The 72,089-nt window shown below is 39.0% G+C and overlaps 2 protein-coding genes and 1 pseudogene across 3 annotated transcripts; all 3 read right to left on the bottom strand.

Moving 5' to 3' along the window:
- LOC133656148 (histone H3-like) overlaps nucleotides 1-7,781 on the bottom strand; it is a 10,770-nt pseudogene extending 2,989 nt beyond the window's left edge.
- Nucleotides 92-1,097, bottom strand: LOC133656147 (histone H2A-like). The gene has a single exon (XM_062057034.1). The coding sequence runs from the start codon at nucleotides 1,067-1,069 to the stop codon at nucleotides 686-688; it is 384 nt and encodes a 127-aa protein (XP_061913018.1). The 5' UTR covers nucleotides 1,070-1,097; the 3' UTR covers nucleotides 92-685.
- Nucleotides 7,782-12,563: 4,782 nt separating the features above from the next.
- Nucleotides 12,564-67,409, bottom strand: LOC133656146 (transmembrane protein 132D-like). 2 transcript variants are annotated; one of them, XM_062057033.1, is made up of 11 exons: nucleotides 67,403-67,409; nucleotides 54,111-54,179; nucleotides 47,931-48,819; nucleotides 38,838-38,984; nucleotides 33,179-33,350; nucleotides 23,735-23,878; nucleotides 22,898-23,106; nucleotides 19,558-19,702; nucleotides 19,358-19,471; nucleotides 19,067-19,258; nucleotides 12,564-14,491 (listed from the first exon to the last, which is right to left on the bottom strand). In XM_062057033.1, the coding sequence occupies exons 2-11, from the start codon at nucleotides 54,172-54,174 to the stop codon at nucleotides 13,259-13,261; spliced, it is 3,309 nt and encodes a 1,102-aa protein (XP_061913017.1). In that variant the 5' UTR covers nucleotides 54,175-54,179; nucleotides 67,403-67,409; the 3' UTR covers nucleotides 12,564-13,258. The 2 variants fall into 2 exon arrangements, with proteins under 2 accessions (XP_061913017.1, XP_061913016.1); XM_062057032.1 differs by lacking the exon at nucleotides 67,403-67,409 and adding an exon at nucleotides 59,870-60,012.
- Between the last annotated feature and the right edge of the window lie 4,680 nt (nucleotides 67,410-72,089).

Genomic DNA, 72,089 nt, shown 5'->3' with positions numbered 1-72,089 from the left:
GAGAGTTGACTTTTGTATTTTACATGAGTTATCATTTGTACAAACATGGTGCAAAGCAATTCATGATTTGTTAAAAAATGTTAGTGGCTAGCTAGTTAAAATGGGATATTGTGATTTCACAAGACTGTTTTGGAGATGATAATTTGAAAATGTTCAATTTGAAAAATGTGCACTTAGAGAAAATATAAAAATAAAGTGTTGCATATTGATATTTATGTTTCTATATATATTTGTGAGAAATCATTAAGATGATCAGTGTTTCCACAAAGATAAATATCATTAATTATTAATAATAACAGAGTTAAAGGTAAATTGAGCAAATTGGCTATTTCTGGCAATTTACTTAAGTGTGTACCAAACTGGTAGCCCTTCACATTAATCAGTACCCAAGTAGTAGCGCTTGGTTTCAAAAAGGTTGGTGACCCTTGATGTAGAGCCTATTCTTAGCTAACTAAATATTGCAATTTTAATTAAAATGTTATAAAACATTAAAATGACCAAAGTAATTTTTATTAGGACACCAAAATATGCAGATATCAAAGACATTCCCACTCAGTGTTATTAGGTATAAATTTGAAACTTTAAATGAGTTATTTACAACATAAGTATGTTGAGGATTGACTCAAGAAGAAGACTTGTGTGGCTCTTAAAAGAGCCTTTTGTGGTTATGTTGAAAGTCAACAGATTACTTCTTGGAGGCCTTCTCGGTCTTCTTAGGGAGCAGCACCGCCTGAATGTTAGGCAACACGCCGCCCTGGGCGATGGTGACGCCGCCTAGGAGTTTGTTGAGCTCCTCGTCGTTGCGGACGGCCAGCTGCAAATGGCGGGGAATGATCCTGGTCTTCTTGTTGTCGCGGGCTGCGTTACCAGCCAGCTCCAGGATTTCAGCGGTCAGGTACTCCAGCACGGCCGCCAGATAGACGGGTGCACCAGCGCCGATACGCTCGCCGTAGTTGCCCTTGCGGAGCAGCCTGTGGACACGACCAACCGGGAACTGAAGTCCGGCCCGGGAAGACCTGGTTTTGGCCTTAGCGCGGGCTTTGCCGGTTGTTTTTCCGCGTCCAGACATGGTTATGGTATTATCGACAGGACTCAGCAACTTGTTGGAATGAATACCTCACATCTCGACAAGCAGCCTATTTATATACAAGTGCTGCTCGCTGATTGGCTGACTCAGACGGGGGAACGTTTGTCCAATCAGCAGCCTTCTGTAAAAAGGTTGTGAAATGATAACGTTTCTTTTAACGAAATCTGTGTCCTCGACTAACTATCTTACAATATAATTGCGCACAAACATTCTGCGTATGTCAATGACGTCATGACGCGTCAAAAAGAGGATTATAAACACAAATAATGCTGACGAGCACAAGCATTCAACACATGAGAAAAGACGACATCTAGTGGTCATTAGGGAGCATAACGGTATCTCATAATTATAAGGCAAACAGTCATAATTGTGAGATAAAATAAAATCATGGTTATGAGATAAAAAGTCAACATTATGAGATAAAGAGTGGAATTGATGAGATATTTGACAACAGTCACAGTCGTAGATCTTATGGCAGGACATCCATTCAGACATGGATTGTGAGAACAATGGGGGTTATTTTAAAAGTGACTTTATTACTGATGACATTCTTCATTTTCTTACAAATTTACATCTAATTTTATTCAGCAAATGTACCCTGGAAGCAAGAAAAGGCTCAGTTTTTTCCCCCCATAATTTAGATTTTTTTATTTCATAATTTAAATTTTGTATATCATAATTTCGAGCTTATATCTCAAAATTGAGCCTTTTTTTTTTCATAATTTGAACCTTATCTTTGAGCTTATGCAATAAATTAGACATTCGTCTCTTTCTACCTCATAATTATGACTTTTTAGCTCATGACATTTTCCCCCGAATTTCGACTTTTTGTTTCATAATTAAAAATGTTTATATCGTGGGATAGGCTGATTGGCAACACTAAATTGGCCCTAGTGTGTGAATGTTGTCAGTCTATCTGTGTTGGCCCTGTGATGAGGTTGCGACTTGTCCAGGGTGTACCCCGCCTTCCGCCCGAATGCAGCTGGGATAGACTCCAGCACCCCCGCGACCCTGAAAGGGACAAGCGGTAGAAAATGGATGGATGGATGGAATTTCGACCTTTTACCTCAAAATTGTGACTTTTTATTTCATATTTGTAACCTTGTCTTTGATCTTATGTAATAATTAAGACATCCGTCTCTTTCTGTCTCATGACAAAAACACACTATCGTTGAATCTCAGTAAAACTAAAATAATGCTATTTGGTAACAGTAGAAGAGAAAGTCAAACACAAATACAAATAGACTGAATAGAAATTGAAAGAGTAAATGTTCAAGCAATTAAACAATGTACTAATATGATCCACTTCAAGAAACTCTTCAAACTTAGTGTTTACAAAGTACAAAGAAGAAGAACCATGATAAACATTCTGAATTTATTTCATTCATCCATTCATTCATTCTCAAAATAATCTTACTCATCTCATCATATGAAATATAACTTACTTCACCAATTATTTATTTGTTTTTATTGTGATTACTTATGGGGTATATTGTGAATAAATTGAGAACAGGAAGTGAACAAAAGTTTTAGCAACTGTTATGTAAAAAGAAAAGGGGTAGGATTAAATACTAACTAAATACTGCTCTGACTTTGCTTCTTCCTACTCCTTTTCGAACATGTTGAAAAGAGAAACTGTAAATTGTGATGTATGATGTTGTATGCTTGCATGTTCGAAATAAACTCAAACTCAGCTCAACTTATAATTATGACTTTTTAGCTCATGACATTTTGCCCCCTAATTTCGACTTTTTTTAATGTCATAATTAGGACTATAAATATTGTTTATCATGCTAGTGGGCTGTGAAATAACGCATACTTTTTTAAAACCATAAACTTGACCAACAATCTTACCTTATACTGTATATGCACACACAAATTCTGCATATGTCAACGATATTTCATACGAAACTGGAAATGGTACAAATGATTGTGCCAGGAGTACAATAAAGCTAAATGTTATAAAACATATTCCAAATTTCATTTCCTCAATTTCAAATATTATACCTGCTGCATATTTTTCCTGAGGAAGCTTAGGTCCTTTAATGTGTGCAGCAAGCTGTTGTCGATCTTTTAGCCAGTGCCCTGTACTTTGCAGTGTTTTGTTGGGGGAGCAGCACCAGCAAAAGGGAATCAAACCGGATTGACAAACTGATCTAGAAAGCCGGCCAAACTATTGGCACGCAGTTGGAGGCGATTGTGTCAGTGAGGGACAGGAGGACACTGGACAAACTGCTCACCATCATGGACAATCCTGCCCACCCACTCCACCAGGCTCCTTCAGCTTCGTTCCCACAGTGTTCCATTCAAGAATTCCTTCATTCCGCACTCCATCCAGCTGTATAATCACTCGCCATGCAGAAATAAATGATATCTGTTTATTACTTCTATGTTAACTACCTCTTTGTTTATAATGTATATTTTCTGCTGGATCTACTCTCTATTCTATGCTGCCCTTTTTTTCTTTTTTTGCTGCAGCTGTTACATATACTGTAATATTGTACATGGTAATTGGAATTAGTTATATATTGTATATATTATATACAAATATATCAATATATAATTGTATATATATATATATATATATGTACATATTAGTGATGGGTCCGGCAACACCGATGCATCGGCGCATGCGTCGAGCTCATAGAGCAAAACCCTGTGTCGGTGCGCGTACCGCTTTTAGAAAGTCACATGACCGATCATGAGCTGTTTCGGTCACGTGACCGATACACGAACTGTGTCACACTGACGCCTCCTCTGTGCCCTGTGAGCGGGTCTTTTCTACAGCCGGAGAAATAATAACTAAGAGAAATCGTCTAAAATGTAATACGTTGGAAAAACTGCTTTTTAAAAAAATAAATGTGTAAAAATAAAAAAATAAAAAAATTCCCAGTCCACAAGCATCCTCATTCACAACGCATTCTCTTAGATTTCCATGTCATGATACATGTTCACATTATTTATTGACTATCTAAAAAAGATAAAAATATATTTTTATTTAAATGAAGATATGAAATAATCTTAAATGAAATACAATGACTTGGTTTATATTATTGTATATACTAGGTCATAAAATCAGTGTCAGTTGAGTCGGTCCATAGGTTGCCTGTAGGGATTTTTAATGTCCAGCAGATGTCAGTATTTAGTGACAGTGTCGACACAGTATCAATACAGTTTTGCAATGTGTCGAAACGCTTCATGACGCCTCAACCCATCACTAGTAAATATTACATACTGTATATAAAATATGTAAATATTACATGTTATATTGCTACTATGGTCCATTTTTAGTCTACTTTATACCTGCATTATCCTCTCCATTCCTTACCCTTTCCATCCTTTGCAACTTTACTGATCAATACACTTTGCTTAAGTCTAAATCAAGTTAAAAGGTATTTCAGTACCACTTAATGTACTACAGTACATCTATTTTATCATTTTGATTTGAAGGTTTTTGTTGGTTACTGCTGCTTGAATTGATACTTTGAAATTAAGCTGTCATCTGCTGCTTATTTTGAGTTGTATTTATTTTTTTTCCCGTGCAATTTCAGTTAAAGGCCTACTGAAACCCACTACTACCAACCACGCAGTCTGATAGTTTATATATCAATGATGAAATCTTAACATTGCAACACATGCCAATACGGCCGGGTTAACTTATAAAGTGCAATTTTAAAATTCCTGCCACACTTCCGGTTGAAAAACTCCTTTGGATATGATTTATGCGCGTGACGTCACAAAAGCAACGGAAGTGGTTGGACCCCATCGGACCCGATAGAAAAGCCTCTTGTTTTCTTCGACAAAATTCCATCTGTGTTGGTGAATCTTTTGTTGCAATTTGTTTAATGAACAATGGAGACTGCAAAGAAGAACATTGTAGGTGGGATCGATCGGTGTCTTAGCGGTTAAGTACAATACTGTAATATCTGTGATATTTGCATTAGTGTACTGTGTCTTTAAGGGTTTGGGGAACGCGCATGCGCGAGTGAGTTGGCGGAGAACTTGAGTGTGTGTGAGCGTGACTTTTGGCTAACAGCAGCTCGTGTATGTGTGTGCGTTACTTTTTGAACTACAACCAGTTACGGCTTGTTAATAAAGCGATTGAGCAATTTCTTTAATGGACAATAGAGACTGCAAATAAGAAAGTTGTAGGTGCGATCGGTGGACTACAGCAACACCAACACCAGGAGGTTGTGTTGTGTTTTGAGCAGGATAACAGACTCACTACGGTGAGTACAGCTTTGGGTTCCAAACATTTGATCGCTTGCCCGTACGTGCGTGTCGATATGTGCATGTGACGTACGTAACTTTGGGGAAATATATGTTTCTTGCCGACTCTGATGGCGGCCGGGGTGTCGTCAAAAGCGTACAACGCCCGCCGCCGCATCTAAGTTAGCTACGCAGCTAGGTTAGCTTCTGTTTTTTAGCTTCGCCAAGCGGAATATTATTAATCGTGTATTTACATGTTCATGGTTTAATAGTATTATTGATCTTCTGTCTATCCATCCAGTCAGGGTTTTTTAAATTTAGTTTCTATCTGCATTTGAGACTGACGCTATCGCGTTGGCTACGCAGCTAGGTCAGCTTCTGTTTTTTTAGCTTCGCCAAGCGGAATATTATTAATCGTGTATTTACATGTTCATGGTTTAATAGTATTATTGATCTTCTGTCTATCCATCCAGTCAGGGTTTTTTTTTAATTCAGTTTCTATCTGCATTTGAGACTGACGCTATAGCGTTGGCTACGCAGCTAGGTTAGCTTCTGTTTTTTTTTTTAGCTTCGCCAAGCGGAATATTATTAATCGTGTATTTACATGTTCATGGTTTAATAGTATTATTGATCTTCTGTCTATCCATCCAGTCAGGGTTTTTTTAAATTTAGTTTCTATCTGCATTTGAGACTGACGCTATCGCGTTGGCTGCGCAGCTAGGTTAGCTTCTGTTTTTTTTAGCTTCGCCAAGCGGAATATTATTAATCGTGTATTTACATGTTCATGGTTTAATAGTATTATTGATCTTCTGTCTATCCATCCAGTCAGGTTTTTTTTAAATTTAGTTTCTATCTGCATTTGAGACTGACGCTATCGCGTTGGCTGCGCAGCTAGGTTAGCTTCTGTTTTTTTTTAGCTTCGCCAAGCGGAATATTATTAATCGTGTATTTACATGTTCATGGTTTAATAGTATTATTGATCTTCTGTCTATCCATCCAGTCAGGTTTTTTTTAAATGTAGTTTCTATCTGCATTTGAGACTGACGCTATCGCGTTGGCTACGCAGCTAGGTTAGCTTCTGTTTTTTTTTTAGCTTCGCCAAGCGGAATATTATTAATCGTGTATTTACATGTTCATGGTTTAATAGTATTATTGATCTTCTGTCTATCCATCCAGTCAGGTTTTTTTTAAAATTTAGTTTCTATCTGCATTTGAGACTGCTGCTATCACGTTGGCTACGTAGCTAGGTTAGCTTCTATTTTTTTTAGCTTCGCAAAGCTGAATTATTAATCGTGTATTTACATGTTCAGTCACTGTGAATGTCCATTTCGCGTTCTCGACTGTCATTTTCAAGAGAATATAGTATCTGAGATGGTTTAAAATACAAATCTGTGATACACAATAGAAAAAGGAGAGAGTGTGGAATCCAATGAGGCAGCTTGTACCTAAGTTACGGTCAGAGCGAAAAAAGATAGGTCCATCACTGCCTCTCAAGTCCTTCACTGTAACGTTCCTCATCTATGAATCTCTCATCCTCGCTCAAATTAATGGGGTAATAGTCACTTTCTCGGCCCGAATCTCTCTCGCTCCGTTGTAAACAACGGAATTGTGAGCAGCACTACCGCTTGTGACATCACGCTACTTCCGGTACAGGCAAGGCTTTTTTTATCAACGAGCAAAAGTTGCGAACTTTATCGTCGATTTTCTCTACTAAATCCTTTCAGCAAAAATATGGCAATATCGCAAAATTATCAAGTATGACACATAATGGATCTGCTATTCCCGTTTAAATAAAAAAATGTCATTTCAGTAGCCCTTTAATGAACCATGAGAATCATTTCTGTCATACTACGCCCCCCTGTGGACAAGGTTTAGTACTACGCACATTGATCTTTCCAGTATCAAGAGCCACTTGGTGACTTCGATTTGGGGGCTTACTTTTACCTGTAAGTAGGAGGTTTATGTTATATCGTGAACATTGCACTCGCTATTGAGTTCAATTTAAAGTGAACTTGAGATATTAGATGGAAGTGAGTGGCTCTAAAAAGAGCCGTTATTGTTGGGCGGGAGCAAATCAAGCTCTCTCCCCGCGGATGCGACGTGCCAGCTGGATGTCTTTGGGCATAATTGTGACCCTCTTGGCGTGGATGGCGCACAGGTTGGTGTCCTCGAACAAGCCCACCAGGTAGGCCTCACTGGACTCCTGCAGTGCCATGATGGCGGAGCTTTGGAAGCGCAGGTCGGTCTTGAAATCTTGGGCAATTTCCCTTACGAGACGTTGGAACGGAAGCTTCCGGATGAGGAGCTCGGTGGACTTCTGGTAGCGGCGGATTTCGCGAAGAGCTACGGTGCCGGGCCTGTAGCGGTGAGGCTTCTTGACGCCGCCGGTGGCCGGGGCACTCTTGCGGGCAGCCTTGGTGGCCAACTGCTTCCTGGGAGCTTTGCCGCCGGTGGACTTACGAGCTGTCTGCTTTGTTCTTGCCATGGTGTCTGAGTGTTGAATCTATCGGGTTGCTATGGTTTATATACTAACACGACAGCGCTGATTGGTCTGTCAGTCAGCTTCCCGCGCAAAAGCTGATTAACTATTGGACGAGGCATTTTGAATCGAGCCAATCACCAACAATATCAAGCTGTGACTCTGTTGCTATCTAGTGGCGTTACTACATACTGCATTCTAAATGTATTCCCAATTATCCACTGATTTATTAATAATACTAATAATGCATTTTATTTGGTATATATATGGTAAAGACGCTTTCCAGGATACAACATTTAAATATAAAACAGTTCAAAGTAATAATATAAAATACAGGAAATATACAAGCAGTACATTGTAAAATACATAATAGTGTTCTGCACTGGCATTTAAATTGTAAGTAAAACTAAAGTTTGTATGTATTATAAAATGTAAAATATTATACATTTATACTAATTCTGCTGCTATTTTAATTTTTTTTTAAATTATTTGACTTAATATTGAGTGAATGAAATAAAAATGAAAATGTAAAATATTGTTTTTTGACACATAACACTTCTTATTTAAGGCTTTTTTTTTTTTTTAATCGATCTAAAGATTATTCGTTGTTTGGTTTGGTCGTTGGATTTTCTTTTCTTGAATAATAATAAAAACAAAACAAATGGTTTATTTGAATTGTATTTTGAAAAATAAAGTTTAAATACATTTTTGTGTGTGTTTAAAAGCAATAAGTAAATGCCAAAACTGGTTAGATTTTCACGTTATATTTCATTAAAAAAAAATGAAATCATGGGTCAAGCAGGAACAAAAAATCGGACCAAAACCAAATCCCGACACCGGAACCGGAAGTTGCTATCTTGAGAGCAGAATGCAGACTGTCCTGTATGAAATAATAGTGTGGCGCTGTACCCTGCGGTTTCACATAAAAACAAAAATTAATAGATATACCATGTGTCTTTCTGACAGGACATGGTTCAACACACTAATTTGTGTTCCTACATGCCAGCGGTCTTGTCTTATCCAGCAACTTCCGGTTCCGGTGTCGTAAAACATTTTTTTTGTTTTTGCCTACTGGTGATTTTTTAATTTTTGCTGAATGAAATATTAATTGAAAACGTTTATTAGCTCTAGTTAGTGTTCGACACAAAGAAATAAGCTTTTGTTTTTCCATATTATTTTTTTGCGTTTCAAAATAAAATTCAAATAAACCAAACCGTTTTTCGTTTTTTAATTTTTATTGACGAAAAGAAAACGACATGTCCAAAACGATCAGTGTACCTTCCGTTCTTTCTATTTCAAATTCTTAAATGCGAATCAAAAAACAAATTTCGGACCATTTTTTCTATTTTCATTTCTGAAACAAAAGTTGGACAACTGTTTAATGACACTTTTTTAAAAAACGACAGTAGGACTCCTGATGAACAAAGAGGTTACCGTCATGCTAAACGCAAAGCAAAAGCTTTAAAATACTGCTTCCGGTTAAATTTTTCATCACACAGGTAACCAAGCAATTTTTACGTTTTGGGTGACATTTTTTTTTTCGATTTTTGTGTTTATCTGGAAACATTTAAATCCATAAAAGGAAAACAGCAGAAAATCCAATGTTATGGCAATATTTTAATGAAAATCAACCCTTTTTTTTTTGTTTGTTTTGAAATCTGCCATATATAACACAAATCGAAAAACGGGCCTAATTTTATTTTTTGATTTGCGTTTCATAAGTGGAAATAGACATTTATACACAGACCTTCACTGACCATTTTTAGGCATGTTTTTTTTTTTTATATACCTTCTTGTGTTTCTTTGTGTCTGTCTTCGTTTTTATGTCCCGGCGGCAGTTTGTGGCTCACACTGCCTCTCACAGGACAGTCTGGGTACTACGCCAGGTTAATTTGATTGTAAATCTGTTGCTGTTTCTAAAATAATAATCTATCCATCCATCCATTTTCTACCGCTTATCCCTTTTCGGGGTCGCGGGGGGTGGGGGGGCTGGAGCCTATCTCATAATAGTAATCATATTCTACTATATGCCACACATATAGTGTACATTTATCCTCAAATTGGCTCCAAACTCTAAAATGTGCCAATTTACCAATGTGTTATTTATTGTTAATATTATTTGACTTCTTGCCTTGCTTTCGAGGTGGCATAGATGTAAATAAAGAAGGATAATAAATCAAGATCAATAGTTTATAAAAACAAACAAAGAATGCAGCACCTTAGCTTCATATTTTAATTCCCATTTCATCCAAAATCAATTTCTATGAACGATGACATCATCCTTAAATCGCATCCACTGCGGTGATTAAAGAGAATCAAATTCCTGGCAGAGTTAATCCCGATCATTCGCTGCGGCTTTCCTGGCAATGACTCCGCTATCGGAAGGCTTTGAAAACAGTCACTGAATAAAATGCATCATTGTATAAAAAAAACTAATTTATTGGCAATTTCTGCAAGGAAGAACAGGAAGTGAAATACAGAAATATGTGATGCTGCATTAAAAAAAGGCCTGACGATAGAAAATCTGTTTGCTGTGCTATGCTTTCATTCCACAGAGCAGGGCTTTTCAAAATAAAATGTAAAAAAAAAAACACAAAAGATTCGGTATGGTTATTTCCTGCACTCTACAGACACATCCATAATACCTTTGGCATGCACTCCTAACAAAACCCCCTACAGAATGTGTTCGGGTTATTTCCTGCACTCCGATAGCATAGAGACAAGTGCGAAGCATTTCTAATAAAGTCTGTGCTTTTGTTATTTCCTGCACTCTAATAGGAGACTCAGTGCATGGATAGATCAGAATCTGTCCTCCGGTTATTTCCTGCACTCGAGTAGTAGAATACAATAACTGAATAAACACCACTCCCCTAGTGGAGAGTCTCTACGTGGTTATTTCCTGCACTCTCGTAGCAAGCACAATCGGTAAGTAGATATTAGCAACACGCAGTGAGTTACCCTGCTAACGAAGATTGCTCACCCAAGACAAAACCACCAGTGTCACTTCCCCTGCACTCTAGCTGAAGACAAACTCAAGTAAGTATGTCCTAGTTTGGGATGCGCTGCTCACAAAATAACCACCACATAACATGTGCTTTGGTTATTTCCTGCACTCTAGCAGCAGACGGAAACTCTGAGTAGATTATAGCAACAAAGCTTGCTAATACAAATCTTTTTGAGCATTTCCTGCACTCTAGCCGCAGGCAATCACAATGAGTAGACTACGGCAACAGGAGTTGCTAATAAAAAAATTGAGTATTTCATGCACTCTAGCAGCAGACAAACACAATTAGTAGATTATAGCAACAAGTGTTGCTAAAACAAATTGAGTACTTCCTGCACTCCAGTAGAAGGAAAACATGAGTAGAGTATAGCAACAAATGTTGCCATTACAAATTGGGTACTTCCTGCACTCTAGTAGCAGAAAAACACACGTAGATTATAACAAGTGGTACTAATACAAATTGAGTACTTCATGCACTTAAGTATCAGAAAAAACACGAGTAGATTATAACAAGTGTTGCTAATACACATGGAGTATTTCCTGCACTCTAGCAGCAGACAGATAGAAGTAGATTATAGCAACAAGTGTTGCTCATACAAATTGAGTACTTCCTGCACTCTAGTAGCAGAAAAACACAAGTAGATTATAAAAAGTGGTACTAATACAAATTGAGTAATTCCTCCACTTGAGTATCAGAAAAACACAAGTAGATTATAACAAGTGTTGCTCATACAAATTGGGTTTTTCCTGCACTCTAGTAGCAGAAAAACATGAGTAGATTATAACAAATGTTGCTAATACACATTGAGTTTTTCCTGCACTCTAGCAGCAGACAAACACAAGTAGATTATAGCAAGTGTTGCTATTACAAATTGAGTACTTCCTGCACTCTAGTAGCAAATAGAACACAAGTAGATTATAGCAGGTGTTGCTCATACAAATTGCGTATTTCCTGCACTCTAGTAGCAGAAAAACACAAGAAGATTATAACAAGTGTTGCTATTACAAATTGAGTATTTCCTGCACTCTACTATCAGAAAAAACACAAGTAGATTACAACAAGTGTTGCTCATACAAATTGAGTACTTCCTACACTCTAGTAGCAGAAGAACACAAGTAGATTATAACAAGTGTTGCTATTACAAATCAAGTATTTCCTGCACTCTACTAGCAGAAGAACACAAGTGGATTATAAAAAGTGTTGCTATTACAAATCGAGTATTTCCTGCACTCTAGTAGCAGAAGAACACAAGTAGATTATAACAAGTGTTACTAATACACATTGAGTACTTCCTGCACTTGAGTATCAGAAAAACATGAGTAGATTATAACAAGTGTTGCTAATACAAATTGAGTTTTCCTGCACTTTAATAGCATTCCTGCACTTTAATAGCAGAAAAACATGAGTAGATTATAACAAGTGTTGCTAATACACATTGAGTATTTCCTGCACTCTAGTAGCAGACACACAAGTAGATTATAGCAAGTGTTGCTATTACAAATTGCGTACATCCTGCACTCTAGTAGCAAAAAGAACACAAGTAGATTATAACAAGTGTTGCTCATACAAATTGAGTATTTCCTGCACTCTAGTAGCAGAAAAACACAAGTAGATTATAACAAGTGTTGCTAATACAAATTGAGTACTTCCTGCACTCTAGTGGCAGAAAAAACACAAGTAGATTATAACAAGTGTTGCTCATACTTGAGTCTTTCTCTCTCTCTTTGCTTGTTATTTCAGGAGTCTCTCTCTCTCTTTGCTTGTTATTTCAGAAGTCTCTCTCTCTCTCTCTCTCTCTCTCTCTCTCTCTCTCTCTCTCTCTCTCTCTCTCTCCTTGCTTGTTATTTCAGGAGTCTCACTCTCTCTCTTTGACAATCTTGTTCTTTCAGACAAAGTGTTGAACTAGCAGAAGTTAAAAAAACAACAACAATTCATTATCGCATCAACAAGATTTGACATTTAGTTGGCAAAAATCAACAAACCAATGTTTCATATTCTCTCAAAGTCCATAAGTCCATCAAGAACCTTCTAGAACAACCTAAGAACTGGTTTAGTGTTCCCAGGCACACCCAGATGGATATTGATATTCATATTATTTAAGTACAATTATCACTATTAATATCAATATCATTTATGTACAATCTTTATTGATATTAATATAATTTATGTACAATTGGTATTGATACTCATATCATTTATGTACAATCTTTATTGATATTAATATCATTTATGTACAATTGGTATTGATACTCATATCATTTATGTACAACCTTTATTGATATTAATATCATTCATGTACAATTATTATCGATATTGATATCAATAATGTACAATTATTATTGATATTAATATCATTAATGTACAATTATTATTGATATCAATATCATTAATGTACAAATATTATTGATATTAATATCATTTATGTACAATCTTTATTGATATTCCTGACATGAGCACCAACCTTGTCCAGAGTCCAGTTCACTGAGGGTCTTGGAGGGGTGTAACGACGGGCCAGGGCATGTCGGGTAGCGGCACGTGCGGCCCAGCAGGGGGCGGCGGCTGGAAGTCGTTAGTCTTGAGCGCCGCCAAGTGCTTGATGTCCAGGGTGGTGAACGTTGTGAATTGCACCTGGTTCCTCTTGCTGGTGGGCGAGCGGAGCGGTTCGCTGCGCGACGGCCTGGCCAGCAAGGTGGCCGAGCGCTGGGCCACGGGGTCTGCCGCCTTCCTGTGCTGCTGCTGCTGGGAGCCGCTCCTGCCGCGGCCCAGGGTGGCGGTTCTTTCCGGTACGGGCTGCTGGACGGCGGGCGGGGTGCGTGTGAGGGTGGACACCTGAGCAGGTGCGCCAGGAGGAGGCGGCTGCTGGGGGTTGTTGGCCAGCCACACCCAGTCGTGCTTATGGTCCTTGGGCTCCGCGGGGGGCGCCGGCCCTGCCAGGACGGGAGTTTTACGGCTGCGCAGACACAACCTGTAGGATGCGCAGTTAAGCAGAAAGCCAAAAATGGCGACGCACAACACGCCCGCCAAGCAATAAATTCCTATCTCCAAGTCGGACATGGATCGGAAGGTGCGGACCAGGTCGCTCTCCACCACTTTGGGGAGTTTGGCTTCCGGTTCCTGTGCTGGCTTTGGCTTGTCCAACATGTTTCCAAAGCTGCCGTTCTGTCCGTCTTCTTGGCCGACAAGATGGCGTGTTGGTCGGCTGGCGGTGCTCGCACTGAGCCAGCTCTCCGTGACTGTCGGCTGAGACCCACTTGGAGTCACATCCCACAAAGTCCTCCTCTCAGGCTCCGTCCTCGACAACTCCTGCCCCACGTCCGTCAGCTCACGGCTCGACGTCACCGTCGTCGTCGCCTCTACCGCCATTTCCGCCATTTCCGCCACACCCGTGCCGCTTCTCTCCCGATCCAGACTGATTGCACCACCGTCGCCGCCCTGGAAGTCGATCCTCAGCAGCCCCGCACCGACCGCCAGTTTGCTCTTCCTCTTGGACTTCTGGCATTCCTCGCAGATCCTCAGCTCCACCTTGACCAGCGCGGCCTTCCCCCGACCCTCGCCCTGTGCCACCACAAACGTGGACAGCGGGGTGCGGCGCACGCTAGCCACGCCCTCGTCCGGCGTAGTGACGGTTAAGGAGTAGTCGCCGCGGTCGAAGAGGCTCAGCGGGGTGACGGCGCCGTCACTGAATTGGACCCGGCAGCTGACCACGGCTTCCTGGGAACGACACAACACATTGTCAGTCAAAGAGGTGCCATCCCAAGACCAGTGTTGGGGCTAACTAACTTACTGTAACGCCGTTAGTTTCGGCGGTAACTAGTAATCTAACGCGTTATTTTTTTATATTCAGTAACTCAGTTACCGTTACTACATGATGCGTTACTGCGTTATTTTACGTTATTTTTTATGTAGTATCGGCTAGAAACAGATGCGCTGCGGTGTCGTTCTTCTGAATCTTCCTCTGTCACACGCCGGAGAGAAGAAAAGAGGCGTGTGTGTGTGTCTGGGTGTGGGTGTGGGGGGGAAAGACACACGTGATCCGCGGTTTGATATATAAAACAAAACAAAAAGGTTGTTCGCATGCACGTTCAGTCCACACACAGCGTGGTCATGGCGAGCGGAGTAACGGAAGAGCTTGAACGCCCCGCGCCATTTAATCGGTGTGTTTATAGGTGCAGACCCCGTTGTGCAAGACGAGGGTTTTAAACACATGCTGAACGTGCTTGAGCCACGTTACGACATCCCGTCGCGCAACCACTTCAGCGATAAGATTGTGCCAGATCTTTATGAGCAGGAGGAAAAAAAAGTTGTGGATGAACTATCCCGAGCATCGTCTGTTGCGCTCATGACAGACTGGTGCACGTCCAGGGAAACTATGTGACGATAAGCGCTCACTTTATCACAGCAGACTGGCAGATGAGAAGACACGCCCCCTCTACGAGAGTCACCTTGCGCAGGTACTGACACAAGCAGTGGAGGAATGGAAGATACAGATATCCCAGTCACAAGTGATAATGCCAAAAATCAAATAATTGCAGTGAATGAGGCAGGACTGGGACCACAGGTAGGTGCTTTGCACATGTAGTGAATTTGGCATCACAGAAGGGAATCTCAGTCAATAGGATGGATCAGGAAGGAGGTTTCCTAGCACAAGAGCTGCTCATGTGCTTAAGACAAAGCAAGAAATGCTAAAGCTGCCTACTCATAAAGCTCATACATGATGTCCCAACGAAGTGGAACTCCACTTATGATATGTTGCAGCAGCAGGCAGCTATATACTCTGCATTGACCCACAAGACAAATGTCAAAGACATCATCACCCTGTCTGATGATGATGTGAGAGTGGCAGAGGAGGTCCTCCAGGTGCTTAAACCCCTCAAAAGTGTTACATCTCTACTGAACACTGAAACTTCACCATCTGTGTCAATGATCCTGCCACTGAAAACAAGGATTCTACAATCCATGGCTCCAAGTGTGGAAGACAGCAGCATCACTCCAGATGTCAGGCTTTATTTCACTATCTATGTTTCAAGGAAGATGATGTGCCTTCTTATGTTGCACTTTAACTTGTTTTTTATCAATGGTCATTGGTCCAAGTTTAAAGAAAGGAGAAATGCCATTTTATGTTGCACTGTTTTTCATTAATTATGTTAAAATGAAAATAAAAATGCATGTCAAGTTGATCAACAGATTGTATTATTCTCCAGTGCAATAACAGTACTGAAATGAAGGCTAAAAGGGCATTAATGGGAGCTTTAAAAAAGAAAAAGAAAAAAATAAGTAACTAAATAGTTACTTTTCACAGTAACGCATTACTTTTTGATGTAAGTAACTGAGTTAGTAACTGAGTTACTTTTGAAATTAAGTAACTAGTAATTGTAACTAGTTACTGGTTTTCAGTAACTAACCCAACTCTGCCCAAGACAAATGTCGGCAAGTGTCCAACAAAATATTGTGGAAAAAATATTGTTTTTTAGAAAAACTTTATTTTATAATTATTGTGTACCAATATTTGAAGAAAAAAGACTAGATTTTAGGAAAACAATTATGCTAATTTTACATAATTGAAGTCAAATATATTGTGAAAAAAGTATTTTCTTTGTTTTGAATAAAGCAATATTGTGAGAAAAAAGTATTTTACAAGAAAAGTGTAGACATATCTTAATAATAAAAAAATAAGTACATAAAAGAAAAAATATGCCATTTTACATGATTATAGTCAAATATATTTTATTTTTTCTTCAGAAAAAACACAACATTGTGAGAATTTTTTTTATAAGAATTGGTCGGATATACCTTAAGAAAACAATATTCTAAGAAAAAAGTAAAAAAAAAATAAAAAAATAAAGGTGTGCCATCAAATATATTGTGAAACGAGTCATATTTAAAAAGAATAATAAAATATTTGCAATATTGTGAGGAAAACGTTGTCATACAATATTTTTTAGGAATATTCAGAGAATTTAGTTTTTATTTGACAAAATTCTGTAATTTTTCTAACAATATATTCAAATAAATTATGAAAAAAAGTTTTATATTTTGGGAAAAAGTTTGTAATATTGTAGGGAAAATAGTTATTTTGAGAAAGACATTTAAAAATTTTACACGAAAAATTATGCCATTTTTGATTGAAGTCAAATATATTGTGAAGAAAATATTATTTTTAGAAAAATGCAAGATTTTGTGAAAAATTTTATTCAACAAGAATTGAAGTAGGCCCTGCGATGAGGTGGCGACTTGTCCAGGGTGTAAACCGCCTTCCGCCCGATAGTAGCTGAGATAGGCTGCAGCGCCCCCCGCGAACCCGAAGGGAATAAGTGGTAGAAAATGGATGGATGGATGGATGGAATTGAAGTATTTAAATATTATATTTTAAGAAAAAAGTTTGGGTTTTTAAAGTATGCATTTTACATGATTGAACAAACACACTTTTACATACATTGGTTAGAAATATCTTAACAATATTCTAATAAAAAAGTTGAATTATTTTTAAGAAAAAAGTATAACATTTTACATGATTAAAATCAAATATATTGTGAAAAAAGTCATATATTTTTTAGAATATAAGTTGCAATATTGTGAGAAAATTTTGTCAAACAGGAATTAAAAAAAATATTCAGAGAATTTTGTTTTATTCAATTAGTAATATTGTGGGAAAAATAGTTGTCGGGGTATTTGAGAAATAATTAAAACATTTTGAAAGAACATTTTTTGCAATATGGTGAGGAAATGGTTGTCATACATTTTTTTTCAGGAATATTCAGAGAGTTTAGTTTTTATTTAACACAATTCTGTAATTTTTCTAATAATAAAATCCAATACATTATGAAAAAAAGTTTTGTTTTATGGGAAAAAGTTAGTAATATTGTGGGAAAAATATTTCTAATTGTACAAAAACTTATGTCGCGGTATTTTGAGAAAAAAGGATGCCATTTTTGTTTTAAGTAAAATATATTGTGGAAACAATTTTTTTTTTTAGAACAATGCAGAATTGTGTGAAAAAAGTTATTTTACAAGAATAAAAATAAAGTATGACATTTTACATGTTTAATGTCAAATATATATATACAAATATTAACAAGTATTAGTGATATTATTATTATAAATATTAACAAGTATTAGCGATATTGTTATTAAAATATTAACAAGTATTAGCGATATTGTTATTATAAATATTAACAAGTATTAGTGATATTGTTATTATAAATACTAACAAGTATTAGCGATATTGTTATTATGATTATTAACAAGTATTCGTCATATAGTTATTATAAATATTAACAAGTATTGGCGATATTCTTATTATAAATATGAACACGTATTAGCGATATTGTTATTATAAATATTAACAAGTATTAGCGATATTGTTATTAAGTATTAGTGATATTGTTATTATAAATATTAACAAGTATTAGCGATATTGTTATTATGATTATTAACAAGTATTCGTCATATAGTTATTATAAATATTAACAAGTATTGGCGATATTGTTATTATAAATATGAACACGTATTAGCGATATTGTTATTATAAATATTAACAAGTATTAGCGATATTGTTATTATAAATATTAACAAGTATTAGTGATATTGTTATTATAAATATTAACAAGTATCAGTCATATTGTTATTATAAATATTAACAAGTATTAGTGATATTTTTATTATAAATATTAACAAGTATTAGCGATATTGTTATTATAAATATTAACAAGTATTAGTGATATTGTTATTATAAATATTAACAAGTATCAGTCATATTGTTATTATAAATATTAACAAGTATTAGTGATATTTTTATTATAAATATTAACAAGTATTAGCGATATTATTATTATAAATGTCAACAAGTATTAGTGATATTGTTATTATAAATATTAACAAGTGCTAGCGATATTGTTTTTATAAATATTAACAAGTATTAGCGATATTATTATTATAAATGTTAACAAGTATTAGTGATATTGTTATTACAAATATTAACAAGGGCTAGCGATATTGTTTTTATAAATGTTAACAAGTATTAGTGATATTGTTATTATAAGTGCTAACACAGACAAACTATTTATAGCGTTGACGTGATCACTTCCTGTGTGTCTATGTTTCCATCATGCAGTGGTCTGCTGCTTCTTCTGTAAATTTATTCTAGACCATAAATCATGCATCTTACCTAAAAAGTAGATGGCTGAGGATATAATCCAAGAAGTTGGGACACTTTAACAGTCATTTAGGACCTGCCACTGGTGAGAACGACACCAAAATACGCTTGTACCTGCAGTACGTTGTGCTCACCTGTCTGACCCGCGTGAGGGTGTCTCGGGTGGTAGCCACGGCAACGATGGCCTTGTTGCCCGCCGGACTTGGCTGCAGGGACAGCGAGAGTCCCGACACAAAGTCCACCTTCAAGTCTGTGACGCTCACCTTGTCGGCCAGCACCGTCACGCTCTTCTCGGCCAACACCGACCCCGTCAGCGGGGACAGCACCTGCACACGAGAACATCTTCTTAATCTAAATCTTTTTATTAATATCATGATTTATATGTAAATAAAAATATCATGTTGACGCAGTGATTTTAGCGTCACCTGCACGGCCGTCGTGCCCACAGCCCTCCCTTGCAGCAACACTCCGTCCTGGAGTCTCACCAATTGTGGGTTCAGCACTTTTAAAAAAGGGCGCACAAGATTGGTCACATCCACCTGTCAATCAAAAGAGGCTTTATTCACATCCACCTGTCAAAGGAAGTTGTATGTATTGGAAGAAGTTGGGCGTGGTCAATGTTTACCCGCCAATCAGGACCCAGGAAGTACTCAAGAGGCTGGGAGTCGGCTACAAAGTGTGTGAGCACCCTGAGTGGGGAGTGTTGGTACTGCAGCATGCACCCTCGGCCCTTCCTCATCTCCTCCTCTTCTTCGCTATTCCAACTTGGCCTGACACACACACACACACACACACAAAATATGGCCGACCAGTGAGTCAACTGGCATCATGAGGCAGGAGCCACGCCGCTAAGGACGCCGAAATAACATCCATGAACATATGGAGAAGCTGCTGATGGTGTGTTTGACATGTTTCAGTTTGTTCTGACTCTACTAACTGGACGATGTAACTTTACTTTTGTTACACGATCTTAAATATCGATTGCTGTCAACTCAGACTCAAAAAGCCTGTGTGAAAAAACAACAACAGCAGTTGCGATTGTTACACAACAACAGTTGCGATTGTTACGCGACAACAGTTCGATTGTTACGCGACAACATTTCAGATTGTTACGCGACAACAGTTCAGATTGTTACACAACAACAGTTCTGATTGTTACGCGACAACAGTTCCGATTGTTATGCGACAACAGTTCAGATTGTTACACAACAACAGTTCCGATTGTTACGCGACAACAGTTCCGATTGTTATGCGACAACAGTTCAGATTGTTACACAACAACAGTTCCGATTGTTACACAGCAACAGTTTCAATTGTTACGCGACAATAGTTCCGATTGTTACACAACAACAGTTCCGATTGTTACGTGACAACAGTTCCGATTGTTATGCGACAACAGTTCAGATTGTTACACAACAACAGTTCCGATTGTTACACAGCAACAGTTTCAATTGTTACGCGACAATAGTTCCGATTGTTACGCGACAAAAGTTCAGATTGCTACACAACAACAGTTCCGATTGTTACGCGATATCAGTTCCGATTGTTACGCTAAAATAGTTCTGATTGTTAAGCGACAACAGTTTTGATTGTTAAGCAACAACAGTTCCGATTGTTTCACGACAACAGTTTCAATTGTTACGCGACAACAGTTCTGATTGTTACGATTACAACAGTTCCGATTGTCACAACGACAACAGTTCAGATTGTTACGCGACAATAGTTCCGATTGTCACGATGACGACAGTTCCGATTGTTACACGACAACAGTTTTGATTGTTACGCGACAACAGTTCCGATTGTTACGACGACAACCGTTCCGATTGTTATGCGACAACAGTTCAGATTGTTACACAGCAACAGTTTCAATTGTTATACAACAACAGTTCCGATTGTTACGCGACAACAGTTCAGATTGTTACACAACAACAGTTCTGATTGTTACGCGACAACAGTTCCGATTGTTACGTGACAACAGTTCAGATTGTTACACAACAATAGTTCCGATTGTTACGCGACAACAGCTCAGATTGTTACGCGACATAAGTTCTGATTGTTGCACGATAACAGTTTTGATTGTTAGGCGACAACAGTTCCTATCGTCACGACGACAACAGTTCCGATTGTTACGCGAAAATAGTTATGATTGCTAAGCGACAACAGTTTAGATTGTTATGCAACAACAGTTCTGATTGTTTCACGACAACAGTTTCAATTTTTATGCGACAACAGTTCTGATTGTTACGACTATAACAGTTCCGATTGTTACGCGACAATAGTTCCGATTGTCACAATGACAACAGTTCCGATTGTTACACGACAACAGTTTTGATTGTTATGCAACAACAGTTCCGATTGTTACACGAAAACAGTTCCGATTATTACGACGACAACAGTTCAGATTGTTACGATGACAACAGTTCTGACTGTTATGCGACAACAGTTTCGATTGTTACACGACAACAGTTTCGATTGTTAACGCAACAGCGAAGCAGCTAAAATAGACACTGTGGAGGGGGGCGTGGTCTGCGGGCCTGCCGCGGAGCGGGGTGTGTAAGGACCGGCCTCGAAGCCAGCGGCAGGTGAGTGGATTGCCCAGCTGGGACTGGTTATCTAATCACCTGTCGCCCTTATTAGCAGCAGCCGGGCCGAGACATGTGGTTGGAGTTGGAGCCAGAGAAAGACACACGTCCAGAGACAGAACAAGGAAGAGCAGAGACACGCCAGACTGGAAAGTCCAAAATATATTGCTGGAAAGCAATCCCTTCCTGTGTGTAGGACAATAAAAACTTGCTCAACCCTGTACACCGGGCTCAAGACATATCTATCGGACTCAGGAGAACCATACACAAACAAATACGCTCACAGACACCTTAAAAGTCCACTTTCCGACTGCACGTGATGTCATTAAACAAGTGTAATTGTTTGTACGACATACTTTTCGTACAATATGTTAATTATTGTGTTTTTATTTTTGAAAGTCATGGCAGGGAAGGGGGACACTATTTGGAGATATGTTCCCATGATGTCGCCATCATCCCCTCTGTCAGGCAGCGCCTTGGAGAATACATTTCTGCTTTGGGCCCCAATTTATTTCGGGCAAATCGTCCAATTTCCTGACCTGGTTGTGTCTCCTGCTGAGTATTGAGCGTTTTAGGACGTGAACGTAGCCAATTGTTGTCATCATGGTTCATATTGAGTGCAAAATAATGACTTCGCTGCACTGCAAACAGCCCACTAACCTTTTTCTCCAGGGCAACTGTACTTCCATGTTGAGCACTCATGCACACGTTAAAAGTACATCAGCAATAACTGGGAAAAAAACAGTTGCTTTGACCTGGTTCATGCATACTGTACATAACACATCTAAACTATTCAAAGAAAATACAATTAGATTTCTTTATGCCACCATCACCACTAAGTGTGATGATAACCGTAGAAGCAGAATAGGTGTTTTATGACTATTGTATTTCATGCATGTGATGAGGTAGAAGTATTAATACTAGACTAGGAGAGATTGAATGTGACAAACACTGAATGTTCTTGTGATGGAAAACATATTTGTATCTTTGCACTGTGTCATTACAAACAGCAGTATTTCTGTAAAAAGCGCATTCTGACCAGAGAAGGACTTTGTCCACATGATTCACTGTGAAACTATCTCTTCTCCCTCCTCGTCTTCTCATTTGAAAGTATCGGCTTCTTCATTCCAGTTAACAGTGCACCATTGTCTCCACTGAGTTGCGTCAAATGCTCTCTCCCCCCTCCAAACTGAGCCTACTCCCTCCTTCCCACCTTGTATTCAGTGTACAAAAAATAACACGTCTCTCTTTTGATTGCACACTCCTGACAAACTTTGCTATGAATGTGACCTGTGCCTTTTGAAATGCCCGAGCTTTCAAATAAATCTAAGAAAGACACTTTTGTTTGACTATTTGGTTAGAAAACGTCCAACGCATTCTTACTTGCGGTTGCTGGTTGTAATCGGGACTCTCCAGCCCTTAATTTGATGGAGTTCGGGGTCGGCGACATCGATGGTCAGCGGCAGTTGGGGCGTCCACACGCTCATTTCCAGCTGCGCGCTCAGAAACGCGTACATGAAGTTGATCATCACACTGCTCTTCCCTCTCAACTCCTTCCCCGTCACAAAAACGTAGTCGCAGCGCTCAGACACCTGCGTGCAAGTAAAGAAGCAGTGCAAGTTTATACATATTGTCAGGCTCTGCAGGTAAACATTATCTTGATGTCAAACAGAAAGTAGCTAAAGTGCAGCTTGGAAGTGCACAGGGAGCAAAAACAGCAAACAACTCAATGATCGAGTACAGGGAAGGCTGGTTTGTAAAGGAACCTGATTGGCAACATGGAACAGAGCAGGAAGAGGGTGACAGCGCTTCAGCCAGAAGAGTGGCATAGGCAAAAATTAAATGAAAATAAAAGTGCAGGAAAGAAACCTGACATTAGTGTGCCGCGGCACAGTGGTTGAAAAACACTGCCCTAGACATTCAAGCCTTTCAGTTCCACTCATAGTGCACTCATATGCTATTCCTCCTGAAATTGCAGAGTCTAGTTAAAAATATGTAAATAATTCATCCATGTGCTTCATGTCAATCCTTGAATACATGTATAATACACGTATGAGGGTAAATACACACGTCCTTGCACCGTGTACACAGTGTGTGGTTTCTGGCTTTAACTTCCATGCCATCACTGACCTTGTTCTAAGAGGGGTTGCTGACCCAAACAGAGCTTAGCAGCGATACAGTAATAACAGAGTATCATCGTCCTTGATGTTTAGTGCTTACCTTCAGCACGTCTCTGTCGGTGGACCTGCAGCTGACAAAGCTGCTTACATCGCTCACAGAGCCGTTGGCCTCCACGGCCAAAGTTTTCACGGCTACTTTCAACATTTTGCCCGTCAGCACTGCAGTGTTCAACAGCTCGGAGCTCTGGAGAAGGAAAACAAAAAGGCATTTGGTGAAAGAGTTGAGGAACATGATATCAACTCGCTACTCGCACATGTTACTGTACATTCCAAGACTCGAATAGTTTTTATTCTTGGTACTCTGCACTGTCAGCAATGTCACTTTATCTATTGACTTTTACTATACAGGTGTTGTTCTCATACAGGGGGGGCCTGTGATTTTTTTAAACAACACATTTAAAAAATACTTGGATTAAAAAAAAAAAAAAAGTGGAATAAAAGAACACACAGTTGCAATGTAACAAGAAAATGTTGCAATATTGACGAATTACACAAAGCTGCCATGCAGTTCTTTTTTTTTAGACAAAAAAATAATAAAAACGTATAATCGACGGAGAGATCTGAAGTTGATCTCGAGCTGAACGTTTGTTCACCAAGTATCAGCATAATGGCCAACATTAAAATACAGCAACGTAGTAGACCTAAGTATTCATTAAGTACCACTATAATGACAACATTAAAATACAGTAATGTAGTAGGCCTAAATATTCATTAAGTAGCACCATAATGACAACATTCAAATACAGTAGCATAGTAGACCTAAGTATTCATTAAGTACCACTATAATGACAACATTAAAATACAGTAATGTAGTAGGCCTAAGTAATAATTAAGTACCGCCATAATGACAACATTCAAATACAGTAGCATAGTAGGCCCAAGTATTCATCAAGTACCACCATAACGTCAACATTAAAATACAGTAGCATAGTAGACCTACGTATTCATTAAGTACCACCATAATGACCAACATTAAAATACAGTAGTATAGTAGGCCTAAGTATTCATTAAGTACAGTAGCATAGTAGACCTAAGCATTCATTAAGTACCACTATAATGACAACATTAAAATACAGTAGCATACTAGGCCTACGTATTCATTCAGGACCACTATAATGGCAACATTACAATACAGTAGCATAGTAGACCTACGCATTCATTAAGTACCACCATAATGGCAACATTAAAATACAGTAGCATAGTGGTAAGTATTCATTAAGTACCACCATAAACACAACATTAAAATATAGTAGCATAGTAGGCTTAAGTATTCAATAAAACAGGGCAGAAGTTTTATTTAACAAGTACATTTAATATATTTGGCCACTGTAACATTACACACAGTTTGAACAGTAACACTGTTTAAATATTTAATGACGTCTGCGTACCACTAGTGGTATACATTCCACAGTATGAGAATCATTGTTTTAGAGATTTTAAACGTTGAAAGTAAAAAAAATAAAATATATATTGATATATGACATATTTTAAACAATTTTATGAACGTGGCCTTTTGGATCCCCGAGACATTTAGTCCGATTTTGTTTTAATCGTTAAAAAAATACAAATAAATTAAAAAACAATGTTGTGTTGAATTATTGACCTATTTAAAGCTTCAATTGCTTTACATCAAATATTGTATTTTAAATATTTTTCGGGAAAAATTGCATATTTTGTGTTTTTGCCATAAAAACTCTTTTTGTTTGTTTGTTTTTTACAAAAAGGGCCTAAAATATTTAAGATATATATGACTTCTCTCTCTTGGCACTTGGTGAAGGCGGTCACATTCCCATCCCCTCTCTGTTTCTGCCCACTTGCCTCTTTGTCTTGTTTAAACTTTTTAAGAGCCTCCTTTTCTGCGCTGTCCTCCCAAATCTAAACATGGAATTGATAAGCTGGACTCTCGACTCAATTGACAAAATGTTCCTGATGAGTAAAAGAGGTTCGGAGGAACCTTGCTGCCCTGAAGGAACGTTTGCTGCGGGGTACGTGGGGGACTGGTGGGAGAAATGAAGAGTCTTCTCAGTACTTTCCATGGAGGACGTGGAAGACATCTTTCTATTTGGAACCGTGATCGCAGGGCATCTGCTGATTGGACTGAAAATTGGTTGGTTCTATCGTCACATTCGGAAGACGATGACAGCCGACCTAGGAACCCAAAGGCTGCCGGTCGCATTGGAGGGCATGGGTCAGGCTGTGGGAACACAGACTGTGGCCATTTCAGAACTGAATGGTAAGTTGGACAACATCACTGAAAGACTTACTGAAATACAAAGATTGATCAACTGAGAGCCAGAATGGACGATTAGATCAGACAAGCCAAGGACATGTCTGCTCGCTTGGAAAACAAAAATCCTTATCTACCATTGGACTCCCTCAAATGGCCTTGACGCTGCTCACAACATACGAAGGATGTTCTGAAAACATCCCTGAAGGACATCACAGGGATCGCCGCTCTCCCTTCTCCAACAACACCTGGGAGTTGAACTTTGCTCGTAACGCCTGCAGAGCGACTCCAGGCCTACAGACACAACATCACTACACCCTGGACAATGGCCATATGCACACCCACACCCACAATGCAGCAGCGCCCCTAGGAGCTAGCAGCTTCCCTCTCCACAAATCAGAGCCCAGTCTGAGATTGACTTTTTTTTTTACTCATCCCTCCCCCAGCGTCTACCTTTTCCCCACCTTTTATGGGGCGCCGTTTAGTGGCGACCCAGCAGCGTTCCTGTCCTGTCAGGTTTGTGGTGAAAATGAAATGTCGTTCGTTGTACTTGTGCAATCACAAGCATACCATAACTTTATGTCAACAAATAGATATGAAGTTGATCTATAAATATTTTAGCCTTTAAAACAGGGATGTCAAACTCATTTTCATTGAGGGCCACGTCGCAGTTATGGTTGCCCTCAAAGGGCCGCATTTAACAATGAGTAATATATGAATATACATGTATATATATATAATACATTAACTATATATTTTTTTACATAAGCTGCAAAAAAATATAAACATTTTACTTTAAAAACTGGCATCTCAGTCACCAGAATTTTACAGTAAAAGCAGTGTTTTTTTTTTACAGCATATAAAACAGTTGAATAAATGGAATGGAATGGAGAAACAATACCGCTGTTTTTAGCTGTAAAATTCCAGCAACAGAGCTGACCGTTTTTTTTTTTTTTTTTTACCGTAAAATCTTGTTTTAATTTTTTTTTGTTTGTATTTTAATGTCTTAGTGTCATACTGTATATGGAAAAAAATAGTAGCAACATTTATTTTACTGTAAAAGAACTCCAAACTAAAAAATCTATTGTCAATTTTACAGTGTACAATTTGATTGATAAATTGTTTTGAAATCATAAGTCAAGCAGATATTTAAGTACAGTATTTATCTTTATTTTAACAAAAAATATTTTTGGAATACATAATAATATATTTTGATAAAAATTTAATTTGAAAACATATGCAATTTCATGCACTACATGATTTTTAATGTCAAAAGGGAAATAACAAATATATTTAGTAAGAATAGATTAAGCATTTTATTAATGCATATTATTTTTAGGCTTTCGCGGGCCACATAAAATAATGTGGCGGGCCAGATTTGGCCCCCGCGCCTTGAGTTTGACTCCTGTGCTTTAGAGTAAAACAAATATATGTATTAATGACTGAGACCCTTTTGGGTCCCCGATACCTTAAAGTTAAAGTACCACTGATAGTCACACACACACACTAAGTGTGGTGAACTTACCCTCTGCATTTGACCCATCTCCTTGGAGGCGAGGAGAGCAGTGAGCATTAGCGGTGGTGGCGCTCAGGAATCATTTTGGTGATTTAACCCCTGATTCCAACCCTTGATATAGTCTTTGGTATGACTTTGGTGTGAACTCACGACCTACCGATCTCAGGGCGGACACTCTAACCACAAGGCCACTGAGCAGGTTAACATCAAAGGGAGTTGTAATTGCCAAAATAGATACTGAATACAATATCAAAATAGCCCTATGGTACTTTCATTTTTTAGAGTGTGGCCCTCAGTGGAAAAGGTTTGGACACCCAGTTGTGAAGCATGTGAAGATAAAGCGTCCAAAAAGGTGTGGATTATAATAAAAAGGTATTATATGATGTTATCCCTCACAGTAACACCTCAACCTGATGACCTGCCCCCTGTTTCACCTTCTCTTCCAACATGCTTATCAGCTGTGCTTCCACACTTGGACTGGCACAAGGACTTAAAGATGCTCTCCACTTAATAAGATCTCTGCAGTTTTAATTTACTTCAGACGCTGCCTCTAAGAAGCTAAGGCTTTTCCCCCCCGTCCTGCAAAGACAGAAGCAGCGGGGCAGATGTTTGGCAATCTGAGCTGGCTGGATTGACAGCTGCTGACCGCGATTTGAAAAAAGACACATTTTATTGGAGCCAACCTTAAGCCAGTCGGTCAGCGCAGCATCAGCTGCTCAGTAGGCGGCGCCGTGTTGCTGCAATCGTCTCATTTACTCTGCGTGTAGTACTATTGCAGTTGTATTGTGTACTAGTAGTAGGGTTGTCCCGATACCAATATTTTGGTACCAAAATGTATTTCGATACTTTTCAATGCTTTTTGATACTTTTCTAAATAAAGGGGACCACAAAAAAATGGCATTATTGGCATTATTTTAACAAAAAATCTTACGGTACATTAAACATATGTTTCAACATTGAACATATTAGACAACTTGTCTTTTAGTAAGTAAACAAACAAAAGCTCCTAATTTTCCTGCTGATGTATGCAGACAAATTATAATATCTGGTGGGAGGAGCGATTGCATTAGTTGTATGACAAACACTCAAATGTCCGTGTGGCAACAAGTGTACTATGACTATGTGGATTATTTTGGATTTTGCCTGTATTTCTATGACGCAAAGAGGTGGTTCTTAGCATGAATAACTGGCGGGAGGAGTGACTGCATGAATCATGACACATACAGAGTGCATGTGCTTGTGTGACAACAAGTGTATTGCAGACTATGACTATGTAGATTAGTTTTGTTATGAAATGTGGTGGTTTCTGGCATAATTAACTGGTGGGAGGAGTATATACATAACACATATGAATTGCACGTGTGCAATTGTGCATTGTGGCATTTCTGCACATGTTTATCTGGTGGGAGGAGCGATTGCATTAGCTGTATGACAGATACTGTATGCAAAGAGCAAATGTTTGTGTGACAACAAGTCGATTGGAGACTGATTATGTGGATTATTTTGATTCTTTCTGGCTATCTCTGTTACGCAATGACGTTTCTTTACATTAATAACTGGTTGGAGGAGCGATTGCATTAGTTGTATGACAGATACCATGCGCAAAGAGCAAATGTTCGTGTGACAACAAGTCTATTGGAGACTATGACTACGTGGATTCTTTTGATTCTTTCTGTCTATTTCTGTTACGCAAGGTGGCATCTCTTTACATGCATAACTGGTGGGAGGAGCGATTGCATTAGTTGTATGACAGATACTGTATGCAAAGAGCACATTTTCGTGTGACAACAAGTCTATTGGAGACTATGACTATGTGGATTCTTTTGATTCTTTCTATTTCTGTTACGCAACGTGGCGTCTCTTTACATGCAAAGAGCAAATGTTTGTGTGACAACAAGTCTATTGGAGACTATGGCTATGTGGATTACTTTGATTCTTTCTGTCCGTTTCTGTTACGCAATGTGGTGTCTTTACATGAATAACTGGTGGGAGGAGTGATTGCATGCATCATGACACGTCCTGTATGCAAAGAGCAAATGTTCGTGTGACAAGTGTGTTGCGGACTATGACTGTGTGGATTCTTTTGATTCTTTCTGTCTATTTCTTTTACGCAAGGTGGCGTCTCTTCACATGAATAATTGGTGGTAGGAGCTATTGCATTAGTTGTATAACAGACACCGTATGCAAAGAGCAAATGTTTGTGTGACTACAAATCTATTGGAGAATATGACTATGTGGATTCTATTGATTCTTTCTGTCTATTTCTGTTATGCAAAGTGGTGTCTCTTTACATGAATAACTGGTGGGAAGAACGATTGCATGCATTATGCCACATCCTGTATGCAAAGGACAAATGTTTGTGTGACAAGTGTGCTGCGGACTATGACTGTGTGGATTCTTTTGATTCTTTCTGTCTATTTCTGTTACGCAAGGTGGCGTCTGTTTACATGAAAAACTGGTGAGAGGAGCGATTGCATTAGTTGTATGACAGATACTGTATACAAAGAGCAAATGTTTGTGTGACAACAAGTCTATTGCGGACTATGTGGATTGTTTTTATTCTTTCTGTCTATTTCTGTTACCCAAGGTGGCGTCTCTTTACATGAATAACTGGTGGGAGGAGCGATTGCATTAGTTGTATGACAGATACTGTATGCAAAGCGCAAATGTTTGTGTGACAACAAGTCTATTGCCGACTATGTGGATTTTTTTTTCTTTCTGTTTATTTCTGTTACCCAAGGTGGTGTCTCTTAACATGAATAACTGGTGGGAGGAGCGATTGCATTAGCTGTATGACAGATACTGTGTGCAAAGAGCAAATGTTTGTGTGACAACAAGTGTGTTGCGGACTTTAACTATGTGGATTATTTTGATTCTGTCTGTATTTCTGTGATTCAAGGTTGTGGTTCTTAGCATGACTAACTGGTGAGAGGAGTGATCACATGAATGATAGAACACATATGAATTGCACGCCTGCCTGTCAGTGAGCGAGCAGCACTATATAAACGCAACACTTTTGTTTTTGTTCCCATTTTTCCACACGTTGAAGTCAAAGATGTAAAACTTTGACTATATACACAAAATACCTATTCCTTTTAAATATTGTTGACAAATCTGTCTAAATCTGTGTTAGTGAGCATTTCTTCTTTGCCAATACAACCCATCCCACCTCACAGGTGTGGCATATCAAGACGCTGATTAAACAGCAGGATTATTGCACAGGTGTGCCTTAGGCTGCCCACAATAAAAGGCCACGCTGAAATGTGCAGTTTTATCCTACAGCGCAATGCCACAGGTGTTGCAAGTTTTGAGGGAGTGTGCAGTTGGCATGCTGACTGCAGGAATGTCCACCAGAGCTGTTGCCCGTGACTTCAATGTTCATTTCCCTACCACATACCAAAGACTATAAAAATGGGACCCATTACCTCCCTGCTTGGCACTCAGCATCAAGGGTTGGAATTGGGGGTTAAATCACCAAAAATGATTCCCGGGCGCGGCACCGCTGCTGCCCACTGCTCCCCTCACCTCCCAGGGGGTGATCATGGCGATGGGTCAAATGCAGAGGACAAATTTCACCACACCTAGTGTGTGTGTGACAATCATTGGTACTTTAACTTTAACTTAAAAAAAAAAAAACGTTGTCTACAGAGGTGTTTCAGAGAATGTGGCAGTACATCCAACCGGCCTCACAACCGCAGACCACGTGTAGCCACACCAGTCCAGGACCTCTACATCCAGGAGGTGCACCTCCATGATCGTCTGAGACCAGCCACATGGACAGCTGCTGCAACAATTGGTTTGCATAAGTAATGAATTTCTGCACAAACTGTGAGAAACCGTCTCAGGGGAGCTCATCTGCATGCTCGTCGTCCTCATCGGGGTCTCCACCTGACTGCAGTTGGTCGTCCTAACCGACTCAGGGTAGATGGCATCAGCAAATTTGCTGATGTCAACATTGTGAATCGAGTGGCACATGGTGGGTGCAGGGTTATGGTATGGGCAGGTGTATGTTATGGACAACCAACGCTAGTGCATTTTATTGATGGCATTTTGAATGCACAGAGACGAGATCCATTCACCCGAGACCATCAGCGTGTTTCACTTCCTGCCAATATCCAAGAACTTGGCACAGCCATTGATGAAGAGTGGACCAACATTCCACAGGCCACAATCAACAACCTGAGTGTGGCCTTTCAGAGTGGCCTTTTATTGTGGGCAGCCTAAGGCACACCTGTGCAATCATCATGCTGTTTAATCAGCACCTTGATATGCCACACCTGTGAGGGGGGATGGCTGATCATGGCAAAAAAGAAATGCTCACTAACACAGATTTAGACACATTTGACATAGGTCTTTTGTATATTTAGTAAAAAAAACAAAAGTGTTGTGTTCAGTATATTTGTATTGTGCAAGGTGTTGTTGTGGACTATTAGGTGCAATTTGCAGTGTTGGGACTAACGCATTACAAATAGTAATCTAACGCGTTATTTTTTATATTCAGTAACTCAGTTACGTTACAACAAGATGCATTACTGCGTTATTTTAAGTTATTTTCTATCTAGTATCGGCTAGAAAATGAGAAGATCTGAGTGTGTTTTATTGGAGCGCTGCGGAAGAGGCGACAAGGAAGAGGCGCCGCGCGCTGTCTGTTTGTATGTGTGTGTGTGGGAGGGGGCGTGTCTGTGTTTACTAACAAGACGTCATGGCGAAGACCGAAGCAGAGTTTCTTAACATGGAGATATTCTCACTACTTTTCTTTTGTCGACCACAAAGAAAAGAACATTTTAGTTAAATGTAAGTTGTGTCTTGGATCAAAGATCCTATCCTAGCAAATCAAATCTGCTGAAACAGCTACAAAAGCAACATGCCTTGACGAAGCTAGTAAAGAGAGACACACTTCACCTCCTAAGCAATAGCGGCTAGATTTTAACAAGGCACTGCGCACTGAAGGTACACACACTCTGTCAATTCTCTTATATACTGTTGCTCTTTCATTCTAGACTTCTAGAGTGTTTGATTATCACATCACTCTAAATGTATAGACTATACAATTCACAAACATAAAGAGGGATGCTGGTGGGCCAGGCCAATCTTTTCTTATCTCTAAACTAAAACTGGGGAATTGTGTAGTGTTCTGGGCTTCAGACATCATTTTATTTCAGAATTCCTTGAGAGAGAAAAACGCCTGATTAGGCTTTGTGTATGTAGTGTGTGCCTTCCTTGGTTTACAGCTATGTTGTTATTATGCTGTTTGTTACTTTTTTATGTTATGTTGCAGCTATTTAAAATAGTTTTGTCAATTTGTTCTGGCCTGAAACAAATTGGCCCTTTGAAACATATCTTTGTCTTTGTGTGTTGTATGTAGACCACATTGCTTAGCAGAGTTCAGTGATGCAAATGCATGTCAAGTTGATCAACAGATTATATTATTCTCCAGTGCAATAACAGTACTGAAATGAAGGCTAAAAGGGCATTAAAGGGGGCCTTAGAAAAAGAAAAAAAATACACACACATATATATATATATATATATATATATATATATATATATATATATATATATATATATATATATATATATATATATATAAGTAACTAAATAGTTACTTTTCACAGTAACACATTACTTTTTGGTGTAAGTAACTGAGTTACTTTTGAAATAAAGTAACTAGTAACTGTAACTAGTTACTGGTTTTCAGAAACTAACCCAACACTGGCAATTTGTACTGTGCTTGCTCTCACCAGGACCACTGGGGCCAGACCCACGTAGTCTCTCTGGCTGGTGTAGAGCCGCATCTGGCCCACGTCCCTGACGTTCCCCGGCTGATCCAGGCGCCAGGAGATGATGTGAGTCTCGGCCTGCTCGGACACGTCTTTGACCAAAAAGTCCACTTGGAGAACCTCCAGAAGACCCCTGTTAGACAGAAAGTTCTGTTGAAATGGAGCCCACATTATCACCCAAAAATGAGTCCATGGTAGTAAAATTCTAAAATATTGGTAATATTTTTAAAGCGAAAATGTTGTTGGATTTATTTCTTGAATCATTCACGATCCGAATGTGAGACAGGAACACATCCTGTATGTTTCTGTCTTTTTCATAATAATAATAATACTGGATTAGATTTTATATCGCGCTTTTCTATTATTAGATACTCAAAGCGCTCACAGAGAAGTGGGAACCCATCATTCAGTCACACCTGACTTCTAATTTGTGACACGACAGCGCTAACTATGCAGAAGACTGGAGTCTTCTAGTCTGCCCACAAAGTCCTCTGAAAAAACATCCAAAAATACTCCATTTACATGTCGTGATATTGGTATTAGAAGCGCTAAAGCCGAGGAACTACTTTTAGCGGCGCTGTGATCACAGAGAGCTAACTAGCTTATGCTGCTATATTGACAAATTAAGCTGCTGCATGGCCTCTGAGTGGGTGAAAGTTAATTCTAGATCAGGGGTCACCAACGCGGTGCCCGCGGGCACCAGGTAGCCCGTAAGGACCAGATGAGTAGCCCGCTGGCCTGTTCTAAAAATAGCTCAAATAGCAGCACTTACCAGTGAGCTGCCTCTATTTTTTAAATGTTATTTATTTACTAGCAAGCTGGTCTCGCTTTGCCCGACATTTTTAATTCTAAGAGAGACAAAACTAAAATAGAATTAGAAAATCCAAGAAAATATTTTAAAGACTTGGTCTTCACTTGTTTAAATAAATTCATAATTTTTTTTACTTTGCTTCTTATAACTTTCAGAAAGACAATTTTAGAGAAAAAATACAACCTTAAAAATGATTTTAGGATTTTTAAACACATATACCTTTTTACCTTTTAAATTCCTTCCTCTTCTTTCCTGACAATTTAAATCAATGTTCAAGTAAATTTATTTTTTTTATTGTAAAGAATAATAAATACATTTTAATTTAATTCTTCATTTTAGCTTCTGTTTTTTCGACGAAGAATATTTGTGAAATATTTCTTCAAACCTATTATGATTAAAATTCAAAACATTTATTCTGGCAAATCTAGAAAATCTGTAGAATCAAATTTAAATCTTATTTGAAGGTCTTTTGATTTTTTTTAAAAATTTTTGTTCTGGAAGAAATAATGATTTGTCTTTGTTAGAAATATAGCTTGGTCCAATTTGTTATATATTCTAACAAAGTGCAGATTGGATTTTAACCTATTTAAAATATGTCATCAAAATTGTAAAATTAATCTTAATCAGGAAAAATTACTAATGATGTTCCATAAATTCTTTTTTAAATTTTTTCAAAAAGATTCGAATTAGCTAGTTTTTCTCTTCTTTTTTCGGTTGAATTTTGAATTTTAAAGAGTCGAAATTGAAGATAGACTATGTTTCAAAATTTAATTGTCATTTTTTTTTCGTGTTTTCTCCTCTTTTAAACCAATTAAGTGTAAATATCATTAATTATTAATAATAACATAGAGTTAAAGGTAAATTGAGCAAATTGGCTATTTCTGGCAATTTATTTAAGTGTGTATCAAACTGGTAGCCCTTCGCATTAATCACTACCCAAGAAGTAGCTCTTGCTTTCAAAAAGGTTGGTGACCCCTGTTCTAGATGATACATCATGCCTCTCACCTGGATAGTAGAAGGTAGTGGACATAAACCCACAAGTTGGTCAAATTTGACATCCAACTTTGACCCGGAGATGATGAATTGTTGATGTTAAGGGGAAGATACAAACATCCCATCAGTCTTCATCCCAGTGAGAGCAGACATTGTACAGTAAGTGCATGTTTTATTATGTTTGTATATCTTCCTTAGCACTTAGCAATACTGCTACATGATGCTTAGTGTTTGACTAAAGCTGCATCTGTTTAGCACACACCTTCTAAAACTTCTAGATTATCCTCCTTATATACAGGATCAAAAATAGAAGTTTCTGGATCATAATGTGTCCCAAAGTAGTCGTTGTTGTCTCTCATCAAGTCTGCCATGATGAGTAGTCTTGTTGTTGTTGAAGGGAAAGTGAATGTTGTGAAATTAATAAACTTAACATGATCAAAATATGTCAATATTACATGTTATTATGAATGTTACTAGATACTACATATATAGTTACAGTGTGTATATAAAACCTTGGTAGAGGTTTTTGGATGTTTTTAGAGCGTTTTATAGGCGTAATAGAACAACTCTCATTGGCTCCATTGTTAGCTGACTCTTGCTAGAGTTTGTTTACGATTTAGAATGCATAAATAAATAAAAACATAAGTGTCCTTGTCTTACATAAGGATTGTGAATAATAGACAGCATTCTTTAAAAAAGTGCAGTTCTCTTTAATAACCCAGATGTCCCACAATGCATCTGCTGGTGTTGATGGATGAGGTCAAAGGTCAACATCTGTGCCAGTTTGCAAAATGCTTGACATGAAAGCTTCTCTCACACTTTTTAATGGCACCTCCATAAGACTCATTTCTAACATATTTGTATGTCACTGACTAGAAGTGATGCAGGCAAGTGACTCCACTGAGGAAACACGGATGGGGTCCATGGCCATATTTCCTGGAAATCCTTCTGTTGGGGGGGACATTAAAGCCCCCTCACATCGCTTCAGAGCAGCGATGGGAATGTGTGGGGGAGGCGCACGGTACATGATGGCACACAACTTGGAATATCTCTCCTTTCTAATCCTCCCTTCTGAACGTGCAAGCGCTTAAGCCCCGGATAACGGAGCCCTGATTATGGACGATTACGGATAAGTGGGTCGGGCCGGACAGCGGGTGGGGGGGCCGGCCAGCGGTGTCGCTGCCTGGATGTGAGGTTGTTGGGGAGAGGTGACGCACCATGAATGAAACATAACACTTCATAAAATGTCTGCAGTTTTGGAAACAACACAGCAAATCACAGACTACCTATACACTGCAGGCCAAAGTGGAACAAATTGGAGTTTGTCCAAATCACAGACTAAGTTTACACTGCAGGCCAAAGTGGAGCAAATTGGAGTTTTTACAAATCCGATTTGTTTCCACATGACTGTTTAGATCACAAGTAAATGGAATCTTTATGAGATTCCGGTGGCCCCAATGTGTCTCCAATGCGCCCCCAATGTAGCCCAATGTGTCTCCAATGTGGCCCCAATGCTGCCCCCATTGTGGCCCCAATGTGTCCCCTAAGTGTTCCCAATGTGGCCCTAATTAGTCCCGGATGTGGCCCCAATGTGGCCCAAGAGAAGCCCTAATGTGTCCCCATTGTAGCCCATTGCTGACTCATTGTCTCCAATGTGTCCCCAATGTGGCACTAATGTATCCCGGATGTGGCCCCAATGTGTCCCAAGAGAGGCCCTAATGTGACCCCAATGCTGCCCCAATGTGTCCCCAATGTGGCCCTAATGTGTCCCCAATGCTGCCCTAATGTGTCCTCAATGTAGTTCAATGTCCCCCTAATGTGTACCGGATATGTCCCCAATGCTGCCCCAATGTGTCCCCAATGTGGCCCAATGTCGCCCTAATGTGTACCGGGTGTGGCCCTGATGTCACCCTAATGTGTCACGAATGTGGCCCAATGTCACCCTAATGTGTCACGGATGTGGCCCCAATGTGGCCCAATGTCGTCCTAATGTGTCCCGGATGTAATAAACATTGATTGATTGATTGATTGATGTGGCCCCAATGTGGCCCAATCTCGCCCTAATTAGTCCCGGATGTGGCCCAAGAGAAGCCTTAATGTGTCCCCATTGTAGCCCATTGCTGGCCCATTGTCTCCAATGTGTCCCCAATGTGGCACTAATGTATCCCGGATGTGGCCCCAATGTGTCCCAAGAGAGGCCCTAATGTGACCCCAATGCTGCCCCAATGTGTCCCCAATGTGGCCCTAATGTGTCCCTAATGTGTCCCCAATGCTGCCCTAATGTGTCCTCAATGTAGTCCAATGTCCCCCTAATGTGTACCGGATATGTCCCCAATGCTGCCCCAATGTGTCCCCAATGTGGCCCAATGTCGCCCTAATGTGTACCGGGTGTGGCCCTGATGTCACCCTAATGCGTCACGAATGTGGCCCAATGTCACCCTAATGTGTCACGGATGTGGCCCCAATGTGGCCCAATGTCGTCCTAATGTGTCCCGGATGTCGCCCCAATGTGGCCCAATCTCGCCCTAATGTGGCCCAGATGTGTCCCCAATGTGGCCCTAATGTGTCCCCAATTTGGCCCAAATGTGTCCCCAATGCTGCCCCAATGTATCCACAATGTGGCTCTAATGTGTCCCCAATGTGGCCCTAATGTGTTCCCAATGCTGCCCCAGTGTGGCCCGAATGTGGCCCAATGTCGCCCTAATGTGTCCCGAATGTGGCCCAAAAGAGGCCCTAATGTGTCCCATTGTAGCCCATTGCTGACCCATTGCGTCCGCAATCTGGCCCTAATGTGTCCCGGATGGGTCCCCATTGTGTCCAAGGAGAGGCCCTAATGTGTCCCCTATGTGGCTCTAATATGGCCCAAGAGAGGCCCTAATGTGACCCCAATGTGGCTCTAATGTGGCCCAAATGTGGCTCTAATGTGGCCCAAGAGAAGCCTCAACGTGTCTGCAATGCTGCCCCAATGTGTCCCCAAAGTGGCCCTAATGTGTCCCCAATGTGGCCCTGATGTGTCCGCAATGCTGCCCCAATGTGGCCCAATGTCGCCCTAATGTGTCCTGGATGTAGCCCCAATGTGGCCCAAGAGAGGCCCTGATGTGTCCCCAATGTGGCTTTTATGTGTCCCCAATGTGGCTTTTATGTGTCCCCATTTTGGCCCTAATGTGTCCCCAATGCTGCCCCAATGTGTCCTCAATGTGGCCCTAATGTGTCCCCAATGCTGCTCCAATGTGTCCCCAATGTGGCCCTAATTAGTCCTGGATGTGGCCCCAATGTGGCCCAAGAGAAGCCCTAATGTGTCCCCATTGTAGCCCATTGCTGACCCATTGTCTCCAATGTGTCCCCAATGTGGCACTAATGTATCCCGGATGTGGCCCCAATGTGTCCCAAGAGAGGCCCTAATGTGACCCCAATGCTGCCCCAATGTGTCCCCAATGTGTCCCTAATGTGGCCCCAATGCTGCCCCAATGTGTCCCCAATGTAGCCCCGATGTGGCAAAGTAATAAGTCTAGCACATATAGTTTTTAGTACATATAGGTATTAGTACATATAGTTATTAGCACATATAGTTATTATTACATATAGTTATTAGCACATATAGTTATTAGTACATATCGTTATTAGTACATGTTGTACAGCATTTGAGCCAGGATGCACACATTTGAGCGTGTCTAATTTTGAGAAAATACCAAATAAATGAAAACTTGTGTTTTTAAAACATCTTTGAAGATGTAAAGTGTATTCTGGTGGAAAAAGTCCGGTTCAAAGCAGTCGTCAAATGAGTGCGACTGATCCTGTGTTCAAGTACTAACTGACCTCTTCGACGTGACAGCAACCTTCCTTTTGCACACAAACGATACGGTGTTGGGCAAGCCCACACTGCCAGGATGCGCCTTCACGTCCCATGACGCGGAGTCGCTGGCTCGCAGCGTGCTGAACGCCATTCCGGACTTCATCGTGGTCCTGTGGGGGAACACAACAAGCAGGGAAACAAATGGGATGTTTATTGAATTCCATATCCAGGCAGTGTCTGCTGATATCGTTTATTGTGTTCCGTATCCAAGCAGTATCTGCTGATATCATTTGTCATTCCTGCAGCCTCACTCAGCACGCAGTCGGCCGGCTAATCAATGAGCAGCGAGACTGCAGGGTCAAGGTCGGACTCAAAGTGCACACAGACAGCACCAGAATTGCAACTTCCGCATGTAGCGATCAATGTGTGGATCAATAGTCATGTGGACATGATATCCAAACATCCAAGTATGAAATATAAAGCACCCAAATCCACTCCGGTGCTGAAAGTATCATTAGTTTTAGTTTGAGTCGGCACTTCTAGACTCTGTAGAAGAACTTGTGATGCTGGGTTGCCATGGCGATGACACATCTGGTGCCATCACCGTGATGACATTATTATTGCAAGATATATTACTGCTGCTTTTTGTCACAATTCCTGCCAATCAAACAACAGATATGCCTCACTTCAAGTTAATAACAACTAGAATTTTGGGAAAGAGAACAAAATGTTTTGGGTTCGATATATGGGAAGAGTAGTGTGCGTTGGTGGTTGAAAGGTCGGAATCGGGTTTAAAAATGTCGCAGGATTTGGAAAATTTAGGGCATTGTAGAACTATGAATACGTCCATACATTTGAATGGGAATTTCCAGGAAATTTGAGGATTTGAGGAGAACCTGAAATGTTTTAAAATACTGATACTCGCACAATTGTCCTAGATCAGGGGTGTCAACCTCCTTTTCATTGAGGGCCACATCGCAGTTATGGCTGCCACTTGTAACAAAGAGTAACATTCACCTCATAATATTATTGCACGACAATATATATATTTTTAAGTACTCCGCAAAAAAATAAATCTGTAGACTGGCAGCTGAGTCGGCAGAATTTTACCTTGTATTCGATCGTTTTTTTGTCTTTACAGGATATTGCTGTAAATGGAAAAAGGCAACCGTGTTTTTTTACGATAAGATTCTGGCAACAGAGCAGATAGTGTTAATCATGAACTCTATGGTGGCTGTTTTTGCGGTGTATTACTTTAAATCGGAAAAAAGGTACCACTGTTTGTTTTTTATAATAAAATCTTGGCCACTGACCAGCCTTTTTTTTTTTTTTACCGTAAAATCTATAACCATTTTTACAATGTGTAATTTAATGGTGAACTTGATTTGAAATAATAAGTCAATCAGGTATTTATTTTCATGTTTACAAAAAAAAGTTTAATATATGACAATATATTTGTTACATTATTAGGAAATTATCAGAGATAACTTACCTTCCAACCTAAATTATTACAAATGTAGCTAATATAACAACTATATTATTACAGATTCAAACATTAATCAAGCAGATATTTGAGTATTTATTTTTTTATTTGAAGAAAAAACATGTTTAAAAATGTACCGGGAAACTGGGAATTCTGGGTAATCCGGGACATTTTTTCAAAATGTTGTTGGGGAGCGAACGATTCCCGGTCAAGCCGAATGTTTTGATACTGGAACGGTTCTGATTGGATGAGAACTGTGGGCTGTGGAGCGTGCCAAACTTTTGCGTCGGAATAATAATAAATACATTATGAATGTTTGGACAGTCACACAATAATAATAATAATACATTAATTAATAATAATAATAATAATAATAATAATAATGATAATAATAATAATAATAATAATAATAATACATTCTACTACTACTACTACTAATAACAATAATAGTAATAATACATAGATTAATTTAAGGTGTATAATCGTATTTGTGTGAATGTTTGGACAGTTACACAATAATAATAATAACAATAATAAATAGATGATATTTTGGTGTAGATTCTTAATTGTGTGAATGCTTGGACAGTCACACAATAGTAATAATAATAATAATAATAATAATATTACACGTGTGAATGCTTGGAAAGTCAAGCAATAGTAATAATAATAATAATAATAATAATAATTAGATTATATTTTGGTGTAGAATCTTATATGTGTGAATTAACAACAATAATGATAATAAAAATAATAATAATAATAAGAATAAGAATTATATGTTTTTGGTGTAGAATGTCATATGTGTGAATGCTTGGACAGTCAAGTAATAATAATAATAATAATAATAATAATGATATTAATAATAATAATAATAATAATAATAATAATAATAATAATGATGATAATAATAATACTAATAACAATGATAATAATAAATAGATGATATTTTGGTGTAGAATCTCATATGTGTGAATGCTTGGACACACACAATAAAAATAATAATAATAATGATAATAACAATAATAACAACGATAATAATTCAATTCCATTCATATTTACATTATAATAACGATAATAATAAATATTTTGGTGTAGAATCTCATGTGTGTGAATGTTTGGACAGTCCCACAGACACATTATATTGCAAACAATCAAGTATGCATTAAAATGCACAAATAACAATGTAATATTACTCTAAAGTAGGGCTGGGGGATCAATATCAATAAAAAATGTGTTCGATAAAACATACAATATCTTTTTTCTTCTTGGTGGGTAGAAAGGTGTAGTATGGAAGCAAGGTTGGTTGCATGAACAAAGACTCTCGCTCTCTGGTAACCGAGCAACGCAGGAAGTGATCACGCTAACAGCCAATCAGGCGACAGTATCAACTATCACGTTTGCTTGATTCTTTGCAGGGAGTGAGGAGAGAAAATCCAAATGAAGAAATTGTGAATTCAAGAGTAAAAGTCACCAGGACAGTTTTTGGATGTTTTCAAAGGGACTGTAGTCAGACCAATGTAGTCTGTACGTGATGCAAGGCAAGAGCGCTAATACCACACCTTAGCCGGACTGCTGTAACTTCCTGACATTTTCACACTTTGCACTATTTTCTTATACTTTATGAAGCATATCCATATTCCTTCATTTAAAGAGATTATTGTTAAGTCTTCAATGTGATTTTAACATTTTGTTGACATTGTTGGAGTGTTTTCCATGATTGTGTTGACATTTAATTTATGCCTTGACAGTTGAGGGATTATAATCACAGGAAGTTATATTTCAAATAAAAATGTATTATTATCCTGCTCCTTACTTCCTATAGGTGATAAAATAATCAATAATTATCAATATCGACTGGTATAAACACTGATATCGTGATACAGTTTTCAGCCCTATCGCCCAGCCCTACTATATACTGCAACACGCACACAGATGTGTCGGCTTAATCCTCACAGTGGGCTGAAATGGTCCCAACCTTTAAGGGTAAATAACCTCTTGATTCATTTTCAATCACAGCTGCAGATTATCTTGCCTGTCCCCCTGCTGGAATGAACTCAATCTCGGGTCCATAGACGCCAAGTAGAGCAGGGACGTCTCCTGGAAGACAGGCTCCTCGGTCAACGTCAGCCTTGGCTCTGATTTACAGTAGGAGCAGGACTGTAGTCCTCATGCGAGTACTCACAAGTACTTGGACCCTACGCTCGGATTTGGAGGGTGATTTCAGGTGAATGCAAACCCCGGGGGGGCGGGGGGGGGGGGGGGGGGGGGGGTCAAACGGCTTTCATGTAAAAACTGAGCGTCATCGGGTCAGTTGTGCTCCTACGGAAGATTCATGAGACTGGCACACGTGGATTAATACATGTACCTTTGCATGGCTCTCCATTTTCCTGCAGATTATGTCCAGTGGGCGCGCAGCATGATATCCCTAAATCGACGGATTAGATGATACATTTAGAGACACAGCTCAATCAGAAGAGTAGTTAGTATTCTAATAAAAACATTCTACTGCATGGGAAACCTCAGAGTACCTAAACCCTAATTGTTATTTTGATACACCAGATGGCATAGTGAACGTCTCAGTGAACCCCGTAATATCCGACCAAATCATCCTCTCGTACTCGCAAGCATAAGCTTTAATAAGGGTGTCAAAAAAAAATAATTCTCAAATTAATTGCCATCCATCCATCAATCTTCTTCGGCTTATCCGAGGTTGGGTCGCGGGGGCAGCAGCCTAAGCAGGGAAGCCCAGACGTTCATCTCCCCAGCCACTTCGTCCAGCTCTTCCCGGGGGATCCAGAGGCGTTCCCAGGCCAGCCGGAAGACATAGTCTTCCCAACGTGTCCTGGGTCTTCCCTGTGGCCTCCTACCGGTCGGACGTACCCTAAACACCTCCCTAGGGAGGCGTTCGGGTGGCCCGAACCACCTCATCTGGCTCCTCTCAATGTGGAGGAGCAGCGGCTTTACTTTGAGCTCCCCCCGGATGGCAGAGCTTCTCACCCTATCTCTAAGGGAGAGCCCCATCACCCGGCGGAGGAAACTCATTTCGGCCGCTTGTACCCGTGATCTTGTCCTTTCGGTCATAACCCACAGCTCATGAACATAGGTGAGGATGGACGTAGATCGACCGGTAAATTGAGAGCGTTGCCTTCCGGCTCAGCTCCTTCTTCACTACAACAGATTGATACAGTGTCCGCATTACTGAAGACGCCGCACCGATCCGCCTGTCCATCTCACGATCCACTCTTCTCTCACTCGTGAACAAGACTTCGAGGTACTTGAACTCCTCCACTTGGGGAAGGGTCTCCCCCTCAAACCCGGAGATGGCACGCCACCCTTTTCCGGTGGAGACCCATGAACTCGGACTTGGAGGTGCTGATTCTCATCCAAGTCGCTTCACACTCGCCTGCGAACCGATCCAGTGAGAGCTGAAGATCCTGGCCAGATGAAGCCATCAGGACCACATCATCTGCAAAAGGCAGATACCTAATCCTGCAGCCACCAAACCGGATCCCCTCAACGCCCTGACTGCGCCTAGAAATTCTGTCCATAAAAGTTATGAACAGAATCGGTGACAAGCAGAGCGGTGCCAGTGGTAATACGAGAGTGAGAATGTGCGAATCTGGTAACGAATGGATGAAAAAGAATTAATTCCCAAGAAAAACAGCACAGGGTCCATCGTTTGGCGGTGGTTTGGCTTCAAGCGGGAACATGTTGAACAGAAAACCGTAATATGTCAAGTATGCGGCAAAAGCGTTGCTACAAAAAGTAGCGGCACTACTAATTTGTACCATTATTTGAAAAGTTACCCGCTAGAGAGTGAAGAGTGCTTGAAACTCCGCATGTCAACATCTCGGCCGTTGCCACACCAACAAAATGCCGAAGCAACCTGCACATCAACACCATTTCCACATCAACACCGTATGAAAAAAATAGTCAAACAACAGAAGGAGATAACGTCCGCAGGAACCTACCACATAGCGAAGGACATACACTATTTGATTTCCTATTATGCAGCTCATTTTTATTCTACAGTTTTGGAAATAGCTTGTGTGACATCATGCACAAAAGTGCACTTTATTTGTTTTAAACTATTGTAGTAAAAAAGTACACTTTAATTTAGTGTTGTTTTGATATGTCATCAAAAGTGCACTAATAGCTTGTTTTAAAATGTCTCTGACAATCTTGCACTTCCTGGAATTTTTTTTAACTTGGAGAAAGGCAATTTGACTGTCCAAGTTGAGTGGAGTGTGTGGATAGTGGAACGGTTCAAATCGGATGAGAAATGTGGGATATGAAGTCGATTGTATAATGGTCATTCATTGTCAATGGGGAGAAATTCCTGGAAATTCAGGGGAAACCGTGAATTTGGGGAAAGGGAAGACATGTTATGCCTTCAATATCTCGGAAGAGTAGTGTGTGCGTGGATGGTTGAAAGGTCAGAATCGGGTAAAATGTAGCGCAAAAGTCTGAGAATTTAGGGCATTGTATAACTATGAATACGTCCATACATTTGAATGGAAATTTACTGGAAATTTAGGGAAAACCAGACATTTTTGAAAATATTGATAATAGCACAATTGTCCTAAATGATATAAATGAGTTGGAATTTTTGGAATTGGTTGAAAAATGTTGACCTATTTGGGAATTCCTGGAATTTCGGGAAAACCGGGAATATGCACGAAAAAAACAACTAACTTTTGTTGTCCCAACTAAGAGGAATGTTTTGATGGTGGAATGGTTGGAATTGGTTGAAAAATGTGGACTGGGAAAACTTTCCAGAAGGAGGTAAAAATAGGGCTATGGAAAACCGGGAATTCTTGGAATTCCTGGAATTTTTTTTAACTTGGAGAATGGCAATTTGACTGTCCAAGTTGAGTGGAGTGTGTGGATAGTGGAACGGTTCAAATCGGATGAGAAATGTGGGATATGAAGTCGATTGTATAATGCTCATTCATTGTCAATGGGGAGAAATTCCTGGAAATTCAGGGGAAACCGTGAATTTGGGGAAAGGGAAGACATATTATGCCTTCATTATTTTGGAAGAGTAGTGTGTGTGGATGGTTGAAAGGTCAGAATCGGGTAAAATGTAGCGCAAAAGTTTGAGAATTTAGGGCATTTTATAACTATGAATACGTCCATACATTTGAATGGAAATTTCCTGGAAATTTCAGAAAAACCAGATATTTTTGAAAATATTGATACTAGCACAATTGTCCTAAATAATATAAATGAGTTGGAATTTTTGGAATTGGTTGAAAAATGATGACCTATTTGGGAATTCCTGGAATTTCGGGAAAACCGGGAATATGCACGAAAAAAACAACTAACTTTTGTTGTCCCAACTAAGAGGAATGTTTTGATGGTGGAATGGTTGGAATTTGTTGAAAAATGTGGACTGGGAAAACTTTCCAGAAAGAGGTAAAAATAGGGCTATGGAAAACCGGGAATTCTTGGAATTCCTGGAATTTTTTTAACTTGGAAAATGGCAATTTGATTGTCCAAATTGAGTGGAGTGTGTGGACAGTGGAACAGTTCAAATCGGATGAGAAATGTGGGATATGAAGTAGATTGTATAATGCTCATTCATTGTCAATGGGGAGAAATTCCTGGAAATTCCGGGAAAACCGTGAATTTTGGGAAATAAAAAACATGTTATGCCTTCAATATCTCGGAAGAGTAGTGTGTGTGTGGATGGTTGAAAGGTCAGAATCGGGTAAAATGTAGCGCATCTGTACATATATATACATCTGTACATATATACATCTGTACATACAGTATATACATCTACATCTGTACATATATACATTGGTACATATATACATTTGAGAATTTAGGGCATTGTATAACTATGAATACGTCCATACATTTGAATGGAAATTTCCAGGAAATTTTGGGAAAACCAGACATTTTTAAAAATATTGATACTAGCACAATTGTCCTAAATGATATAAATGAGCTGGAATTTTTGGAATTGGTTGAAAAATGTTGACCTAATTGGGAATTCCTGGAATTTCGGGAAAACCGGGAATATGTACGAAAAAAAAACCTAACTTTTGTTGTCCCAACTAAGAGGAATGTTTTGATGGTGGAATTGTTGGATTTGGTTGAAAAATGTGGACTGTGAAAACTTTCCGGAAAGAGGTAAAAATAGGGCTATGGAAAACCGTGAATTCCTGGAATTCCTGGAATTTTCTTAACTTGGAAAATGGTAGTTTGATTGTCCAAGTTGAGTGGAGTGTGTGGATAGTGGAACGGTTCAAATCGGATGAGAAATGTGGGATATGAAGTAGATTGTATAATGCTCATTCATTGTCAATGGGGAGAAATTCCTGGAAATCCCGGGAAATCGTGAATTTTGGGAAAGGAAAAACATGTTATGCCTTCAATATCTTGGAAGAGTAGTGTGTGTGTGGATGGTTGAAAGGTCAGAATCGGGTAAAATGTAGCGCATCTGTACATATATATACATCTGTACATATATACATCTGTACATATATACATCTACATCTGTACATATATACATCGGTACATATATACATTTGAGAATTTAGGGCATTGTATAACTATGAATACGTCCATACATTTGAATGTAAATTTCCTGGAAATTTCGGGAAAACCAGACATTTTTGAAAATATTGATACTAGCACAATTGTCCTAAATGATATAAATGAGCTGGAATTTTTGGAATTGGTTGAAAAATGTTGACCTATTTGGGAAATCCTGGAATTTCGGGAAAACCGGGAATATGTACGAAAAAAAAAACATAACTTTTGTTGTCCCAACTAAGAGGAATGTTTTGATGGTGGAATAGTTGGATTTGGTTGAAAAATGTGGACTGGGAAAACTTTCCAGAAAGAGGTAAAAATAGGGCTATGGAAAACCTGGAATTCTTGGAATTCCTGGATTTTTTTAACTTAGAAAATGGAAATAAAATTGTCCAAGTTGAGTGGAGTGTGTGAAAAGTGGAACGGTTCAAATCGGATGAGAAATGTGGGATATGAAGTAGATTATATAATGCTCATTCATTGTCAATGGGGAGAAATTCCTGGAAATTCCGGGAAAACCGTGAATTTTGGGAAAGAAAAAACATGTTATGCCTTCAAGATCTCGGAAGAGTAGTGTGTGTGTGTGTGTGTGTGTGTGTGTAAAGTTGAAAGGTCAGAATCGGGTAAAAAATGGCGTAACATTTTGAGAATTGAAGGCATTGTATAACTATGAATATGTCCATACATTTGAATGGGAATTTCCTGAAAATTTCAGGAAAACTGGACATTTTTGGAAAATATTGATACTTGCACAATTGTCCTAGATGATATAATGGTGGAACAGTTCCAATGGGGTGAGAAATGCGGGGAGTTGTGCATGTTCGAAAAGTGGCCCATTTGTCTGGCTAACCTGTGATATTTTTGATACTTGAACGATTCCGATCAGATGATTGATGAAAGTTTAGTGTAGAACAACATTCACAACTAAGGAGTCAACAAAGACCAAGTGCTGCAAGTGCTGACTCGACTTCTGACGAATGATCTTGGACTGACTTGACTTGTCTTCAAGACCTTCTGACGAGCGATCTTGGACAAGCAATGAAAACGCTTATCTGTGAAACTTCACTTTGATGAAATCCTGACATACCTGAGCGTGAACGTCTCCAAGGCGGAGGTGCCGGCCAGGTAGATGTTAAACGTTGCCGTATTGTTGGTCTTCAGGGGCTTGGAGGAGGTCTGGATGACCACAGCACCCCCTAGTCTTAGACGGAAAAAGGCCGGGTGGCCAGGTGGACTTTGGAGCAGGGTAACGCTTCCGATTCTCCTCATGGGGGTCCCCGTCCCATCGTGAACCCCGCCTCTCCCAGCCCGTTGCAGGCTGTCCTGAGGCACGCACTGTCCCGTGCGGTCCCTTCGACTCTGGAAGTAGACCTCCACAAGGTTCTCCTGGACTCCTTTTTCAGGGTTGCTTCTTCCGGTCTCTTTGCTGGAGCTGCCGGCTGGATTGGACGGGTTGAACCACGCGGGTTCTGGGTTTAGCTGCGCCACACAGAATCCACCGGGAGACACCAGGCATGACCCGCGGACTTCCCTGGTCCCCCAAAAGGCGTACGCCGTCACACAGTGAGCTCTGTCCTTCCCCGTTCTCATCCGGTCTTCATCAGACGTCACCTTGACCTCAGCTTCGGCAGACATGTGGAAGAGGATCCTAGCAGTTGGTGACGAGGCGTGCACCTGGCGGCCCACAATGACGGGCAGGATCTTGCGCCCGCTGTGGAGCAGGTTTGGTGCAATGGGGGCGTCCACGGTCAGTGGACCAAAGGAGGCGTTGACAGTAGGTTGGAGAAGACCGGGACCTGAATCGGTGATGAGGAACGTCTGAATGTGAGCCTTCAGGCTGGAGTTGCCCTGAGAACTGGGAGAGACCTTCCTCAGAAGCACGTGGTCCACGTTGAGCACCTGGAAAGTGACTGTGGGGTAAACAGGAAGTGGAATTGAGGGTTGTGGATCTTCAGAAACAAGTTGGCTTTCAACATCTGGGGGAGGAAGAGAGAGAAACAGTATTAGTTAGCCCATGTAGTGGCACCCCCTATGGGCTGTGGTTTGAAAAGCATAATCCTGTGAAGCAAGTAGCAAATAACATGAGTGGAAAATAATCTCAGAAACATAATAATAATAATAATAATAATTATTATTATTATTATTATATTATTGAAATAATAACACATAAATCATTGTTTTCCATCCATCCATTTTCTACCGGAGTACACCCTGGACAAGGAAGGCGGGGTAGATCCTGGACAAGGAAAGCGGGGCAGACCCTGGACAAGTGTCCACCTCATGACAGGGCCAACAGAGATAGACAACATTCACACACTCGGGACCATTTAGTGTTGACAATCAACCTATCAGGTGCATGTCTTTGGAAGTGGGAGGGGCCTATCACCAGGTGGATGTCTTTGGAGGCGGGAGGAAGCCGGAGTACGAGGAGAGAACCCACGATGTCACGGGGAGAACAAGCAAACTCCACACATAAAAGACCTTGAACCCAGGACCTTCTTATTGTGAGGCACTAACCCCTGTTCCACCGTAATCAGTTGTACTATTAGTTATTAGTATTTTACTTTATATGTATGTATATATATATATATATATATATATATATATATATATATATATATATATATATATATATATATATATATATATATATATATATATATATATATATATATATATATATATATATACACATATATATATACACATATATATATACATATATATATATATATACATATATATATATATATATATATATATATATATATATATATATATATATATATATATATATATATATATATATATATATATATATATATATATATATATATATATATATACATATTATGTATATATGTATATATGTGTGTGTGTGTGTGTGTGTGTATGTATATACGTACAAACATTAATACATATATTTATTATTATATTATATTATACATACAGTATATACATATGTGTGTTTATATATGTGTATGTATAAATCTACATGTATATATATATGAACATATATGCATGTATATACATATATGTGTTCATATATATATGTATGTATATATATATATGTATGTATATATATGTATGTGTATATATATACACTACCGTTCAAAAGTTTGGGGTCACCCAAACAATTTTGTGGAATAGCCTTCATTTCTAAGAACAAGAATAGACTGTCGAGTTTCAGATGAAAGTTCTCTTTTTCTGGCCATTTTGAGCTTTTAATTGACCCCACAAATGTGATGCTCCAGAAACTCAATCTGCTCAAAGGAAGGTCAGTTTTGTAGCTTCTGTAACGAGCTAAACTGTTTTCAGATGTGTGAACATGATTGCACAAGGGTTTTCTAATCATCAATTAGCCTTCTGAGCCAATGAGCAAACACATTGTACCATTAGAACACTGGAGTGATAGTTGCTGGAAAAGGGCCTCTATACACCTATGTAGATATTGCACCAAAAACCAGACATTTGCAGCTAGAAGAGTCATTTACCACATTAGCAATGTATAGAGTGTATTTCTTTAAAGTTAAGACTGTCATGTCTGTGATTATGTTTTGTTTTAGTCATGTTCGGTTTTGGTTTTGGACTTTTTGTGCACTTTTATTTGTCACCATAGCAACCATTAGTTTCACCTGGTTCACATCGTCATGTCACGCACCTGTTCACGTTTAGAGTCACGCACCTGTTTTCACTGATCATGTCACTATATAAGTTTTTCTGTTTCTGTTGTTCGTCCTGGCGACATCACACTCCTGCCACTCTGTTCACCCTCATGATCCTTGCTGCTCTTTTTTATGCCCCTCTTCTCATGTCAAGTAAGTTTTGTTATTGTTCATAGTTTTTTGCCTTTGTGCTATAGTGTTTTATTTTTTATAGCCACGTTTTGTACTTCCGCTTTTGTGCGCGCTTTTTGTTAATTCCCTGTTGAGTTAAAATATTAAACATGTCCTCACCTGCACGCCACGTATGGTCCAATTCATTTGCACCACTGGAGAACCAACCACGCCACAGACCGAGTCATGACAGATGTCGCCAGCAAAAAAGTTCTCCCGCAAAATTGGACGAGGGAGCGTGGGAAGTCCTGCGCGCTATGGAGGCGGAAACACTGCGCTTTTCCCCCAGGGAGCGCAGGGGGATGATGTGGGGGCCCGGAGGCAAGCTGGTGCAGATCGGCGCATTGCTCCCGTCCCGGAAACGTCGCCAAGGAAGAGGAAAGACTTCCTTGAGTGGACAGGATGCGTCACTCCTGCGGGCTCCTCCCCCTCCGGGCGGAAATGGAAGTCAGCCAGCCTGGCAGCTCAAGGAGCACTCCACAGACCTGGAGATTTTTTTTCCAAATTCTTTACCCAGTCAATCACAGTCACCCAGAATTCATGCCCCGCCCCCCAAGACTCAAGCCACGGCCAAGTCTCAAAAATGTTTTTCACCCACAAAAGCCCAGGTGGGGGGGAAAGAAAGACTGTTTGGACAATTTAGAGGGGAGGATTTTGCCCCCCTCCTGACCTCCCTCCACCCACCCCAAAAAACGGTTTCAGACAGCGGGGAGCGCGTCTGGTATCCGCTCCTTGAGGGGGAGGGGGCTAGGGCTGGGAACTGTTCAGGGGGGGTGGATCATCATCGTCCTGCCAAGCCACAGCCTCCGGCCCGGCCGCCACCACCAGTCCGTCACCATGCTAAGCCACAGCCTCCAGCACGGCCGCCACCACCGGTCTTTCGGCCTGCCAAGCCGCAACCCCCAGCTAGGCCACCTGCACCAAAGCTAGCACCTGTCACAGCACCACGCCAGGCACCGGTACCAGCACCACGCCAGGCACCGGTACCAGCACCACGCCAAGCACCGGTACCAGCACCACGCCAAGCACCGGTACCAGCACCACGTCAAGCTCCAGTCGCAGCTCCACGACTCCAAGTGCCGCCAGTCGCAGCTCCACGACGCCAAGTGCCGCCAGTCGCAGCTCCACGACGCCAAGTGCCGCCAGTCGCAGCTCCACGACGCCAAGTGCCGCCAGTCGCAGCTTCACGACGCCAAGTGCCGCCAGTAGTAGCACCACGCCAAGTTCCGCCAGTATTAGCACCACGCCAAGTTCCGCTACCTGCTCCACGCCGCCAAGTGCCGCCAGTCGCAGCTCCACGACGCTAAGTGCCGCCAGTCGCAGCTTCACGACGCCAAGTGCCGCCAGTCGCAGCTCCACGACGCCAAGTGCCGCCAGTCGCAGCTCCACAACGCCAAGTGCCGCCAGTCGCAGCTCAACGACGCCAAGTGCCGCCAGTCGCAGCTCCACGACGCAACCCCTCAAGCCAAGACCAAGATCCCCCAAGTCCAAGCCAAGACCAAGACCCCCCAAGTCCAAGCCAAGACCAAGACCCCCCACGCCAAGACCAACCATGCCAAGACCAAATCCAAGACCAACCATGCCAAGACCAAATCCAAGACCAACCATGCCAAGACCAACCATGGCCACGCCAAGCTTCGCCGCCCGACGTGCCACGCCAAGCTTCGCCGCCCGACGTTCCACGCCAAGCTTCGCCACCTGCTTCATCTGCAGTTTCCACGTCTGCCACGATGACGACGCATCCACCTCGTCGGCCATGGATGTGGCCAGTCCATGGGCGTCCGCCACGCCAGGTACGCCGACCTCCTCGTCGGCCACGGATGTGGCCACTACCTGGTCGGCCGCCACGCCAAGTGCGCCCACCTCCTCGTCGGCCATGGATATGGCCATTCCCGGGTCGCCCACCTCGTCAGGTACAGCGGCGGTCTACGCGTCGCCGCCACCTGATCCTGCAACGGTGGATTCGGGGACACCTGGTCTGGCGACCCACCGCCATGTCCCCCTCCCACCCTCCCATGATTCTCGATCCTGCCTTGTTTTGTTTGTTTTGGACATCTGGGATCTGTCCGTAAGGGGGGGGCTCTGTCATGTCTGTGATTATGTTTTGTTTTAGTCATGTTCGGTTTTGGTTTTGGACTTTTTGTGCACTTTTATTTGTCACCATAGCAACCATTAGTTTCACCTGGTTCACATTGTCATGTCACGCACCTGTTCACATTTAGAGTCACGCACCTGTTTTCACTGATCATGTCACTATATAAGTTTTTTTGTTTCTGTTGTTCGTCCTGGCGACATCACACTCCTGCCACTCTGTTCACCCTCATGATCCTTGCTGCTCTTTTTTATGCCCCTCTTCTCATGTCAAGTAAGTTTTGTTATTGTTCATAGTTTTTTGCCTTTGTGCTATAGTGTTTTATTTTCATAGCCACGTTGTGTACTTCCGCCTTTGTGCGCGCTTTTTGTTAATTCCCTTTTGAGTTAAAATATTAAACATGTCCTCACCTGCACGCCACGTATGGTCCAATTCATTTGCACCACTGGAGAACCAACCACGCCACAGACCGAGTCATGACAAAGACTAGTTTAAAGTTGTCTTCATTGAAAAGTACAGTGCTTTTCCTTAAAAAATAAGGACATTTCAATGTGACCCCAAACTTTTGAACGGTAGTGTATATATATATATATACATATACATATTTATATCATTACACACACACACACACATATATATATATATATATATATATATATATATATATATATATATATATATATATATATATATATATATATATATATATATATATATATATATATAGAAATATATATATATATATATATATATATATATATATATATATATATATATATATATATATATATATATATATATATATATATATATATATATATATAGTATAATCATTTATCTGTATTTGGTATGTTCCTTTTTTTCTTTGGTATCTGCTGAATGGTTAATGTTAGTAAACATTTACCTTTCATACAGTAACACCTCCTCTTTATTGTTGCTTGTCTTTTTGTTTATGTTTTAGGATCTCCTTCACTTTTGTGATTATGCACTTTAGTGAAATTAAGTAAAAAAGTAACACAAATAAAAAAAATTTGCAAAAACGTTTGCAACTTTCTATTAAAAAAGATAACTTTTTATTTAAAAATTAACATGATTAACGCTGCAATACAACCAGGATGTGCAACAATAACACTCACAAATGATCTCGCAAAAAGTCAGATGTAATGTTCGAAGTCGGGTTTTTTTAGCCATGTTTTAGGCATGTGCCTTTTACAAATATCATCATCATCAGCACGACATGTTGCTATTTTCCCAATGCACAACAAAGACTGTTGCTGTAAAAAAGACTTGATGCCAAATGTCCTATTGATGGTGCAAACAGTAAAACATGAACACTCACCCTGTGTTGTCAGCACGGCAGCTGTCGCCACCACACACGCCACACACCACGCAACCTTCAGCATCTTGTCTGCAGATGTGGAAAATGATGTCAAAGAAATGCAGTCTGCAAGTTTGCTCTCATTGTAAAAAAAAGTCTTCAAAAAAGGTTTCCTCGTTGCAGGTGAGGACTTTTCTTCTTGCTGGGACAAGAAGTGTGACTCCACGGGACAGCAGACAGGAAGGACAGCAGCAGACAGGACAGCAGCAGACAAGACAGCAGCAGACAAGACATCAGCAGACAGGACAGCAGCAGAGAGAACAGCAGCAGAGAGGACAGCAGCAGAGAGGACAGGAGTAGACAGGACAGCAGCAGACAGGACAGCAGCAGACAGGACAGCAGCAGCGAGGATGACGGTGGCGGAGTCAGTGAGCGTGTGTGAGATTAGTGATCAGCACGTGGTCCACATGTCCTGTGCAGCAGGAGATGAGAAGCAGAGCAGGTCAGAAAGATGAGGGATGTGACAACTGATGAACATGACTCATTGATGATGTCAAATCATGACGTTAATATTTAATAATATCGTAAATCATGACTTGAATTTTTAATAATATTACTTTACTTCTGGATAAAATATTCATCATCTTCATTTGATTACATTCTTCTAATATGCTTTTTAGTCAAGTTGTTCTCATTTACAGTGCATTCTGCAGGACCACCTGTATGCATTGTAATGTGTGTACTATACATTTACAGTGCATTATACAGGACCACCTGTATGCATAATAATATGTGTACTATACATTTACAGTACATTCTGCAGGACCACCTGTATGCATATTAATATGTGTACTATACATTTAACAGTACATTCTGCAGGACAACCTGCATAAATATTAATATGTGTACTATACATTTAACAGTACATTATACAGGACCACCTGTATGCATATTAATATGTGTACTATACATTTACAGTACATTATACAGGACCACATGTATGCATATTAATATGTGTACTATACATTTAACAGTACATTATACAGGACCACCTGTATGCATATTAATATGTGTACTATACATTTACAGTACATTCTGCAGGACCCCCTGTATGCATATTAAAATGTGTACTATACATTTACAGTACATTCTGCAGTATCAACTATACTGTATGCATATTAATATGTGTATTATACATTTGCAGTACATTCTGCAGTACCAACTGTACTGTATGCATATTAATATGTGTACTATACATTTACAGTACATTATACAGGTCCACCTGTATGCATATTAATATGTTTACTATAGATTTACAGTACATTTTGCAGTACCACCTGTACTGTATGCATATTAATATGTGTACCAAAAACGTCTCCTGGTTTGCTTTGCGTGCTTATAGTACACATATTGTATTTAAGCGTGTACTCAAATGTACATAACCAAACTCACATCATCATTGTTAGCGTGTCATCGTTTATTGTGTTGCCAGATGTCAGCCTTGCAGTCGCATGTGACAGTGAAGGGATGATGATGATGATGATGATGATGCGCGTGCATGCAGATACACTACAATGTGGCACATTATGAAATGGCCTGTCAAGAATTGTACGTATCATATTAGCTACACAGGGATTCAAATCTCTAGAAAATGGATGGATGGATAATTCAATCATCATAATTCACTCATCATAAATCATTCATCATAATTCTCTCATCATAATTCATTCATCATAATTCTCCATTCCATTCGTCAAGGGCAGGGGTCCCCCAAACTTTTTGACTCGGGGGCCGCATTGGATTAAAACAATTTGGCCAGGGGCCAGGCTGTACATACATACATGAATATATATATATATATATATATATATATATATATATATATATATATATATATATATATATGTATATATATATATATATATATATATATATATATATATATATATATATATATGTATATATATATATATATATATATATATATATATATATATATATATATATATATATATATATATATATATATATATATATATATATATATACATACATACATACATATATACAGTATATACAGTATATACATATATATATATATATATATATATATATATATATATATATATATATATATATATATATATATATATATATATATATATATATATATATATATATATATATATATATATATATATATATATATATATATATATATATATATATATGTGTGGGAAAAAATCACAAGACTATTTCATCTCTACAGGCCTGTTTCATGAGGGGTTTCCTCAATCCTCAGGAGAAAAATCTCCTGAGGATTGAGGAAACCCCTCATGAAACAGGCCTGTAGAGATGAAATAGTCTTGTGATTTTTTTCCCACACATACATATTACGCTCTACCACGGTATCGAGCACTATTTTTTGGATAATCTAATTAAGACATATATATATATATATATATATATATATATATATATATATATATATATATATATATATATATATATATATATATATATATATATATATATATATATATATATATATATATATATATATATATATATATATACATATATTTATTCCTCACGCACTAATTGACTGAAAGAGCGCGCACTTTGCCGATGATGTCACGTTATTGATAGGAAAATGCATTTTTAGACAAAATTATTTGCCTGAGCGGCTAGGAGACACTGGGCCCCATTCAGCAATAAGTTCCTAACTTTTCCACTTATCTTTCTTCCTAAGTGATTTCCTAAGAAGAGTCCCTTTAAATTCATGACGTGTTCTTAAACGCCCAAATTGTTCCCACCTGCTGTTTTTAAGTTGCTGAATGCCAAATGGCTAGCGCGTGCGTGTCTATCATAATTTGCATTTAAACACACCCTAATTTCCCCAATATGCATATGTAAACACCCTTAAGTCCGTAATTTGCATAGGTAAACGCCCTTCATTCCCCATATAAGGGCACAATTCCGGCGGAAAAGCCAAACATCAGACACACGGAGAAAAAACAATCAGATTACAGAAGAGAAATTCATATTATCCCGCGGGGGAAATACATATTGTCAAAACGTAAGTTTAAGAAAGTGGGACTGCTGAGGTAGCCCCGAAGCATTCAAATAACATGGCATGATCTGCAGCATCTTGCAGTAGAATGGGGCCCATTGAGAGTAACTAGCGGGACCAAATGGATTAGAAAGGACCGATTTTTTAAAAAACAATTTTGTGGAATAGCCTTCATTTCTAACAACAAGAATAGACTGTCGCGTTTCAGATGAAAGTTCTCTTTTTCTGGCCATTTTGAGCGTTTAATTGACCCCACAAATGTGATGCTCCAGAAACTCAATCTGCTCAAAGGAAGGTCAGTTTTGTAGCTTCTGTAACGAGCTAAACTGTTTTCAGATGTGTGAACATGATTGCACAAGGGTTTTCTAATCATCAATTAGCCTTCTGAGCCAATGAGCAAACACATTGTACCATTAGAACACTGAAATGATAGTTGCTGGAAATGGGCCTCTATACACCTATGTAGATATTGCACCAAAAACCAGACATTTGCAGCTAGAATAGTCATTTACCACATTAGCAATGTATAGAGTGTACTTCTTTAAAGTTAAGACTGGTTTAAAGTTATCTTCATTGAAAAATAAGGACATTTTAATGTGACCCCAAACTTTTGAACGGTAGTGTATATATATATATATATATATATATATATATATATATATATATATATATATATATATATATATATATATATATATATATATATATATATATATATATATATATATTTTTAAACTTGGGACTTCCCGCGAGCCGGATTTCGGATGCTGGCGGGCCATAGTTTGGGGACCACTGGTCAAGGCTATCAAACGTATACCCGGCTATTCCTAAAGCCTCCACGTGGGGCGCACTTTATTAGTTAGAGCAGAGGTGATGTAATGAGAGGAGAAGAAGAGGAACAGTATTTACTATATTAATATCATAGACATCTTATAAGGGTACGCAGCATCGACCGCTACTGCCTACTGGAGCTGACGTGACGCGGGGCCGCCATCTTGGAGTGGTGATCCGCTCCACTCAGTGCAATTCATTTGGCAGGAGCAATGAATTCATCTTGCCTCACTGAATACCACTGATTTTCACGCGTTTTTTTGTCATACGTGTAGCTATGATAAAGGACACATGTGTTGGCGTGTTTTATTATTCATAGTTTGCTTAACAGTAATAGAATATTCTTATATGCTATAAGTGACCAGTCGTCCGAGATCAGAACTGGGAATATAATCCCAGAGAAGGGGGAAAAAAACGGTCAGCTATTTTTTAGTTCAAGAAACAATATGATTAGGTTATATATACATGCGTATATCCTACATAAAAACTGGGTTGGAATGCTAGACTAAATTTAGACTTGTATAATACTGTATAGCCACTGTCCATCTGATTGTCTAGGTCGCTAACATATATTACCCCCCCACCCCCTACACAATCTGGACTGTGGTCCTAACTTTTACCCCCGTTGGCTTTTACAATCTTTATCTTCATCATTTATTTCAACTTTGTTATTCAAGTATGACATTTTTAAATTTAATTAATTTCATTGACAAGCAATTATATTATGGTCATAATAGAATTGTGGTCAATAAAAGGACCATAACTATGGAACTCTCTACCAGAAAAGTATACCTGCACTTGTCACTTTAAAAAAACAAACAAAATTATGGCTAGTCGAGCAACAATCGTGTTCCCATGTTTAGTTTTTACTAATTTTTACTAATTGGTTTTTATCTAGTCTGCACTTTGTCAGTGTTATTATTATTATTGGCTTTCATCTAGTTTGCACTTTGTCTGTATTATTTCTATTATCATTATTATCGACTCATCTTTGCCTTATTCTATTTTTTATTTTCCTATTTAAAATGATGTTGGATCTGTGTTGTTCTTGTTGTTGTTGTTGTTGTTGGGGACAAGTGTTGTAAATCAGCTTTGGCTACAAACACTATGATGCATACATTGGATAATTGTTTCAGATGTCTATGTTTTTGTATCTGTCCCTATTTCAAATAAACCTCTATAATAATACTCTTGTTTGCTAATGGCTACGATTTCAGTACTATTGAAGATCTTTGCTCCTTCTCAACTCTGTGGTAATATTCTTTTCACAAAATACAACCAATAATACGTTAATGTTAAATCTTACTTGTGAAAAGTAATCCCCCGATTCCTATTTTCAACAGTCTGCTCATTTGAGCAGGAAAACGCTGAACACCAGCCCGGCATCTTTGTTTTCTACCTGTCAACTGTCATCACCACTTCAAGATGGCGGCCGAATTTCTCGCGTCACAGCAGCTAATGCTGCGTCTACTTATAAGATGTCTATGATTAATATACCCCCGCGATCCCGAAAGGGACAAGCTGTAAAAAATGGATGGATGGATATAGTATTTACTATATTAATATACTATATTATTATGTTACCTTTGACTTTCACGGATGTTTTTGTGTCTGTGAAAACATTTGTCTTAAGAAATGTGAAGTTAAACATGAAGATGTAGGTAGCCTACTTAAACAAAAGCAACTTATTTCCTGGTAATTATGTTATGATGGTAATTATGTAGTGGTGTGGTCCCCCTGACCTTTATTAAAGATGGTTTATGAAACAAAATGTGTTTTATATTCCTGCCCAACGTCATTATCATATTTGAGCAAATTAGAAATAACAGCAAACACACGCATGCTAATGCTAATGCTACTGCTAACTCTAGCTTACCCTGTTGTTGTATTGATTCCACAGTTGGCTGCAGAGTTCCAATTGTTTGTCAACCTCAGTTTTCAGCTGAGTAAAAAATAGTCTCCTTGATAAAAGTGTCCTTGATAAAAGTCTCCTTATTACCAACATGTAGTGAAGACAGTAGTGACTCTTCTCTTGTGTGCAAGTTGCATTCTGACTGGTGCATTCAAGGGGCCTGGTTTTTTACAAGACTATTTGAAAATACTTGCTTATTTTGCTGCCAGTTTTGTTTGTGCTCTAACGACCACTGCGCTAAACTAATTAGTTATTTAAGTATTTGTATACATGTTTAGTTAACCTTTAATATTTATCATTTACATTAAACAAAGACAGCACAGTTTAACAAGTCAAGGTTATTGCGGGTTAAACGTACTTGGACAATCAATTTGATTCTGATTGACTTGTAAATGTTTGTTATGGACGAGTAATGTATAAACTAACTTGTAATACTAACTAGTGATGATACACTAATGATGTTGATTTCTAAATAATGATATATATACTAGTAATGGTAAAATTAACGAGTGATGGTAATTACTAACTAGAAAGTATCAATTAGTACTGGTAAATAAAAATAACTAGCGGTGAAAACTAGTGATAGCAATCCATAACTGGTGATGATAAACTACTAACGGTAACTACTAACTCATGATGAACTCATGGTAATAACTACTAGTTGGTGGTAAAATGTGTGTAACAACTAACTAAGGACGGTCATTTCTAATTAGTGATATAAAGTAGAGATGGTTAAAACTAGTTATGACAATTTAGTAATGGTAACTACTAACTAGTGATGATAAACTAGTAATGGTAAATCGTAGTACTTAGTGGTTTTACTAAATAATGATATATACTAGTAATGGTCAAATTAATGAGTGATGGTAATTACTAACTAGAAAGTATCAATTAGTACTGGTAAAAAAAACTAGTGGTGAAAAACTAGTGATAGGAATTTAATAACTGGTTATGATAAACTACTAATGGTAACTACTAACTCATGATGAACTCATAGTAATAACTACTAGTTGGAGTAAAACTTGTGTAACAACTAACTAAGGACAGTCAATTTTAATTAGTGATGATAAAGTAGTGATGGTAAGAACTAGTTATGACAATTTAGTAATGGTAACTAGTAACTAGTGCTGCTAAACTAGTAATGGTAAAGAGTAGTACTGAGTGGTGATACATTAGTAATGATAACTACTAACTAGAGATGATAAAATAATAATAAGTAGTTATTGTAAAGTAGTGATGTGAGTGTTGATAAATTTGTGATGGTAATTACTAACCAGCAATGATATTCTAGTATAGGTCATTATATTCTATTGGTGATAAATTAGTGATGGTAACTTACCTAGTGATGCCAAACTAGTAAAGGTAACTATTAACAGTGATGATTCGCTTGTGGTGTTAATTACTAACTACTGATGATAATCTAGTAATGGTAATCTCTAACTAGGGGTAATAAAGTAGTAATGGTAACTAGAAACTAGTGGTGACAAAACAGTGGTAGTGACTAATAACCAGTGATGACAAACTGATGATGAACTACTAAATTGTGATGATGAACTAGTTATGGTATCTACTAGTAAGTGGTATAAACTAGTAATGTAATTACTAACCAGTAGTGATAAATCATTTATTCCTTTACATATTAATATAAAATATGTATTAGTTTACATATCAATATAAAATATGTATTATTTCACATATTAATAAACAATATGTATTACATCACATATTAATATAAAATATTCATTACTTCACATATTAATATAAAATAGTTGTTACTTCACATATTACTATATAATATTTTATATTTCACATATTAATATAACATATGTATTACTTTGCATGTTAATATAAAATATGTATTACTTCACATATTAATATAAAATATGTATTACTTCACATATTAATACAACATATTTATTGGTTTAAATATTAATATAAAATATTTATTACTTCACATATTAATATAAAATATGTATTAGTTTACATTATAATGCAGCATATGTATTACTTCACATTTTAATATATTCATTACTTCACATATTAATGTAAAATATTTATTAATTCACATATTAATGTAACATATGTATTACATACCGGAGAGTGTTGTGGTTAAGGGTCGAAACACTCGGTGAACGTTGGGGACCACCTGATGACCTCTTGTCCAGGCCAAAGCTTTATCCATTAGAAATGGATTAAAATAGCATCTTTGATGTATTTGCAAACTGAACTCCCTGGGCAACCAGTGACTTCCAGGAAAGTCTGGATGACAACCGAGAAAGGTCGGTGACGCTGGAGAGACAGCTGACCTCCAGGAAAGACTGGCGGGGTAACAGGGGCCAGCAACCCCTGTTGCAGCACTCGCAAGAGGGCACCAAGCAAGCTACAGAACGTACAAATGAGCAATACCCCCAGAGTCTCCCGAGAGGGGGGGGTTGAGAGACTCGCTAGGACAGATTTAACGGCAACGACAAGGACAGTGACACAGACACAGAGAAGGCTCAAACAAACCACCTTGACTGGGAAGGCATGGGAAGTGAAATGCAATTGCGGAAAGATCTGCAAAGGTGCAAGAGGGCTCAAAATACACCAGAGCAAGGCCAAGGACAAGGCCAAGTGTGGACAGGGACGAACGCATGCACACCGCTCAGACGAACAGTCTGGTGAGACGCAGGAGAACCCTAGGCAGGAAGCAAACCACAGTCCTAGAGATCTCTCAGTGCCTGCAATCCCCCAAAACCACACAAGGACAACCTCAAATGCCATCACAGAAAGCCCACCCCAGCCAACGAAGGAAATAATCAAGTGGCCTAAGATGAGTGAGACCAAGGAGTGGTCCATGCTCGATGAAGATCTGGACAGGGTGCTTGAAATGGTTCAAGCAGGTTCAGTAGAAAGGAAGGTGGATTCACTCACAGCCATCACCTACAACTTGGCAAAAGAACGGTTTGGAACAGTGCCAAGGAGAGAGAACACAGCCAGACCAGGAAAGCAGGAAAACAGAAGAGAAAGAAAGATCAAACAACTTCGGAAGGAGATTAAAACCCTGAAAAAGCAATTCAAATTGGCAAGCACGGAAGAAAAGGAAGGATTAAAAGAACTGACAGCGAGCTTCCGCGAGCAGCTCATCAGGCTGAGAAGAGCCGAAGGGCAAAGGTAAAGGCGGAAAAGGCAGGAAGCTGCACGAGCCCAGTTCATAAAAGACCCCTATCGCTTCACTAAGTCACTTTTGGGAGAGGCGAGGTCAGGGACTCTAACAAGTTCTAAGGAGGAGGTGGAAGAGTTTGTTGAAGAGACATTCAGTGACCCTTCAAGAAACGATGCCCTACCAGAAAATCACGGGCTTGGTACCATCAGTCCACCAACATCCTCCCTCAGCACAGAATATCCATCATGGAGAGAGGTTCAAGAGGTTGTAAAGCACGCGAGATCAGCTTCTGCCCCAGGTCCCAGCGGTATACCTTACAAAGTGTACAAGAAATGCCCTAAGCTCCTACACAGGCTGTGGAAGCTTATGCGGGTGATATGGGACAAAGGAACCATACCAACAAGCTGGAGAAGGGCAGAAGGGTGCTTTGTGCCGAAAGAACGGGGATCCACAAAGATCAGCCAGTTCCGAACCATTTCCTTGCTCAGTGTGGAGGGGAAAATCTTCTTTTCAGTGCTGGCCAAAAGAATGAGCTCCTATATGACCCGGAATGGATATATTGACACCTCTATCCAGAAGGGCGGTATCGAAGGGTTCTCCGGGTGCCTGGAGCATACAGGGGTCCTCAGCCAACTTATCCAAGAAGCAAAGGAGAAGAAAGGCAACCTAACAGTAGTCTGGCTTGATTTTGCTAATGCATATGGGTCAATTCCCCATAACGTGATCCAAGTGGCTATGGACCATTACCACATCCCACATCACATCCAGGGGATGATCACCAGCTACCTGGGAGACATCAAGCTACGATTCCAAGCAGCCATGTTCACAACAAAATGGCAGCCAGTGGAGAAAGGAATAGTGACAGGGTGCACCATCTCCCCCATCTTGTTTGTCATGGGAATGAACCTGATCATCTCTGCAGCGATCATAAAGTCAAGAGGACCAAAGACTGCAGCAGGAAGCCAACAACCAGCAATCAGGGCATTCATGGATGATCTTACCGTGATAACACCAACTCACGTGCAGGCAAGATGGGTCCTGGCGGAACTGGATCGTATGGCTACTTGGGCAAAGATGATCTTCAAGCCCAAGAAATCAAGGTGTCTGGTGATCCAAAAGGGAAAAACAACGGGAAAGTTCAAGCTGCTTGTTCAGGGGGAAACAATCCCGAACATCCAGGGGAACCCTATTAAATGCCTTGGAAAGTGGTATGATGATTCCATGACAGATAAAAACAGCATCTCCAGCACCGAAAATCAAGTTGAAGAATGGTTGAAAAAGATTGACAAGTCTGGTCTGCCTGGGAAATACAAGTGCTGGATCTACCAGCATGGCCTACTCCAAAGACTTATGTGGCTTCTCACTGTGTACGAAGTGGCCATAACAACAGTTGAAGGGTTGGAGAGGAAGTTCAACAAGCATCTTCGTAAATGGTTGGGAATACCCCCAAGCTTTACATCTATGGGGCTCTACATAAGGTCGGGTCAGCTCCAGCTCCCCCTGTCTTCAGTTGCGGAGGAGTTTAAAGTCGCAAAATGCAGACTTTCCCTGACGTATAGGGACTCCCAAGATCAACTCATCAGGGAAGCTGGAATAAGAACAAGATCTGGCAGGAAGTGGGCCGCCAGCACTGCTGTTACCCAGGCAGAATCATCTCTCAGGACCAAAGATACCATCGGAAGCCCTTGCACTGGAAGACAGGGTCTAGGAACATCACATTTCCAGCAGTGGTCCAAGTCCACTTCCAGGGAAAAGAGGACCACGATCCAGGATGAAGTTCGAAACCTTGAGGAAGAAGGAAGAAGAGCTAAAGCCGTCGAGCTCGCAGCCCAAGGTGCCTGGACAAGGTGGAACCTTCCCAAGAGGACCGTGACGTGGAGTGAACTGTGGAGGCTGGAGCCGTTTCGTATCTCGTTTCTGCTCCGAGCAGTATACGACACCCTGCCGACCCCAGTCAACTTGCATAGGTGGGGAATGAGGGAGGACCCGCTGTGCAGGTTGTGTGGCGGTAAAGGAACTATGGCGCACATTCTTTCTGGGTGCAAAACAGCATTGACCCAGGGAAGATACAGGTGGCGCCATGACAGGGTGTTGGCAATGCTCGCAAACATCTTAGAGCAAGAGAGGAGAAAGAAACACCCGGCCAAAACTAAGCCACTGCTGAGCACCATCACCTTCGTGAAAGAGCGTCATAGATCAGTTGTCCAAGGCCAAGCCAAACAAAACTTCCTGCAGTTGGCCCAGGGTTGGGAGATGGAGGTCGACCTGGGGAGGAAGCTCCTCTTCCCAGAGGCGGTACTGTCCACCACTCTAAGACCAGATATAGTTATGTGGTCCCCAGAGGGAAAGAAAATCATCCTGGTGGAACTTACTGTCCCATGGGAGGAGGGATGTGAGGAAGCGGCAGAGAGGAAGAAAACAAAGTACCAACAACTTGTCCAGGACTGCCGGGACAAGGGGTGGATGGCATGGCTGATGACAGTGGAAGTTGGATGTTGAGGATTCCCTGCTCAATCTGTGTGGAATCTGATGACAAAGGTCGGATTGAGAGGTCACTCAAGGAAAACAGCCGTTCGTAGGCTGGGAGAAGCGGCAGAGAGAGTCTCCTGTTGGCTCTGGCATAAAAGAGAGGAAAATAGCTGGAAGCCTGGATGAGAGGGGCAGTGATCTGGCCAATCACTGCTGACCCACCAACCGGAGAGTGTTGTGGTTAAGGGTCGAAACACTCGGTGAACGTTGGGGACCACCTGATGACCTCTTGTCCAGGCCAAAGCTTTATCCATTAGAAATGGATTAAAATAGCATCTTTGATGTATTTGCAAACTTCACATATTAATACATGCATTACTTTACATATTAATATAATATATTTATTACTTCACATATTAAAAATAAAACATTTATTACTTCACATATTAATATAAAATATTTGTTACTACACAAAATAATGTTTTTTACTTCACATATTAATATAAAATATGTATTACTTCACATATTAATATAAAATAGTTATCACTTCACATATTAATACAAAATATGTAATACTTCACATTTAAATACAAAATATGTATTACTTTACGTATGAATGTAAAATATTTATTACTTCACATATACATATATTTTGTTGTTAGTTTAAATATTAATATAAAATATTTATTACTTAACATATTAATATAAAATATGTATTACTTCACATATTAATATAAAATATGTATTACTTTGCACATAATGTAAAATATGTATTAATTTACATATTAATATAAAATATGTATTATTTTACATTTTAATATGTTACTTCACATATTGATATAACATATGTATTACTTTACATATTAATGTAAAATATGTATTACTTTACATATTAATATAAAATATTTATTACTTTACATTTCAGTATATGTATTACTTGACCTATTGTTAAAAAACATGTATTACTTTACATATTAATGTAAAATATCTATTACTTCACATATCAATATAAAGTATTCATTAGTTTGCATATTAATATAACATATTTATCACTTCACATATTAATGTAAATATGTATTACTTCACATATTAATATAATATATTTATTACTTTACATATTAACATAACATATTTACTACTTCACATATTAATATAATTTAGCTACCTAATGTTAGCCATCAAGGATTTTCCATCACAGCGATTTTCAAACTCCATCACGGTAGTACGCAAAATAAGTACTTGATTAAAGTACAGTGTTTTATTTTCCAATATTCAAACACAGTGTTACTGTTCAAACTGTGGGTCATTTTAGCTGCCAAAAAAAATCAAATATGCTGGAAAGTAAAACCTTGTTTTTAATGAATACTTAGCAACCGTATGCTACTGTATTTTACTGTTGTCATTATGGTGGTACTTAATGAATACTTAGGCCTACTGCACTACTGTATTTTAATGTTGGTCATTATGGTGGTACTTAATGAATACTTAGGCCTACTACACTACTGTATTTTAATGTTGGTCATTATGGTGGTACTTGTTTTCTGAGGTTTGAGAACCACTCATCTATCATAACAACATGCTAGTTGTTCTCGTACGCTGTGTTTGTGTGCGTGTGTACCTGTGTTTGTGTGTTAGCGTGTGTTTGTTTACATGACATGAATCAGTTCAAGGATATTTGCTTCACCTCTCAGGACTTTGACAAACATCCAAAAAAAGACATGATGACGGATGGTCACAAAGTCGCACACAGAAGAGAAACACACAAAGTACAACTCAAGCAGGATGTCAATATTGTAAATACTGCAAACACAACATTAAAACACACAAAGTACACGTCAAGTAGAATATATATATTGTTATTACTGCAAACACAACATAAATACCCCCGCTCTCCTTGGTGTGTGTCCAAGTCGTTGCCATGGAGATGGAAGTGGGAGACTTTGATGTTAACCACCTGCCTTATGACATGCCAGTAGGGATCTACCGCCCTCCAGTGGTCAAACGGTGTACTGCAGGTCAACAAAGCCAGCCAAAGGTTGTTTTCTGTCGGAAATATCACGTTTCATTTGGTTCTCAAAGTGTTTTTGTGTCGCGTCATCACACCCAGACTTCATCACTGCGGTATTTTCTAGTTGGGCTGACAAAGAGCTCACGAGTGCAGTGAAAATACTTTTTAAGTTCTGCTGGGGAAACTTTTCAAACCATCTAAAATGAGTCTCCAGAAAGAGAGACCAAAAACTTGTTTGGTGACAACAGAATGTTTGTAATACCTCGCCCTGAGAGCTCAACTTCAGGAAATACAACTCAAATTTGAAAAATAAATACATCAAAAGTTTCTTTTAAAAATTCCAATTACACACTAAAAAATGCTGGGTAATTTTGGTAACCCATTTTATGGGTTGCTAGTGTTGAGTTAAATTTTGGAGTTATTTTTATGAAGAGCAACCCATTTTTTGGGTTATAAGGGTATCATCTTAACTCAATTTTGGGGTTTTTCTAAATTATGAACCACTTTTGGGTTGTTTTTCAATGAGTAACCCATTTATTTGGGTTCTAAGGATAGCATTTTATTTCAGTATCTGGGTTTTCAAAATTATGAAAAAATTTTGGGTTTTTCAATGAGTAACCCTTTTTTTTGTTATAACAGTATTATCTTAACTCAATTTCTGGGTTTTCAAAAGGATGAACCATTTCTGGGTTGTTTTTCAAGAAGTAACCAATTTTTTGGGTTATAAGGGTATTATCTTAACTCAATATCTGGGTTTTTAAAATGATGAGTCATTGTCAATAAGTAACCCATTTTTGGGTTATAAGGGTATGATCTTAACTCAAATTCTGGGTTTTCAAAATGATAAACCATTTATGGGTTGTTTTTCAATGAGTAACCCACTTTTTGGGTTATAAGGGTATTATCTTAACTCAGTTTCTGGGTTTTCAAAATTATGAAAACATTTTGGGTTGTTTTTCAATGAGTAACCCATTTTGTGAGTTATAAGGTTATTATCTTAACTCAATTTCTGGGTTTTCAAAATGATGAACCATTTTTGGGTTGTTTTTCAATGAGTAACCCATTTTTTTTGTTATTAGGGTATTATCTTCACTACATTTCTGGGTTTTCAAAATGATGAACCATTTTTGGGTTGTTTTTTAAAGGCCTACTGAAAGCCACTACTACCGACCACGCAGTCTGATAGTTTATATATCAATGATGAAATCTTAACATTGAAACACATGCCAATACGGCCGGGTTAACTTATAAAGTGCAATTTTAAAATTCCCGCCACACTTCCGGTTGAAAATCTCCTTTGGATATGATTTATGCGCGTGACGTCATAAAATGCACAGAAGTGTTTGGGCCCTATTGGACACAATACACAAAGCTCTGTTTTCTTCGACAAAATTCCACAGTATTCTGGACATCTGTGTTGGTGAATCTTTTGCAATTTGTTTAATGAACAATGGAGGCTGCAAAGAAGAACGGTGTAGGTGGGATCGATCGGTGTCTTAGCGGCTAAGTACAATACTTACAGCAACACAACAAGGACTACTTACCCTGATAGAAGACGCCTAGCTGATGCTTGCCGCCAAACCCACGGATGAAGTCCTTCGTCGCGCCGTTGATCGCTGGAACGCAGGTGAGCACGGCTGTTGATGGGAAGATGAGGGCTGGCTGGCGTAGGTGGAGCGCTAATGTTTTATCATAGTTCTGTGAGTTCCGGCTGCTAAGTTGCTAAATTAGCCTTAGCGTCGTTAGCAACAGCATTGTTAAGCCTTACCAGGCTGAGAATTTTTAACCGTGTAGTTACATGTACATGGTTTAATAGTATTTTTGCTCTTCTGTCTATCCTTCCAGTCAGGGGTTTATTTATTTTGTTTCTATCTTCATTTGAGAACGATGCTAGCACGTTAGCTCAGTAGCTAAGTGTGTCACCGATGTATTGTCTTGGAGATAAAAGATACTTTAAATGTCCATTTCGCGTGCTCGACTCTCATTTTCAAGAGGATATAGTATCTGAGGTGGTTTAAAATACAAATCTGTGATCTACAATAGAAAAAGGAGAGAGTGTGGAATCCAATGAGCCAGCTTGTACCTAAGTTACGGTCAGAGCGAAAAAAGATACGTCCATCACTGCCTCTCAAGTCCTTCACTGTAACGTTCCTCATCTACGAATCTTTCATCCTCGCTCAAATTAATGGGGTAATCGTCACTTTCTCGGTCCGAATCTCTCTCGCTCCATTGTAAACAACGGGGAATTGTGAGGAATCCTAGCTCCTGTGACGTCACGCTACTTCCGGTACAGGCAAGGCTTTTTTTTATCAGCGAGCATAAGTTGCGAACTTTATCGTCGATTTTCTCTACTAAATCCTTTCAGCAAAAATATGGCAATATCGCGAAATGATCAAGTATGACACATAGAATGGATCTGCTATTCCCGTTTAAATTTTAAAAAATCATTTCAGTAGGCCTTTAAGAAGTAAGCAATTTTTTTTGGTTATAATGGTATTATCTTAACTCAATATATGGGTTTTTAAAATGATGAGTCATTGTCAATAAGTAACCCATTTTTGGGTTATAAGGGTATTATCTTAACTCAATTTCTGGGTTTTCAAAATGATGAACCATTTTTGGGTTGTTTTTCAATGAGTAACCCACTTTTTGGGTTATAAGGGTATTATCTTAATTCAGTTTCTGGGTTTTCAAAATTATGAAAACATTTTGGGTTGTTTTTCAATGAGTAACCCATTTTTTGAGTTATAAGGGTATTATCTTAACTCAGTTTCTGGGTTTTCAAAATGATGAATCATTTTTGGGTTGTTTTTCAATGAGTAACCCATTTTTTTTGGTTATAACGGTATTATCTTAACTCAATATCTGGGTTTTCAAAATGATGAACCATTTCTGGGTTGTTTTTCAAGAAGTAACCAATTTTTTGGGTTATAAGGGTATTATCTTAACTCAATACCCGGGTTTTTAAAATGATGAGTCATTGTCAATAAGTAACCCATTTTTGGGTTATAAGGGTATTATCTTAACTCAATTTCTGGGTTTTCATAATGATGAGTCATTGTCAATAAGTAACCCATTTTTGGGTTATAAGGGTATGATCTTAACTCAAATTCTAGGTTTTCAAATTGATGAACCATTTATGGGTTGTTTTTCAATGAGTAACCCACTTTTTGGGTTATAGGGGTATTATCTTAACTCAGTTTCTGGGTTTTCAAAATAATGAAAACATTTTGGGTTGTTTTTCAACGAGTAACCCATTTTTTGAGTTATAAGGGTAGTATCTTAACTGAGTTTCTGGGTTTTCAAAATGATGAACCATTTTTGGGTTGTTTTTCAACGAGTAACCCATTTTTTTTTGTTATTAGGGTATTATCTTCACTACATTTCTGGGTTTTCAAAATGATGAATAATTTTTGGGTTGTTTTTTAAGAAGTAACCAATTTTTTTTGGTTATAAGGGTATTATCTTAACTCAATATCTGGGTTTTTAAAATGATGAGTCATTGTCAATAAGTAACCCATTTTTGGGTTATAAGGGTATTATCTCAACTCAATTTCTGGGTTTTCAAAATGATGAACCATTTATGGGTTGTTTTTCAATGAGTAACCCACTTTTTGGGTTATAAGGGTATTATCTTTACTCAGTTTCTGGGTTTTCAAAATTATGAAAACATTTTGGGTTGTTTTTCAATGAGTAACCCATTTTTTGAGTTATAAGGGTATTATCTTAACTCAATTTCTGGGTTTTCAAAATGATTAATCATTTTTGGGTTGTTTTTCAACGAGTACCCCATTTTTTTTGTTATTGGGGTATTATTTTCACTACATTTCTGGGTTTTCAAAATAATGAACCATTTTTGGGTTGTTTTTCAAGAAGTAACCAATTTTTTGGGTTATAAGGGTATTATCTTAACTCAATATCTGGGTTTTTAAAATGATGAGTCATTGTCAATAAGTAACCCATTTTTGGGTAATAAGGGTATTATCTCAACTCAATTTCTGGGTTTTCAAAATGATGAACCATTTATGGGATGTTTTTCAATGAGTAACCCACTTTTTGGGTTATAAGGGTATTATCTTAACTCAGTTTCTGGGTTTTCAAAATTATGAAAACATTTTGGGTTGTTTTTCAATGAGTAACCCATTTTTTGAGTTATAAGGGTATTATCTTAACTCAATTTCTGGGTTTTCAAAATGATGAATCATTTTTGGGTTGTTTTTCAACGAGTAACCCATTTTTTTTGTTATTAGGGTATTATCTTCACTACATTTCTGGGTTTTCAAAATGATGAACCATTTTTGGGTTGTTTTTTAGGAAGTAACCAATTTTTTTGGTTATAAGGGTATTATCTTAACTCAATATCTGGGTTTTTAAAATGATGAGTCATTGTCAATAAGTAACCCATTTTTGGGTTATAAGGGTATTATCTTAATTCAGTTTCTGGGTTTTCAAAATTATGATAACATTTTGGGTTGTTTTTCAATGAGTAACCCACTTTTTGGGTTATATGGGTATTATCTCAACTCAGTTTCTGGGTTTTCTAAATTATGAACCATTTTTGG

Source organism: Entelurus aequoreus, linkage group LG08, assembly GCF_033978785.1.
Source record: "Entelurus aequoreus isolate RoL-2023_Sb linkage group LG08, RoL_Eaeq_v1.1, whole genome shotgun sequence".
NCBI classification, from domain to species: Eukaryota; Metazoa; Chordata; class Actinopteri; order Syngnathiformes; family Syngnathidae; genus Entelurus; species Entelurus aequoreus.
This window is presented reverse-complemented; position numbering and strand designations above follow the sequence as displayed.

Excerpts from the sequence above, each read along its gene's own strand:
- LOC133656147 (XM_062057034.1), bottom strand. The coding sequence starts at position 1,069 with ATGTCTGGACGCGGAAAAACAACCGGCAAAGCCCGCGCTAAGGCCAAA.
- LOC133656146 (XM_062057033.1), bottom strand. The coding sequence starts at position 54,174 with ATGCTGAAGGTTGCGTGGTGTGTGGCGTGTGTGGTGGCGACAGCTGCC. Across the intron at positions 19,703-22,897 it reads ATTACAACCAGCAACCGCAA|GCCAAGTTGGAATAGCGAAG; the intron begins GTAAGAATGCGT and ends TGTGTGTGTCAG. Across the intron at positions 19,472-19,557 it reads TCCTGGGTCCTGATTGGCGG|GTGGATGTGACCAATCTTGT; the intron begins GTAAACATTGAC and ends TTTGATTGACAG.